The 70,910-nt window shown below is 45.2% G+C and overlaps 2 protein-coding genes and 1 pseudogene across 3 annotated transcripts; 1 reads left to right on the top strand and 2 right to left on the bottom strand.

Moving 5' to 3' along the window:
• Window positions 1–12,795: 12,795 nt before the first annotated feature.
• Window positions 12,796–13,789, top strand: LOC100590110 (annotated as a pseudogene).
• A 9,427-nt stretch (window positions 13,790–23,216) lies between these two features.
• ITGB1BP2 (integrin subunit beta 1 binding protein 2) lies at window positions 23,217–27,217 on the bottom strand. Of its 2 annotated transcripts, XM_030807632.1 has the most exons (12): window positions 27,045–27,217; window positions 26,709–26,816; window positions 26,398–26,447; window positions 26,252–26,308; window positions 26,028–26,173; window positions 25,228–25,322; window positions 25,065–25,123; window positions 24,884–24,954; window positions 24,678–24,777; window positions 24,289–24,402; window positions 23,985–24,047; window positions 23,217–23,622 (listed from the first exon to the last, which is right to left on the bottom strand). In XM_030807632.1, the coding sequence occupies exons 2-12, from the start codon at window positions 26,770–26,772 to the stop codon at window positions 23,395–23,397; spliced, it is 1,047 nt and encodes a 348-aa protein (XP_030663492.1). In that variant the 5' UTR covers window positions 26,773–26,816; window positions 27,045–27,217; the 3' UTR covers window positions 23,217–23,394. The 2 variants fall into 2 exon arrangements, with proteins under 2 accessions (XP_030663492.1, XP_012354300.2); XM_012498846.2 differs by lacking the exon at window positions 27,045–27,217 and having other exon boundaries at window positions 26,709–26,974.
• Window positions 27,218–27,408: 191 nt separating this feature from the next.
• On the bottom strand, window positions 27,409–46,938 carry NONO (non-POU domain containing octamer binding). The gene is made up of 12 exons (XM_003272698.4): window positions 46,796–46,938; window positions 46,066–46,122; window positions 37,898–38,060; window positions 36,707–36,900; window positions 34,129–34,430; window positions 31,962–32,057; window positions 31,575–31,771; window positions 31,155–31,239; window positions 30,678–30,780; window positions 30,103–30,142; window positions 29,735–29,844; window positions 27,409–28,621 (listed from the first exon to the last, which is right to left on the bottom strand). The coding sequence occupies exons 3-12, from the start codon at window positions 38,049–38,051 to the stop codon at window positions 28,487–28,489; spliced, it is 1,416 nt and encodes a 471-aa protein (XP_003272746.1). The 5' UTR covers window positions 38,052–38,060; window positions 46,066–46,122; window positions 46,796–46,938; the 3' UTR covers window positions 27,409–28,486.
• Between the last annotated feature and the right edge of the window lie 23,972 nt (window positions 46,939–70,910).

Below are 70,910 nucleotides of genomic sequence, written 5' to 3'. Positions count from 1 at the left end.
TTTATTTTCCATTGTATTCACTTCTGCAAGTTTGTTGCTTTTTAGAGATGAAGGAAGCTCATATCAGAATGTTGAATATTTAAGTGTCACAACGACACAGGTGATATTCAAACCTATCTTCAGTGCAGACTTTTCTCATGACCTCCTATTCTACATTTACAATTAACTGCCTGCTAGCATGTCCACTGGCATGTTTTGCCATTACTTCAAACTCATACCTAAAATAAAATTCATTATCAGAATAATATTCAGATAATATTAGTTCCAGTTCATGGTTTTCCTATTTTTGTTAAAAGCACTAGCTTTCCAGTTGTTACTTAAGCTTGATGCCTTGGAGTCATCTTAAACCCTTCCTTCCTCATCAGAAAAAAAAAATTAAGTTCAAGGTTTTCTTCTTCTTTTTAATAATATTTTATATGTTTCTCTCCTATTTATTTTTTGTTTGTTTGTTTTTTGGTGTTTTTTTTTTTTCCAGACAAAGTCTTGCTCTGTCACCCAAGCTGGAGTACAGTGGCACGATCTCGGCTCACTGCAACCTCCACCTGCCGGGTTCAAGTGATTCTCTTGCCTCAGCCTTCTGAGTAGCTGAAACTACAGGCACTCGCCACATCCAGCTAATTTTTTGTATTCTTAGTAGAGATGGGGATTCCTCATGTTGGCCAGGCTGGTCTCAAACTCCTGAGCTCAGGCAATCCACCTGACTCGGCCTCCCAAAGTGCTGAGATTACAAGTGTGAGCCACTGCACCTATCTGTTCTTTGCCATTCCAATTTAGGTCCTGCATTCAACAAGTATTTATTAATCACACATGCTAGGCAATTTTAGTTGCTGGGAAGAGTGCACTAAGATAGACTTATATTCTAGTGAAAGAGAAACAATGTACATGTAAACAAGTAATTATGCAATACAATTGCTAACATATGTTTACCCTGTACCAGGCACTGGGCTAAGGGCTTTGGATGTGTTAACTCATTTAATACTCCTAATGACTCCATGATATAAGCACTGTTATCATCCTCATTTTACAATTGGGGAAACTGAAGCATATAGCTCTGAAGTAGTTGAAGATCATATAGCTAGTAAGTAGAGAGACAAAATTTAAATCTAGGCATCCTGATGCTATAGTTTGCCCTTTCAACAATCATGTTCTATTGCTTCTCATGTAAGGAAACTTCAGTCGATAAGGGCTATGGAAAAAATCAAACAGGGTAATGTGATAGTCACTGAGACAGTAGGTGCTAATTTAGAGAATCTTATAAGTAAAATGTTTATTCAGAAACAGAATGCTTATTTCTCGGTACTGCAAGGAAAAATCAGCATTCAGACAAAAAGTTTTCGCAGCAAGGCAATTTTACTTTCTGCAGAAAGGGTGCTCCTCACAGATGGAACAATGCAGAAATTTTACTTTCTACAGAAAGTAAAATTGCCTTGCTGAGAAAACTTTTTGTCTGAATGCTAATTTTTACTTGTGGTACCGAGGAACAAGCATTCTGTTTCTAAATAAACATTTTACTTATAACAAGAAGATGGTCAAAAAAGGCATTTCTGAGAAGTTTTATTTATTATTATTATTTTTTTTTTGAGACAGAGTTTTGCTCTTGTTGCCCAGGCTGGAGTGCAATGACACAGTCTCGGTTCACTGCAACCTCCATCTCCCTGGTTCAAGAGATTCTCCTGCCTCAGCCTCCCAAGTAGCTGGGATTACAGGCATGCGCCACCATGCCTGCCTCATTTTGTATTTTTAGTAGAGATGGGGTTTCTCCATGTTGGTCAGGCTAGTCTCGAACTTCCAACCTCAGGTGATCTGCCCACCTTGGCCTCCCAAAGTGCTGGGATTACAGACGTGAGCCATCACCCCAGCCCTATTTATTTATTTAGAGATAGGTTCTCACTCTGTTGCCCAGACTGTAGCGCAGTGGCGCCATCTTGGCTCCCTACAGCTTCCATGCCCTGGGCTCAAGCGATCCTCCTGCCTCAGCCCCGAGTAGCTGAGACTACAGGTGCACACTATCATACCTGGCTAATTTTTGTATTTTTTGTAGAGACAGGTTTTTGCCATGTTCCTCAGGCTGGTCTCAAACTCCTGGACTCAAGGGATCCTCCTGCCTCAGCCTCACAAAGTGTTGAAATTATAGGTGTGTGCCACCACACCTGGCCTTTTTTTTTTTTTAATTTTAAAAAATAATGGCCAGAGGCGGTGGCTCACGTCTGTAATCCCAGCACTTTGGGAGGCCGAGGTAGGTGGATCATCTAAAGTCAAGAGTTCAAGACCAGCCTGGCCAACATGGTGAAACCCAATCTCTACTAAAAATACAAAAAATTAGCTGGGCATGGTGGCGGGCGCCTGTAATCTCAGCTACTCAGGAGGCTGAGGCAGGAGAATCACTTGAACCCAGGAGGCAGAGGTTGCAGTGAGCCAAGATCAGGCCACTGCACTCCAGCCTGGACAACAAGAGCGAAACTCCGTCTCAAAAAAAAAAAAAAATCATTTTAGGCTGGGCATGGTGGCTCATGCCTGTAATCCCAGCACTTTGGGAGGCTGAGGCGGGCAGATCACTTGAGGTCAGGAGTTCAAGACCAGCCTGGCCAACATGGTGAAACCCCATCTCTACTAAAAATACAAAAATTAGCCAGACATGGTGGCACATGCCTGTAGTCCCAGGTACTTGGGAGGCTGAGGCAGAATTGCTTGAACCCGGGAGGTGGAGGTTGCAGTGAGCTGAGATTGCACCACTGCACTCCAGCCTGGGCGACAGAGCGAGACTCCATCTCAAAAAACAAAAACAAAAACAAAAACAAAAAAAAAAGTTGTTAATGCTCACTACCTATATTTATTGAGAATTAAAAATTGTTATATTCTATTATTTTTCTTTTTATTCATTGGAATAGTTGTGTAACGACATGTCCTCTCATCTACTATTTTGTTACCCAGTTTACCTAGGAAAGGCAGGATAAATGCTTGATTTTTTTTCCCCTTCATTGACCAGTTTTCAAGATAATCAGTTCCCATCATGAGAGATGATGTTTGAGCTAAGACCTGAATGAGGAGCCAGCTATTCAAATATCTGGAGGAAGAGGCCAGGGGTGGTGGCTCATGCCTGTAATCCTAGCACTTTGGGAGGCTGAGGTGGGCAGATCACTTGAGCTCAGGAGTTTGAGACCAGCCTGGGCAATGTGGCGAAACTCTTGTCTCTACAAAAAATACAAAAATTAGCTGGGCGTGGTGGTGGGTGCCTATAGTCTCAGCTACTTGGGGAGCTGAGGCGGGAGGATCGCTTGAGCCTGGCAGTTTGAGACTACAGTGAGCTGTGATCACGCCACAGCACTCCAGCTGGGGCAACACAGTGAGACCCTGTCTCAAAAAAAAAAAAAAAAAAAAAAAAAAAACAGGCGCAGTGGCTCACACCTGTAATCTCCTGTAATTCTAGCACCTTGGGAGCCTGAGGTGGGCGGATCACTTGAGGTTAGGCGCTTGAGACCTGCCTGGCCAATATGGTGAAACCCTGTCTCTACTAAAAATACAAAAACTAGCTGGGCGTGGTGGCAGGCACCTGTAATCCCAGCTACTTGGGAGGATGAGGCAGGAGAATCACTTGAACCAGGGAGGTGGAGGTTGCAGTGAGCTGGGATCGTGCCACTGCACTCCAGCCTGGGGGACAGAGCAAAACTCCTTCTCAAAAAAAAAAGATCTGGAGTAAGAGAATTCCAGCTGGAAGGCTGGGCACGGTGGCTCATGCCTATAATCCCAGCACTTTGGGAGGCCAAGGCGGGCAGATCACTTGAGATCAAGATTTCGAGACCAGCCTGACCAACATGGAGAAACCCCGTTTCTACTAAAAATACAAAATTAGTCGGGCATGGTGGCGCTTGCCTGTAATCCCAGCTACTCGGGAGGCTGAGGCAGGAGAGTAGCTTGAACCCAGGAGGTGGAGGTTGCAGTGATCCAAGATCACACCATTGCACTCTAGCCTGGGCAACAAGAGCAAAACTCCGTCTCTAAAAAAAAATAGAGAATTCCAGCTGGGCGCAGTGGCTCACACCTGTAATCCCAACACTGAGAGGCTGAGGTAGGCAAATTGCTTGAGCCCAGGAGTTCCAAGACCAGCTTGGCCAACATGGCGAAACCATGTCTCTACAAAAAATTAGCTGGGCATGGTGGCGTGCGTCTGTGGTCTCAGCTACTTGGGAGGCTGAGGTGGGAGGATCACCTGTGTCCAGGAGGTGGAGGCTACAGTGAGCTGAGATCGCCACTGCACTCCAGCCAGGGTAACAGAGCAAGAACCTGTCAAAAAAACAAAAAAAAGAGAGAGAGAGAGAATTCCAGGCAGGAGTATCAGATAGTACAGACGAACTGAGGAAGGAGTGAGCTGTGTATGTTCAGGGAGTACAGAAGACCAGCATGGCCACATTACTTTCACTCCTACCTTTGGAACTATCTCTTAAATCCATTACCCCCTCTTCCATTTTTCCTACCATACCGTTAATCTGGAGTCTCATCTTTCTCCCTTGGACTACTGCAACTACCTTCAACTCATTTCAGTGCCTCCAAGCTTCTCTCCCACCCTACCCAGTTACCCCTTGGTCACCGAAAGCTTTTAACTCTGTATAGTTTATTTGGTGAGAATGCATTTATAATTTTACAACAGATGTCACTGGCAAAATAAGATTCATTTAACAGAGGGGAGGGTGTGCTGAAAAAGTATTGCTGGACATCAAAGAATACAGGCTTTGAATTTCATGACATGAAGTAAAAAAAAAAAAGAATACGGGTTTTGTAGTCAGACCTGGATTTAAGTCCCTGCTCTGACACTTGCCAGCTGTGTGACCTAAGGAAAATTATATAACATCCCAGGGATTGTTTCCTCATCTATTAAAAAAATAGTAACAGGCCAGGTGCAGTGGCTTATGCCTGTAATCCCAGCACTTTGGGAGACTGAGGTGGGTGGATCACCTGAGGTCAGGAGTTCAAGACCAGCCTGGCCAACATGGGGAAACCCCACCTCTACTAAAAAATACAAAAATTAGCCAGTCATGGTGGCACATGCCTGTAGTCCCAGCTACTCAGGAGGCTGAGGCAGGAGAATTGCTTGAGCCCGGGAGCAGAGACCGCAGTGAGCTGACATCGTGCTACTGCAATCCTGCCTGGGAGACAGAGCGAGACTCTGTCTCAAAAAAAAAAAAAAAAAAGTAATAATGCTTTTATATACATTTTTGTGAGAATGAGCACACACACACACACAAAGAACAGAGAATATATATATGTATGTATGTATGTGTATATATTATCTTTATTACAATGTCTAGATCGTAATAAAGGCTCAATACATAGTAGTTTAATTTTTGTATTACTCCCACCACGCCTCTTGCAGAAGATCCAGGTTCATTGATTAAATCTACCTGCTTAAAAACCGCAGGCATTGCTAAGAGCTGTCCTAGAGTCATTTGAAAACACCTAAAATCTAAAACCTAAAAGGGATCTTGGAAGAGGATCTTGATAGGACGCCCCTCTAGCCTAGCAGAGTCCCTTTGACAAGCCTAACTGTGGACCAGGGAGGCTCTTGGTTGATAGTGATATCTTACATTGATATAAGCCTTTTCCAAATAACTTTTATTTATTTATTTATTTTTTGAGACGGAGTCTCCTCTGTCGCCCAGGCTGGAGTGCAGTGGCGCAATGATCGTGGCTCACTGCAACCTCCACATCTTGGGTTCAAGTGATTCTCCTGCCTCAGCCTCCCGAGTAGCTGGAACCACAGGTGCATGCCACCACATCTGGCTAATTTTTGTATTTTTCGTAGAGACGAGGTTTTGCCATGTTGGCCAGGCTGTTTTTGAACTCCTGACCTCAGGTGATCTGCCTGCTTCAGTCTCCCAAAGTGCTGGGATTATAGGTGTGAACCACCGCACTGGGCCCCAAATAACTTTTGCATCTCTGATCACCTGCTCTCTAACCTCACTGAGATGCCTAGGTACTCCACCTCTCAATTCATCCAGATGAAGTAATTATCTCCCAGTTATAGTAGTTTTCTCTCCCACACTCCATGAACAGCCACTCCAATGTTACTGTCTCTGAGACCCCTGCCTCCATTATCCTGCTTTTTCCTTTCTGCTCCCAAAGTCCCAGAAACTGCTAGCGGGAGAACCAAGTAGACAAATATAAATTCATGCTGTCCAATTTCAACTTGGCCCTTGCAGCTGCTCAGCAACCCTTTTATTTGTCTCATACATTCCCTGGCACTCTCCCACAAAGGCTGTTTCAGACCTTCCTCTTTCTTTTCAAACTACAAATTCCAGTCTCCTTCCTTCTACTTCCAAAAACTTCATATTAGACAGTTTCATTACATTAACTATCCCTCCTGCAACAAATCAGTATCTTTCTCCCTCCCAGCTCAATCCTCTAGACATCCAGTTCCATTCCTGGGAAAGCAATAAATGTTATTTATCTCTTATTTATCTTTCCAGAGGTATTTTATGACTCTGTAAGCAAAAATATGGAAAAGAAGGAATTTGCACTGCCTGTTAAAGATAAGTAGGATTGGGCAGGTGCAGTGGCTCACACCTGTAATTCCAGCACTTTGGGAAGCCGAGGTGGGAGGATCACTTGAGTTCAGGAGTTCGAGATAAGCCTGGACAACATGGCGAGACCCCGTCTCTATAAAAATTAAAAATTAGGCCAGGCGTGGTGGCTCACGTCTGTAATCCCAGACTTTTGGAGGCCCAGGAGGGCAGATCATGAGGTCAGGAGATTGAGACATCCTGGCTAACACAGTGAAGCCCTATCTCTACTAAAAATACAAAAAAATTAGTCGGGAGTTGTGGCGGGCACCTGTAGTCCCAGCTACTCGGGAGGCTGAGGCAGGAGAATTGCTTGAACCCGGGAGGCAGAGCTTCCAGTGAGCTGAGATCATGCCACTGCACTCCAGCCTGGGCGACACAGCAAGACTCCGTCTCAAAAAAAAAAAACAACATTAAAAATTAGCCAGGCCTGGTGGCACATGCCTGTGGTCCCAGCTACTTGGGAGGCTGAGTTGAGAGGATCACTTGAGTCCAGGAGGTCAAGGTTGCAGTGAGCCATGATCCTACCATTACCCTCCAGCTTGGGCAACAGAGGAAGATTTAATCTCCAAAAAAAAAAATTACAAAAATAAATTTTAAAACAGGTAAGTAGGATTTGGAGGCCGGGTGGAGTGGCTCTAGCCTGTAATCCCAGCACTTTGGGAGGCTAAGGTGGGAGGATCGCTTGAGTCTAGGAGTTTGAGACCAGCGTGGACAACATAGTGAGTAAGACCTTGTCTCTACAAAAAATTTAAAAATTAGTTGGGCATGGTGGTGCATGCCTGTAGTACCAGGTACCCAAGAGGCTGAGATGAGAGGATCACTTGAGCCCAGGAGGTTGAGGCTGTGGTGAGCCATGGTCACGCCACTGCACTCCAGCCTGGATGACAGAGCAGACTCTCTGTCTCAAAAAAAAAAAAAAATGCTGGGCACGGTGGATTACGCCTGTAATCCCAACACTTTGGGAGGCCGAGGTGGGTGGATCACTTGTGGTCAGGAGTTCGAGACCAGCCTGGCCAACATGGTGAAACCCCATCTCTACTAAAAAGACAAAAAATTAGCCGGGCGTGGTGGCACACACCTGTAACCTCAGTTACTCTGGAGGCTGAGACAGAGAATCACTTGAACCCAGGAGGTGGAGGTTGCAGTGAGCTGAGATTGCACCACTGTACTCCAGCCTGGGCGACAGAGCTAGACTCTGTCTCCAAAAAAAAAAAAAAGATAAGTAGGATTTGGATAGGTGAAGAGAAAGGAGATGATATTCCAACCAGGACAAACATCCTGGGCAAAGGCACAGAGGTGGGAATTAATAAGATATATTTAGAAAACAGGGTATAGTGTAGAGTAATCCCCTGAGAAATAATCCCAGCTGCTTCCTCAACTGCTACTTCTCCTTTTCCAGTTCTGTCTTCAGCCCAATTGCTTCCCTGCCTGACATGTTCTACATACCAGCTGAGTAGAAATATGACACTACATGGCCCCTCACCCATCCTATCTTGCCTGGACCTTCGTTACTATTTATTAAGCTTTCACGCCAACCATGTGTTTCAGTCTTGTTAAAGAGGTCCCAGCTCCTTCCTAAGTCACTTTCCAAGCCAGACATCTTCCATTTCCTTGGTCATCATTAAAAGCAGGACAATGAGGCCGGACGCGGTAGCTCACGCCTGTAATACCATTACTTTGAAGGCTTGAGGTGGGCGGATCACAAGGTCAGGAGTTCGAGACCAGCCTGGCCAACATGGTGAAACCCAGTATCTACTAAAAATACAAAAATTAGCCGGGCGTGGTAGTGGGCACCTGTAATCCCACTCGGGAGGCTGAGGCAGGAGAATCGTTTGAAAACGGAAGGTGGAGGTTGTAGTGAGCTGAGATTGTTCCACTGCACTCCAGCCTGGGCAACAAGTGAGAAACTCCATCTCAAAAAAAAAACAAAAAACAAAAACCTGGGACAATTAATATAAAAGATGCAATGCATGCCAGGCACGGTGGCTTACACCAATAATCCCAACACTTGGGAGGCCGAGGTGGGAGGATCACTTGAGGTCAGGAGTTTGAGACAAGCCTGGCCAACATGGTGAAACCCCGTCTCTACAAAAAATACAAAAATTAGCCGGGCGTGGTGGCGGGCACCTATAGTCCCAGCTACTCGGGAGGCTGAGGCAGGAGAATCGCTTGAACCCGGGAGATGGAGGTTGCAGTGAGCCGAGATCGTGCCGCTGCACTCCAGCCTGGGCCACAGAGCGAAGCTCTGTCTCAAAAAAAAAAAAAAAAAAAAAAAAACAGGTGTTACTGATTTTTTTTTTTTTTTGAGAGGGAGTCTTACTCTATGGCCCAGGCTGGAGTGCAGCAGCATGGTCTCCGCTCACTGCAACCTCTGCCTTCCGGGTTCAAGCGATTCTCCTGCCTCAGCCTCCCGAGTAGCTGGGACTATAGGTGCCCGCCACCACGCCCGGCTAATTTTTGTATTTTTTGTAGAGATGGGGTTTCACCATATTGGCCAGGCTGGTATGGAACTCCTGACGCTGTGATCCACCCGCCTCAGCCTCCCAAAGTGCTGGGATTACAGGTGTGAGCCACCGCATCCCGCCAAGATGTTATTGATTTTATATCAATACATACAACATACAGGTCAAGGAAACATATTAAATTATGGACAAAATTGCAATCAGCAAAACCCAGACTGTGAGAAACTCTACTGAAAAAAATCCAATTCCTTCAATGAAAAAGTTGCAAGGAAAAAATGAGATAAAGATAACCTTTAATTTTTAATTTTTATTTTTTTTTCAGAGGGAGATCTCACTCTGTCACCCAGGCTGCAGTGCAGTGGTATGATATCGGCTCACTGCAACCTCCCCCCACCCCCCCCCAACCCCGGGTTCAAGCGATTCTCCTGCCTCAGGCTCCCAAGTAGCTGGAACTACAGGCGCCCACCACCACACCAGGCTAATTTTTGTGATTTTAGTGGAGACAGGGTTTTACCATGTTGGTTGGGCTGGTCTTGAACTCCTGACCTCAAGTGATCTGCCTGCCTGGGCCTCCCAAAGTGCTGGGATTACAGACCTGAGCCACTGCGCCCAGCCCCAGTATATGTCATTTTTAAATTAAGGGTTCCTGTGCTGGGCATGGTGCTCACACCTGTAATCCCAGCACTTTGGGAGGCCAAGGTGGGTGGATCACTCGAGGTCAGGAGTTTGAGACCAGCCTAACATGGTGAATCCCTGTCTCTACTAAAAATACAAAAATTGTCTGGGCATGCTGGCTCATGCCAGTAATCCCAGCACTTTGGGAGGCCGAGGTGGGCAGATCATTTGAGGTTAGGAGTTCGAGACCAGCCTGGCCAACATGATGAAACCCAGTCTTTCTAAAAATACAAAAATTAGCTGGGCGTGGTGGCACACGTATGTAATCCCAGCTACTCAGGAGGCTGAGGCAGGAGAATTGCTTGAACCCGGGAGGCGGCGAAGGTTGCAGTGAGATGAGATTCTGCCACTGTACTCCAGACTGGGCGACGCAGCGATACTCAGTGTCAAAAAAAAAAAAAATTAGCTGGATGTGGTGGTGTGCACCTGTAGTCCCAGCTACTTGGGAGGCTGAGGCACAAGAATCACTTGAACGTGGGAGATAGATGTTGCAGTAAGCAGAGACCATGCCAGTGCACTCCAGCTTGGGCGACAGAGTGAACCTCTGTATAAAAAAAAAAAAAAAAAAAAAATGCTGGGTGTGGTGGCTCACCTGAGGTCATGAGTTTGAGACCAGCCTAGCCAACATGGTGAAACCGCGTCTCTACTAAAAATACAAAAGTTACCTGGGCATGCTGACGGGCGCCTGTAATCCCAGCTACTTGGGAGGCTGAGGCAGGAGAATCACTTGACCTCGGGAGGCGGCCGTTGCAGTGAGCCGAGATTGCGCCACTGCACTCCAGTCTGGGAGACAAGAGCGAATATATACACACACACAGACACACATACATATACATACACACACGTATATATACACACACATATGGCCGGGCGCGGTGGCTCACGCTTGTAATCCCAGCACTTTGGGAGGCCGAGGTGGGCGGATCACGAGGTCAGGAGATCGAGACCATGGTGAAACCCCGTCTCCACTAAAAATACAAAAAAATTAGCCGGGCGTGGTGGCGGGCGCCTGTAGTCCCAGCTACTCGGAGAGGCTGAGGCAGGAGAATGGCGTGAACCCGGGAGGCGGAGCTTGCAGTGAGCCGAGATTGCGCCACTGCACTCCAGCCTGGGTGACAGCGTGAGACTCCATCTCAAAAAAAAAAAAAAAAAAATACACACACATATGTATATATATATACACATATATATATATACATATATATAGAGAGAGAGAATGGGCGTGGTGGCTCACGCCTGTAATCCCAGCACTTTGAGAGGCCAAGGCGGGTGGGATCACCTGAGGTCAGGAGTTTGAGACCAGCCTAGCCAACATGGTGAAACTCCATCTCTACTAAAAATACAAAAAGTAGCTGGGTGTGGTGGTGGGCACCTGTAATCCCAGCTACTTGGGAGGCTGAGGCAGGAGAATCGCTTGAACCTGGGAGGTGGAGGTTGCAGTGAGCTCCAGTCTGGGTGATAGAGAGGGACTCCGTCTCAAAAAAAAAAAAAAAAAAAAAATATATATATATATATATATATATATATATATAAATACTTGGTATTTGATGATATGAAGATATCTTCTTGGTATCTGATATGAAGGAATTATTGTTTATGTGCACTAATATGATTTTTTTAAAAACAATTCTTACTTTTTAGAGATATATACTGAAATACTTTCATTATACTAGTCTGTCTACTTTTACACATGTTATAAATTCTTTATTAAAAAGCTTTAAAACAGTATTATTGAATTCTCAAGCATCTGATGAAAGTGCACAGATTAGTCTGAAGGAGTGGAACAGGAGGAGCTGGAATTTAAGAAGAGGAAGGTCTGGAACAGCCTTTGTGGGAGAGTGCCAGGGAACGTATGAGACAAATAAAAGGGTTGCTGAGCAGCTGCAAGGGCCAAGTTGAAATTGGACAGCATGAATTTATATTTGTCTACTTGGTTCTCCCGCTAGCAGTTTCTGGGACTTTGGGAGCAGAAAGGAAAAAGCAGGATAATGGAGGCAGGGGTCTCAGAGACAGTAACATTGGAGTGGCTGTTCATGGAGTGTGGGAGAGAAAACTACTATAACTGGGAGATAATTACTTCATCTGGATGAATTGAGAGGTGGAGTATCTAGGCATCCCAGTGAGGTTAGAGAGCAGGTGATCAGAGATGTAAAAGTTATTTGGAAAAGCATTACATCAATGTAAGATATCACTGATCAAGAGCCTCCCTGTTCCCCAGTTAGTCTTGTCAAAGGGACTCTGCTAGGCTAGAGGGGTGTCATATCAAGATCCTCTTCCAAGATCCCTTTTAGGGTTTTAGGTTTTAGATGTTTTCAAATGACTCTAGGACAGCTCTTAGCAATGCCTGAGGTTTTAATCGGTAGCTGTATGACCCCAGGCAAGCTATTTCCTATTTTGTTCCCTAGTTTCCTCATCTATAAGAAGTTGTGATAATAATACCTACCTCACAAAGCAAGTGTGAGGATTAAATAAAATAATGTGGGTAGAAGTGCCTAGCACAGTGGCATTCTATACAAAATACTGTACTTCCTCATCAGGTGAATACAGTTTCCCTTAATCCTGAAGCTGATGCAATTGTGTGGTAAATATGCTATCACTTTATAGAGGAGTAAAACCTGTCAAGAGAATCCTATTTTCTTAATGAAACATTATAAAATTGGATATTGGAGATGTGTCCACACCCCTTCCATAAAAAAATCATCTAACTTTTCTAACACACCAAGGTAAAAAACTTTCAGTGAAGAAAAATAATAGTAGCAGCAGTAATAATAATAGCAAACACATGCTTACTGGATTTGAGCCTCAGTGGAATGATATGGCCTAGAGATTAAAATGTGAGTCATCTACATGGGGGTGATATTTGAAGTCATGTACATAATTGAGGGTGTCTGGAAGTTATATGAGAAGAGAGCAATCCTAGGACTGAGTCCTAAGGAACTGAATCACTGAATGGCCAGGAAGAAAAGGAGGAGTGTAAAAATGAGTCCCAGGACTCGTGATGCCAAGGCCGCTGTGGGCGGCTATGAAGAGTCGGGGTTGAGCCCCAGCTGAGCCGAGGGCCCGCACTCTTCTGGTCTCCCAGGACCGCCCCACCTGAAGAAATGAGTGGTGGATTGGCTCCAAGTAAGAGCACAGTGTATGTATCCAGCTTGCCCTTTTCCCTGACAATGACTTGTACCGGATATTTTCCAACTATGGCAAAGTTGTAAAGGTTACCATAATGAAAGATAAAGATATCAGGAAGAGTAAAGGGGTTGCATTTATTGTATTTTTTGATAAAGACTGCACAAAACTGTACCAGGGCAATAAACAACAAACAGTTATTTGGTAGAGTGATAAAAGCAAGCATTGGCTGGGTGCGGTGGCTCAGGCCTATAATACCAGCACTTTGGGAGGCCGAGGCGGGCGGATCACTTGAGCCCAGGAGTTCAAGACCAGCCTGGCCAACATGTTGAGACTCCATCTCTACTAAAAATACAAAAACTGGTTGGGTGTGGTGGCACACCTATAATCCCAGCTACTAGGGAGGTGAGACAGGAGAATCACTTGAACCTGGAAGGCAGAAGTTGCAGTGAGCGGAGATCATGCCACTGCACTCCAGCCTGGGCGACAGAGCAAGACTCCGTCTCAAAAAAAAAAAAAAAAAAAAAAAAAAAAAAAAGAGGAAGCATTGCTATTGACAATGGAAGAGCAGCTGTGTTCATCTGAAGGCGAAACTACTTTGATAAATCCAAGTGGTATGAATGTGGGGAAAATGGACACTTAAGTTATGCCTGTCCGAAAAATATGCTTGGAGAACGTGAGCCTCCAAAGAAGAAAGAAAAAAAGAAAAAAAAAGAAAGCTCCTGAACCAGAAGAAATTGATGAAGTAGTAGAAAGTGAAGATGAAGGGGAGAATCCTGCTCTTGACCACCTCAGTCAGGCCATAGCATTCCAGCAAGCCAAAATTGAAGAACAAAAAAAATGGAAACACAGTTCAGGAGGCCCCTCAACATCAGATGATTCAAGACGCCCAAGGATAAAGAAAAGCACATATTTCCGTGATGAGGAAGAACTTAGTGATTAAAATCTTGCCCTAGCACAGTCATAAAAATCAAGATTATTAGTAACAATCTTGACGATCTAATTTTAATAAAAATAAGAAGTTAATACTATCATGTTAATACTGTCATCCCAAGAAAAATGATATATTTTCTCTTTTTTTTTTTTTTTTTTTTGAGATGGAGTCTCGCTCTGTCCCCCAGGCTGGAGTGCAGTGGTGTGATCCCGGCTCACTGCAGCCTCTGCCTCCTCCCAGGTTCCAGCGATTCTCCTGCCTCAGCCTCCCAGGTAGCTGGGACTACAAGCACACGCCACTACACCCGGCAAATTTTTGTATTTTTAATACAGACAGGCTTTCACCATGTTGGCCAGGCTGGTCTTGAACTCCTGACCTCAGGTGATCTGCCTGCCTCGGCCTCCCAAAGTGCTAGGATTACAGGTGTGAGCCATCACGCCTAGCTGAAAAAAGATATTTTAATAATTTATTTGAGGCCGGGCGCAGTGGTTCACGCCCATAATCCGAGCACTTTGGAAGGCTGAGGTGTGCAGATCACGAGGTCAGGAGTTCAAGACCAGCCTGGCCAACATAGTGAAACACCGTCTCTACTAAAAATACAAAAAATTGGCCGGGAGCGGTGACTCACGCCTGTAATCCCAGCACTTTGGGGGGCCGAGGTGGGCGGATCACAAGGTCAGGAGATCAAGACCATCCTGGCCAACATGGTGAAACCATGTTTCTACTAAAAATAGAAAAAAATTATCCGGGCATGGTGGCAAGCGCCTATAGTCCCAGCTACTCGGGAGGCTGACGCAGGAGAATGGCGTGAACCTGGGAGGCGGAGCTTGCAGTGAGCCGAGATCGTGCCACTGCACTCCAGCCTGGGCAACAGAGCGAGACTGTCTCAAAAAAAAAACAACAACAACAACAAAAATACAAATTTCCTGAAGACCGAAAAGTTGAATGATTTATTGTTATTTATGTTAATACACTTTTCATGATAATTTTGTCTTTAAATATGGGTGTTTTGTCGTATTTCTTGTAGCTTTATCCCAATCTGGATAAATAGTAAATACCTATAAAATAAGTTGTAAATACCTAATAAAATATAAAGTAACATAGCTCTAAAAGGCTTAAAATCAAACACAGGTGTTATTTGTCTGCCCTACCCATAGCACCAAATTCCATTCCCTAGAAGAAACTACCCATATGTGCATGCATGCTGCTAAATAAAATACATATATTTCTGTCACTTAATAAAAGAATAAAGGGGATTATTCAATCTCTTATACTTCTCCTACCTTCCTCAATCTTCCCAATGTAGCTGTGTTAAAAATTTTGGGTCCCAGCACTTTGTGAGGCCGAGGTGGGTGGATCACCTGAGGTCAGGAGTTCGAGACCAGCCTGACCAACATGGTGAAACCCAGTATCTACTAAAAAATACAAAAATTAGCAGGGCATGGTGGCAGGCACCTGTAATCCCAGCTACTTGGGAGGCTGAGGCAGGAGAATCGCTTGAACCTGGGAGGCAGACATTGCAGTGAGCTGAGATCGCACCATTGCACTCCAGCCTGGGCGACAGAGCGAGACTCCGTCTCAAAAAAATAAAAAAAAAAATTATGGCCGGGCACGGTGGCTCACACTGTAATCCCAGCACTTTGGGAGGCGAAGTGGGGTGGATCACGAGATAAGGAGATCAAGACCATCCTGGCTAACAGGGTGAAACCCCGTCTCTACTAAAAACACAAAAACAACATTAGCCAGGTGTGGTGGTGGGCGCCTGTAGTCCCAGCCACTCAGGAGGCGGAGGTGGGAGGATGGCCTGAACCCGGAAGGTGGAGCTTGCAGTGAGCCAAGATCGCACCACTTCACTCCAGCCTGGGGGACAGAGTGAGACTCCTTCTCAAAAAAATAAAAATAAATTAATTAATTAATTAAAAATTGGGGGAAATGCATATGTATTTTTTTTTTAATGACCATGTAAATACTTTTTACTTCTGAGCTAAGGAGTATGCTATATTTTTTCTAGAGTTAATAATTGTCTATTTTTTTCCATGTATCTTCTTTGTATTTATGACTAAATCTTCCCATTCTGTCTGCAGGTAGTTATATGGGAATGGGATTAGAGAGTCTTTAATTTTCTTTTTTTTTCTTTTTTTGAGATGGAGTCTCGCTCTGTCGCCCAGGCTGGAGTGCAGTAGCGTGATCTCAGCTCACTGCAAGCTCTGCCTCCCAGGCTCCCGCCATTCTCATGCCTCAGGCTCCCGAATAGCTGGGACTACAGGCACCTGCCACCACACCCAGCTAATTTTTTGTATTTTTAGTAGAGACGGGGTTTCACCCTGCTAGCCAGGATGGTCTCGATCTCCTGACCTCGTGATCCGCCCGCCTCCGCCTCCCAAAGTGCTGGGATTACAGGCATGAGCCACCACGCCCGGCCGAGAGTCTTTAATTTTCTTTGTATAGTTCTATATTAACTTTGAAAGAACACCCATTTATTACCTTTTAACTAGTAAAAGCAATAAAAATAAGAAAAGTTAATACTATCATAGTAATACTATTGTTGTCATCCTAAGAAAAAAGTTTTAAAAACATTTATTTGAAAAATAAATAAATAAATAAAAATAAAAACGAGATTGAAAGGAATGGCTAGAGAAGTAGGACAAAGAAGAGGCATGATGTGTCACAGAAGCCAATGTATCAAAGTATTTCAAGGAGTATTTCTTGTCATATTTTGCTTGACAGGTCAAGTGAGATGAGGACTAAAAGTATCCATTGGATTTAGTGATTTGATAGTCATTGGTGACTTTATCACCACAAACTGAGGAAGTCAGATTAGAGTGTGTTATATTAATAAGTGAGTAAGAAGGAAATGGAAAAAGAATAGTTACATCAAGAAGTTTGGTTATAACAGATAGAAGGGTGTTAGGTGGTAGCTAGAGAGGGATGTGAACTCAAGGGAAATTATTTTTGTAAGACTGGAGAGACTAGAGCATATTTAAATGTCAATAAAAATATGTCAATGAGGCCAGACGCAGTGGCTCACGCCTGTAATCCCAGCACTTTGGGCGGGTGGATCACCTGAGGTCAGGAGTTCAAGAACAGCCTGGCCAACGTGGTGAAACCTCGTCTCTACTAAAAACACAAAAATTAGCTGGGTATGGTGGTGGGCACCTGTAATCCCAGCTACTCGGGAGGCTGAGGCAGGAGAATCGCTTGAACCCAGGAGGTGGAGGTTGCAGTGAGCCGAGATCCTGCCATTGCACGCCAGCCTGGGCAACAAGAGAAAAACTCCATCTCAAAAAAAAAAAAAAAAAAATTTCAATGAGAGGGAAATGTTGAATAAACAGGAGAGAGAAGGGATAATTAATAGTGGAAGGTTTCTGGGAAGGTGTGAGGGGATAGCATACAGTAGGAAGAAATGAGAAGTATAAAAGGAGGTAGGGAGAGGATTTGTTCTAATGTGAGCAAATATGTAGATTTGATGGTGGGAAATGGGGGATTAAATGAGATAATGCATGCAAAGCACTTAGCAGAGTGCCTGGCACAGTTAGTTTGTATCAGAAATGGTAACTATGGCTATCGTTGTTTTTCATGTCATACCCCTGCTTGAAAATTTCTCACCTTTTAGGCTTTGTCCATGTGAAATGAGCTAGTATCCTACTTTATTAATGCTATAAATTTCAATTTTTATTTTTTTGAGATAGAGTCTAGCTCTGTCACCCAGGCTGGAGTGCAGTGGCATGATCTTGGCTCACTGCAACCTCCACTTCCCGGTTTCAGGTGATTCTCCTGCCTCAGCCTCCTGAGTAGCTGGGCTTACAGGTGCCCACTGTTACGCCTGGCTAAATTTTGTATTTTTACTAGAGGAGAGGTTTCACCACGTTGGCCAGGCTGGTCTCGAACTCCTGGCCTCAAGTGATCTGCCCACCTTGGCCTCCCAAAGTGCTGGGATTACAGGTGAGAGCCACCGCACTTGACTTTCAAATTTTATATATTGAATTTATATACAACGAGAGTTACTTGAACTTTTTTTTTTTTAATCTTTATTTATTTATTTATTTATTTATTTTGAGACGGAGTCTCGCTCTGTCGCCCAGGCTGGAGTGCAGTGGCATGATCTCGGCTCACTGCAAGCTCTGCCTCCCAGGTTCACGCCGTTCTCCTGCCGCAGCCTCCCGAGTAGCTGGGACTACAGGTACCTGCCACCACACCCAACTAATTTTTGTTTTTGTATTTTGAGTAGAGATGGGGTTTCACCGTGTTAGCCAGGATGGTCACGATTTCCTGACCTCGTGATCCACCTGCCTCAGCCTCCCAAAGTGCTGGGATTATAAGCGTGAGTCACCACGCCTGGCCAAGGGTTACCTGAACTTTTGATTCCTCACCTCTGTTCTCTTCAGAACTTCTGGATATTTGCTGGTTCCCTGATTTTGATAAGAAGATAGAAAAAAGTTGTACATTTAAGATTAATGGGCCGGGTGCAGTGGCTCACACCTGTAACCCCAGCACTTTGGGAGGCCAAGACAGGCAAATTACTTGAGGTCAGGAGTTCAAGACCAGTCTGGCCAACATGGTGAAACCTCATCTCTACTAAAAATAAAAAAATTAGCTGGTCGTTGTTGTGTGTGCCTGTAAACCCAGCACTTTGGGATGCTGAGGCGGGCAGATCGCTTGAGTCCAGGAGTTCAAGACCAGCCTGGACAACATGGCAAAACCCCATCTCTACAAAAGGTACAAAAATTAGGCAGTTGTAGTGGCATGTGCCTGTGGTCCCAGCTACTTGGGAGGCTGAGGTGGGAGGATCACTTGAGTCTGGGAGATGAATGTTGCAGTGAGCCCAGATGGCACCACTGCCCTCCAGACTGGATGATAGAGCAAGACACCATTTCAACAACAACAAAAAAAAAAAAAAAAAAAAAAGAAGAGAGATCACTCCTCACTCCTCCTCTGATTAAGAATCTACATTTAAGGCCAGGTGCTGTGGCTCACACTTGTAATCCCAGCACTTTAGGAGGCCAAGGCGGGTGGATCACAAGGTCAGGAATTCAAGAGCAGCCCGACCAAGTTGGTGAAATCCTGTCTCTACTAAAAATATAAAAAATTACTTGGGTTTGGTGGCAGGTGCCTGTAATCCCAGCTACTCAGGAGACTGAGGTAGGAGAATCACTTGAACCCGGGAGGCAGAGGTTGCGGTGAGCTGAGATTGCACCATTGCACTCCAGCCTGGGCAACAAGAGTGAAACTCCATCTCATAGATAGATGGATAGATAGATAGACAGACAGACAGACAGATAGATAGAATCTACATTTGGCGAGGTGCAATGGCTCACACCTGTAATCCCAGCACCTTGAGAGGCTGAGCTGGGAGGATTGCTTGAGGACAGAAGTTTGAGACCAGCCTGGGAAACATAGCAAAATCCAGCCTCTACTAAAAATACAAAAAATTAGCCGGGTGTGGTGGTGCATGCCTGTAGTCCCAGCTTCTCAGGAGGCTGAGATGGGAGGATTGCTTGAGCTGGGGAGGTCGCAGCTGCAGTGAGCCATGATCATGCTACTGCACTCCATCCTGAGTGACACAGTAAAACTCTGCTTCAGAAAAAAAAAAAAAGAATTGGCTGGGCATGGTGGCTCACACCTATAATCCCAACACCTTGGGAGACCGAGGTGGGCAGATCACTTGAGGCTAGGAGTTTGAGACTAGCCTGACCAATAGGGCAAAACCCCGTCTCTACTAAAAATATAAAAATTAGCCAGGCATGGTGGTGCATGCCTGTAGTCCCAGCTAATCGTGAGGGTGAGGCAGACAATCGCTTGAACCTGGGAGGCAGAAGTTGCAGTGAGCCAAGACTGCGGCCACTGTGTGCCTGGGAGACAGAGCGAGACCTTGTCTTTAAAAAAAAAAAAAAGAGAGAATCTACATTCTTTTTTTTTTTTTTTAAAGGCCTATAATGCCCTTTTAACTCTTTTTAAATCATTTTCAAAATCCTTGACCTACAATTTTAGGCTCCTGTTAATCTAGCCACACTCCATTTAACTTTTTCATCTTCTTTCTTCAACATAACCTCTGATATGTTACCAGTGCTTACAAATAGCAAGAGGACTAAGCTTGGAGAGACTCTGAAGAGAAGCATTTACTTTTTACTCTACATACTTCTGCATTTAATTTTTTTACAGTGATAATGTACTACTTTTGGAATTTAAAATGAAACACAATAAATAAATTAAAACAACTTTTGCCCTAGTATCACTCTCCCTAATCTTCCATACTCATCAAAATTAATTTCTCATTATTCAGATTTCCATTCAAATGTACAAGTGACACTTGAACAAGGGTTTTAACTGCATGGGTCCACTTATATGTGGATTTTCTTCTGCCTCTGCTACCCCTGAGATAGCAAGACCAACCCCTCATCTTCCTCCTCCTCCTCCTCAGCCTACTCAGTATGAAGACAATGATGAAGAACTTTATGATAACCCACTTCCACTTAATGAATAATAAATATATTTTCCCTTCCTTTTTTTTTATTTTTTATTTTTTTTAGACAAGGCCTCACTCTGTTGCCCAGGCTGGAGTGCATTGCGACAATCATGGCTTACTGCAGCTTCGATCTCCTGGGCTCAGGTGATCCTCCCACCTTACCTTCCCAAGTAGCTGGGACTACAGGTGTGCTACCATGACTGGCTAATTCTTTTTGTATGTTTTTGTAGAGAGAGGGTTTTGTCATGTTGTACAGGCTGGTCTTGAACTGGGCACAAGTAATCTGCCCACCTCGGCCACCCAAAGTGCTAGGATTACAGGCATGAGACACCACGCCCAGCCCCTTATGATTTTCCTTTTTTTTTTTTTTTTGAGACGGAGTCTTGTTCTGTCGCCCAGGCTGTAGTGCAGTGGCACAATCTCGGCTCACTGCAAGCTCCACCTCCCGGGTTCACGCCATTCTCCTGCCTCAGCCTCCTGAGTAGCTGGGACTTCAGGCGCCCACCACTACGCCCGGCTAATTGTTTTTTTTTTTTTTTTTGTATTTGTAGTAGAGACGGGGTTTCACCGTGTTAGCCAGGATGGTCTTGATCTCCTGACCTCGTGATCCGCCTGTCTCGGCCTCCCAAAGTGCTGGGATTACAGGTGTGAGCCACCGTGCCCGGCCGATTTTCTTAATAACATTTTCTTTTCTCTAGCCTACTTTATTGTAAGAATGTAGTATATAATATGTATAACATTCAACATATGTGTTAATTGACTCTATGTTATCAGTAAGGCTTCTGGTCAACAGTAGGCTATTAGTAGTTAAGTTTTTGGGAAGTCAAAAGTCGACTATGGGCTGGGGGCAGTGGCTCACGCATGTAATCCCAACACTTTGGGAGACCAAGGCAGGCGGATCACGAGGTCAGGAGTTCGAGACCAACCTGGCCAACACAGTGAAACCCCGTCTCTACTAAAACTACAAAAATTAGCTGGGCGTGATGGCGGGCACCTGTAATCCCAGCTACTCAGAAGGCTGAGGCAGGAGAATCACTTGAAACCAGGAGGCGGAGGTTGCAGTGAGCCGAGATCGCCCCACTGCCCTCTAGCCTGGGCTACAGAGCTAGACTCTCTCTCAAAAAAAAAAAAAAAAAGTCCACTATGTGGTGGCTGGGTGTGGTAGCTCACACCTGTAATCCCAGCACTTGTGGCAGGCAGAAGTGGGAGGATCACTTGAGGTCAGGAGTTTGAGACCAGCCTGGGAAACATAGTGGAATCCTGTCTCTACTAAAAATAAAAAAAAATTAGCCAGGTGTGGTGGCGCATGCCTGTAATCCCAGCTACTTAGGAGGCTGAGGCATGAGAATTGCTGGAATTTAGGAGGCGGAGGTCTCAGTGAGCAAAGATCATGCCACTGCATTCCAGCCTGGGCAACAGAGTGAGACTCTGTCTCAATAAATAAATAAATAAAAATTTTAAAAAAGAAGTCAAATGTGTGGGGAGTCAGTGCCCCAACCTTGCATTGTTCAAGGGTCAACTGGACTTCTTAACCTTCACATTTATGGTTAATTTTCAACTAGGGAACCAAGACAATTCAATGGGAAAAAGAATAGTCTTTTCAACAAATGGTACTGAGACAATTGGACATCCACATGCAAAAGCATAAGGTTGGACCCCTACTTCACATCAGATACAAAAATTAATTGAAAATGAATCAATGACCTAAATGTAAGAGCTAAAAAACTGTATCACTGATTTTTTTTTTGGAGACGGACTTTTTGGTCTTGTTGCCCAGGCTGGAGTGCAGTGGCGCGATCTCGGCTCACTGCAATCTCCGCCTCCCAGGTTCAAGTGATTCTCCTGCCTCAGCCTCCTAAGTAGCTGGGATTACAGGCATGTGTCACAACACTCAACTAATTTTTGTATTTTTAGTAGAGACGGGGTTTCATCATGTTGGCCAGGCTGGTCTCAAACTCCCTACCTCAGGTGATCCACCTGCCTCAGCCTCCCAAAGTGCAGGGATTACAGGCGTGTGAGCCACTGCACCCAGCCCTATATAACTCTTAGGAGAAAACATAGGGGCCGGGCGTGGTGGCTCACGCTGTAGTCCCAACACTTTGGGAGGCCGAGACGGGTGGATCACGAGGTCAGATCGAGACCATCCTGGCTACTAAAAATACAAAAAATTAGCCAGGCGAGGTGGCGGGCGCCTGTAGTCCCAGCTACTCAAGAGGCTGAGGCAGGAGAATGGCGTGAACCCGGGAGGTGGAGCTTGTAGTGAGCCGAGACTGCGCCACTGCACTCCAGCCTGTACGACAGAGTGAGACTCTGTCTCAAAAAAAAAGAAAAAAAAAAAGGAAGAAAACATAGGGACAAATGTTTATGACCTTGGATTAGGTAATGGTTTCTTAGATATGACATCAAAAGCATAGGCAACCAAAGAAAAAAATAAACTGTATTTCAAATTAGCTGGGCATGGTGGCAAGCGCCTGTAGTTTTAGCTACTCGGCAGGAGAATCACTTGAACCCAGGAGGCAGAGGGTGCAGTGAGCCAAGATCGCACCACTGCACTCCAGCCTGGGTGACAAAGCAAGACTCCATCTCTGAAAAAAAACAAAAAAAAAAAAACAAAGTACTTCTTCCACCACGAAGTCTTCCTTTTTTACTACTGTCCACATTAACTTTTCCATTCTTTCAACTACAGCTCTTAAAAACTGTACTGCACAATTTAGCACTCAGTTAAACTACCTGATAATGTTTATTATTATTTCATGTAGATTGGTCTTGACTTGTCAGCCAGGTTGTTACTTTGTTGAGAGAAATGAGTAAGTCTTCTGTTTCTCAGATATTTCTAAACCACCTAACACATAACTGGGCACATAGGGAGTACTCAGTAAATACCTGGTGGTTGTGAGGAATAGATTGAATGTGCATGTGCTTGTTTTCACAATGTGTGTTGAACACACAGTTGGGGGTAATAAATACAATCTTAGATAGTGAGGTGAGAGAATGACACTATGTGAAACTGAAGAATACAAGATTTATTTAAGGGAAAAAACAGCATGGCTTGGACAATTTTGTTCTCCCCTCCTTCAGCCTCCTGCTGCTCAATGACGCCACATGGCCAACAATATCCTGGTCTCTAAGATTCTAAGGGAATCATTGAGGTCCTATCTAGACATCAACTGTCTGGTGTCACTATTCCCCCATTGCTTCCTCCTCTTCCTCCTCCTCTGTCCAGCTCAGATCATCATCTGAATCGTCAGATTCTTCCTCATCCATCTCTAACACAACCCCTGCCCTAGCCTTCTTAGCTAGTGCATCAGGGTGCTCCAGCTGGGCCCAGGATCCTGGGTCAGCCTTGACCAGGGAGATTTCAACCCGAGATGGCATCAAGGAGACAGAGCTCTGCTCCACGTTTATGACCTGAGGAGGAGCAAAGGAAAACAGAAGAAAGAGAGAATGAGGAAATCAAAGGCATTGGGGTCAGGGTGGAGAGGTGACAAATGAGAGAGAGAAAATTTTAATAAATAAAGTGAGAAAAAAGGTAAGGGAGGAATAAAACAATAAGGGAGAGAGAGGAAAGAAATGAGAGATGAAAAGGGAGAAGGAAGAGGAGAGGGAAAGAGGGAAATAGGAAGAGCAGGAGAGAGAGAAAATGAAAGCAAATGAAGAGAAAACCTCCATTTTCCTAGTACAACTCCTTCCCTCAAGACACCCTCTATTCCAGTCTAGCCGCTCTTTCACCCATCTGCCTCCCGCTCTTGTGTCCCCTGGTCTTCACTTACCCCCCAGAGCTTCATCTGTGCTTGGAACACACGGTTACCATCAAAGACAATGTGGACATGAAGCTGAGAGAAAAGAATTACAGGGGTAGTAACAAACCCAGAAGGTCAGAATAGGTCATTACGACAGATAACCAGGTCAGAGGTGTGATCCACAGGTTGGCCAGACAGCCCTGACCTAATAACTCTCCTTTCCTCTAAGGGTACTATGGAGCCTACAGGTTAACAGCAAAAGGCAACTCTGCCTGTGAGATTGTAGTATCACCCAATTCACTATCCTCCCATCCAACATCAGATCATTGCTCACCTCAGTTTGACTGGCCTTCACCCAGTTAAACGCAGGAAGTGGAATCTGGCCATATACAGTCACCACTACTAAGGAATCTGTCTGGTGCCAATCATGGCGGCAAGATGCCGGGAGCTAAAGAGAAGATGTGAAATGCAGGTGGTAAGAATAAATTCTTAACCGAAGGGGAATTCTCATGATGCATATGGAGAAGAGACAGAGAGTCTCAAAAAGATTAACACAACCTCATATTGCAAAGCCTCTGGGCTGTTGAGGGATAAGGAGTAGAATCTTATTTGGTCTGTACTAAAGGGAGAAGACAGGGAGCTTGGCTATGTGGTACAGAGAGGGAGGAGAATTTACCTCTGAGATTGGGTTCTAATCAAGAGTTCAGGAAAGCTGGGGCTTACCTGCTTCCCCCAGTCATGTCTACCGACTCTGCACCCTGGCTGTGCCAAGAATGCCCCAAAATCCAGGGTTTGGATGCCACAACAGCTCCAAGACTTCATCCTGAAGTAGGAAGATAATTCAACTGAATTCTCTCACCCCCAATATTATCTTGTGACCAAATATTAAGAGAAACCTGTCTCATAGCCCACTCAGTCCCCTCCCTCACCCCTCATGGAATCGGGGTGCTCCTGGGTGGTAGGTACATGGAGTAGCATCACTCTCAGGGCCTTGGTAAACCTAAGAAGGATAAAGTAGAACCACGTCATTCTAAGGTATATCCTACTCAGCCTATCTATACCCAGTCATCCCTCAGCCATATGCTTGAGCCCCTCAAAACTCTCACTCACAGCATCACATCCTGGGTTCTGGCAGCTGGAACCAGTCCGGATCAGACTACTGTCAAGTCCTGGGCAAGGGAAACAGAGTCAGGAACTTATCCATCCCCCCACTCAATTGCCACTTCCACTAAATTCCGGTCTATGAAGTTGATCCTACTAAAGACCCACCTACCTGCCCCAGGTTCCTGGTCTAATTCCTTCTGTTCCAATGCCATTTCCAGGGCTTGGGATATATTTAGTGGCAGCAGCTTCAGAGGCAACTCTGACCTACGGGTTATAGGTGGTGATTTAGTCCTGACCCATTAGCTATGATTGCTAGCTCCAACACTCCCACCGATGGTAATGGAATTAAAGAAGCCTGGTGAAAGTGAGGCAGAGTTGGAGAGGTTGGGTAGCAACCCTATCGCCAATTTTCATCTCTGTGGACATCCCAAATACCTGAACCCTAGAGAAATCCCCAGCACTTCTCTTACCCATCTACTCAGTTGCTCTAAACCTAACCACTTTTCTCTGCAGAACTGAGTCACATCCTCTTCCTCTTTATCTAATCGTGTACCTAATATGACTTCCTTCTGTTGCTCTTATTATTCCCACAAAATTTGGGAAGTCTCCTGGCTGCCAATAATACAATCCATCCTTTTCTTGATATGAGATTTATCTTAAAGTTCTTTTCTAGAAAGAGAAGTCATTCTCAACAATCCCTTTTGTGTTATACACTAAGGATGTATTTTTGAGGGGCTATCTACTCTGTTGATTCAGGTATCTATCCCATCATCCCATACCACCTTAGAGGAAAGGGCGTTATTTCCAGACACAAATTTCCCCTAAGGCACAGGATATACACCATCCAAACCCTGACATCTGGCCCTCCTCACATCCCTGGTCCCTAGTTCCCAGTCCTCAATGACCCATTAATTACTCCTAGGAAGCTACATGAAGATAAGAAAAGTCCAGGGGCCTCCTCCTCTTTACTTGGGCCTCTCCCGGTGCAAGGTCTCTGCTGACTTTGGAATCACATTCAGAGGTTTTTGCTCCTGAAGTGAACTGCTTGTAGCAGGGCCTTCAGGTTGAGGGGCCTCAGGAAGCTTCTCAGCACAGTGTGGTCCCATAGTACAGCCCTAGTATAGATAAGGAGATAAGGATTAGGGATAGAATCCTTCTGTTGGGGGCAGAATCCAAGTACATAAATAATTTACCTTGATGTTTAAGAACTCAGAGAAATCTACAGTTCGCTTTCGGCAGCAGGACCAACCCTGATAACAAGAGACCCAGATCAGCTTAGCTTCCTGGGTATATCTCTTCTGGGAAATGCTCTTGCTAACCCCCCTCATCTACTCCTCACCTTAAGTGCATCATGGAAGATTGGGACCCCAGGGTGATGGCAACAGGAATCTGTGGACATCAGCACAAGTTATCAAGGAAGGGAAGATAACTATACCAAGTATCATTTTTCACCTCTTCCCCAGGTTTGTATTTATGGTTTCTTCCCATATAATGTGAAGAAAAAAAAAAAAGCCAACAAAGGCTGTAAGATCACTCAGACCAATTAAACTAGGGCAGGTAGTTTCTTTCCCCACTCCTCAAACACACTGCCCCCCAGCTGACCAGTCCCCAACACCCACACAGAGCCCCTGGCCAGGATTATTTACTCACCAGGAAGGTTGGTATTAGGGTCAAAGTGCTGCCCACAGCCTTTGTTACGACAGAGTAGAGACATGGAAGCGTTGGTTGAATGATTACTGAAAGGGTATTTCAAGGAGTCTGGCTGCCGAATGGGGAACACCTCTTAGTCTGGAGGCTTTTAGCTGCCTGGAAGGGCCAGCTGTTTCTATCTTTAGTTCAGGAGGCGTACACCTCCTAACATGGGCAAGGGAACTTCAACTGGTCTTTCCAGCCAATAGGAAAGAGCTCAGGGGCATTTTAGCTCTGAGGCTCAGGAAAAAAGGATCAGGCAGAGTAGGGCTTGGAACTTGGGTGAGGTCAGCTCACCACTACTGAGACAGTTTTAGATTCACCACGGCAATTCCAAGCCTTGGACATAGCAGCAGCTGCTAAGAAACAAACACCAATTTTGAGACCTCCCCCGCCCCCAGCTTGATGAGGGTTAAGCCCATTTTCTTCCTCTTTCAGAGGGGCAGTGTTCCTCCATCATTACTTCCATGTAGTGTCAATAGCACTAATCCTTGCCAACCCCTTCAGCCATTTGATGTATCTCATCCCCACCTCCTCCCCATGTTTGTCTAGATCAATACTGTTATCAAAAGGTCATAAAGGATTACCTTTTTAGAGCCTACAGCTCATCTCCTAAGATAACTCCCCTCCCTCCTTTCCCCTTCAAAAACACCACAGAAAATTAAAAGGCTTAAAATGTATTTTAATAGGTTGATGCTGCATTACTGCTCCATTTCTCAGAAAAACTCCAAATATATGAGACAAATCAAACACAGTACACCAATGAAAAAAAAATGCACAGCATGACTACCTAAGATAGGCGAGTCTAAGAGCTACTGTCAGACCTTCAGTATACAGTAACCCTGTTCCCAAGATTGTACTAGGCCTATCAAGAAAAGCTGTGAACAGCAACATCATAGACACAAAAGGGTCATTCTTGGGTGTTCTCACCCAAGAAAAGGATGGAGGCAAGTTAACACAAGATTTTTTTTTTTAAAGATATACTAAAATGAAAATCTCTAAGAGAAAATGTCTTCTTTAGGACATGAAGGGGTAATATATGGGGTATAACAGAACCGTATGTACGTTGCCTGTGACCTTTGTGGACGTTTGCCTGAATTCTCACCTGGGAGTGAATGGAGCAATGGGGCTAAGGTCATTGGGGGATGTTTGGTTTTTGTGGTGTATGTGGCAGTTTCTCTGGGACTGGGGAAGTGTAAGGACAAGAAACCAAGTGAGGTTGGGCACGGTGGCTCACCTCTGTAATCCCAGCATTTTGGGAGGCCGAGGCGGGTGGAGGTCAGTTCAAAATCAGCCTGGACAAGCTTGAACCCGGGAGGCAGAGATTGCAGTGAGCCGAGATCGTGCCACTACACTCCAGCCTGGGCGACAGAGTAAGACTCCGTCTCGGGGGCAGGGCAAGCAAATGAAACAAGATGGACAAAAAAAAACGGAATGATCAAGATTAATGGGCTCTAACTGGATCCACTTTGCCATGGTTTCCCCAGGCCCTCAACAATCACATTAGAGACTTCAGGAATGCACCACACAGAACTGATTAAACAATATACCACACAGAATTGACTTTTTAATACCACCCCTCCCTTGCCCTCTGCCTCCAGCATACTCCCTAGAGCAGTACAGGCAGGGTAGATCTAACTATTGGAAGGAATCCCTAACACTTTTCCAGGGTAGAATTCTGGCTAGTCCAAAAAGGGTCCTTCTTTTAAGGGTTTTGAGAAACTAGACACTGCAACTTATTAGTATCGGCGACGTTTGTTTGGGGCAAATTCAGCTCCAGGAGCTGCACGGTTGAATGCAGGAGGAGTTCCACCAATTGCCCCAATTCCTTCCATTGTAGCAGCCTGACCAAAGCGTTCAGTTGTTGGTGGGGTCTTAAAGAGAAAAAGAGAGCCAAATTGTAACAGAGCCATTGTTGGAAGCTTCCCACCCATCTGTAATCCCTCCACTGGAGGCTATTTCCATTCAACTATTCAAGGCTCCTGATGGTAGGTAGGAGTGGGTGATTAAATCTGTTTAGAACTCTAGTGGATGACCCCAAAAGTGGTGGCGCATGCCTGTAATCCCAACTACTCAGGAGGCTGAGGCAGGAGAATCGCTCGAACCTGGGAGGCAGAGGTTGCAGTGAGCCAAGATTGCACCACTGCACTCCAGCCTGGGCGCAAAGAGCAAAACTCTGTCTCAAAAAGAAAAAGAAAAAGAGAAAAAAAAAAAAAACCAAACTATCCAGTTTTGGCATTTTAACACCATAACCAAAACAACCCCAGGATTGCATGAGCCATGAAGTATTTGGATTCACAACTATTTTATGTGATCACGCCTAGCCTTCATTGACTTCCCTCCAACAAACATAGTCAATCAGACTGGCCAGTCAGATGGTGGCATTTACTTAACTCCTAGATTAAGTATAGAGACTGAGTTTGCTCAAGATTCAAAAATAAAGACCTTGAGGTTACATTTAATGGATACCAGCAGTCCTAAAGACTGCTATCTGGGCCGGGCTTGGTGGCTCACGTTGGTAATCCCAGCACTTTGGGAGACCGAGGCGGGCAGATTATCTGAGGTCAGGAGTTCAAAAACAGCCTGACCAATGTGTCAGTCTCTAACAAAAATACAAAATTGGGAGGCCGAGGCTGGCGGATCACCTGCAGTCAGGAGTTCGAGACCAGCCTGGCCAACATGGTGCAACCCCATCTCTACTAAAAATACAAAAATTAGCCAGGCATGGTGGCAAGCACCTGTAGTCCCAGCTACTCGGGAGGCTGAGGCAGGAGAATCGCTTGAACTCGGGAGGTGGAGGTTGCAGTGAGCCAAGACCATGCCATTGCACTCTAGCCTGGGCAACAAGAGGGAAACTCTGTCTCAAATAAAAAAAAAGACTGCTATCTATAGCAAATTGAGGTAGGCCCCCAGGGGCTGTGAAAGCAATGCCTGTTCTCCTCCTACCACCATTTAGAATTACTGTTAAGGCCCTGCAGTTTTATTACCAATCCCAAAGTTCCATCCGGCATCATAGTGGCAGGTCCTGGAGGAGCTGGGGTACCAGCTGGCACAGGAGCAGGGGGCATGGCACCTCTGTTGTTTATGCCCATAGCACCTAAGGCAGAGTAGTGTGATCAGTACAAGGGATAAAGATTGTTAGTCTCTTTCTATGCCAAAGGAAACAATTCAGCAAGACCTCTGGGCTAAGTAAGACATGCATGTCACCCCCTTAAAGTAGGTAGCAGAAGCTACATAGTTCACCAAAGACCAAACTAAAAAAGAAATCAGAGCAAAGTAGGTAGCAGAAGCTACATAGTTCACCAAAGACCAAACTAAAAAAGAAATCAGAGCCATTAACCTCCTAAGTCCTTACCTCCCATAGCCATCTGACCCATCCGAATCTCCTGCTCTCTCTGAAAAACAAAAAATACTCAAGACAGTCCAAGACAGCAGTGCATTCTACCACAATCCATCAACGACCACACACTAAGGGAGGTAGATAGAGTGGTAACACATCCAAAGAGCACTGAGAAAGCTGAGGAGCACAACCCTTGCTAGTTGTGCAACAAATTCAAGGTCACAGAGCTACTAGGACATAAGCTAGAGCCTCCTATTAGCAACAGAGAGGTGAAAGGGGGAAGAGATTGCTTCTGAAACTCCAACTTGTACAACTGCAAGGACAGCAGAGGACTCGCCAAGGTTCCGTATCTCTTCCTATGGTCACTGAGTCTAAAGAGAATACAGCAGACCCGGTTTTTCATCCTATATTGCTTGTGAGGCAAGAACTCCTCTTCAAACCTTACCTCTCCTTCTTATGAATTCTTTTTTCTAAAGGGTTATTTCACAACACAGGAAAATTGGTCATAACCGGTAACCTAGCAGACAATTCATGGTGAGTTTGTCTTATCACGACTGGTCTGGTACATCATGGGCACATGGGAGATATACCGCATCAGGGAAGGTTCCCTTGAATCCTTCCTGCTGTCGCCGCATCATTTCTTCTTGCTGCCGCCGCATCTCTTCTTCACGGCGCCTGCGCTCTTCCTCCTGCCTACAGAGAGTCACCAATGTATTTAAGACAGAGACATTTCAGAACTTGAGCAGGTTAACAGGGGACTCAACCAAGAAGACTGGCCTACTGAAAACTATCAGTTCACCAGGAAACTCACTGTTAAATGTGCCCAGCCCTGAGGCAACCCCCAAAGAAACCTCATGAGACCAGCATTCAGCTGCTTTCTTTTTAGCAGGTAACTTCTAGGACCATGGGCAGCTAAAACATCTCCAATCCAAAGAAAGAACCTGAGAAGCAGCCAGGAAATATTTGCCAACACATTTATAAATACATGAGGTAGCATGGCAGTAGGAAAGAGGACTGAGACATTAACTTTTAGAGCTGTCAGGGAAAAAGTGTTCGAGAAAAGTTACCTGAGCTCCAGCTGCTTTCGTTTTTGCACCTCTTGGTTGTGCAGTTCTTCCATCCTCCGAAGTTCTTCTTGGCGCCTCATCAAATCTAAAAAAACAACAGACTAAGAATATTCCTCATTGTCTTCATATAGATCTAATGACTTTCTTCAAATAAAGATCCAGAAAGCAAAGAGGATCTAATTCCTTTGGAACCACCTGTGGTGTCCACATTCCAAAATGAAGTTAAACCTATCATTTCCTTCTCCACAGAATCCAGTATCTCTGCCACATCTCCAAGCCTATTTATCTACCAAAATCAATGCAAAATATTTCTAAGTATAAAAGCAGAGATTTAGGCCTTTCTGCTAATTGATACAAAGAAACCCATTTAAAAATGTCATTTTATCCTTTCAGCTTTAAGACTTACAGGCCTAGACTCACCCTGTCTCATTAGCATGACCTGGTGCTCATGGCGTGCAGCCTCCATCTCCATCTCCAGCTTCTCACGAGCCTCCTTGATGTTGCGGTCCACTTGGTCCTGCTGCTGCTTCTCCATCTCAATGAGTGCCTTCCAGCGCATGGCATATTCATACTCAAAGGAGCCAGGCTGTGCAAATCTGGGTGGCTGCTCTCGTTCCCTATAGGCAAGGTTCCTAGGTTACTAACTTCATCCAGGATTACCCCAGCTAAGAATTGCATTCCTTGTGAGGACCAAGATAATGGCTGCCAGTGAACATGTGCAGCAAAGACCTGCCTCTTTTACATATCCCTTTATAAGCTTCCTTAAGAAGGAAACACCTAATAGGGAAATCTATCAAGACTGCATACTTGTGAAATTGCTGGTTTTTTATAACCAGCTTCTCTGGAAGTCCCTCTTCATCATCTAACTGGTCCATGGGCTCCACAGTCACAGGACGAGGAAATCTGGGAGAAAGAACAAAGTTCAGTGTTAATCAAATCATACCCCACCAAGCTTCTTCTCTACACATGTCATTGGCACAATGAATTAGCTAGGGCTCAGGATTGGACAAACACTTCTGAAGGAGTTTTTATACCTAATGACATTATAAAAAATTTGGGGTTGGGCCGGGGGTGGTGGCTCACGCCTGTAATCCCCTCACTTTGGGAGGACGAGGCAGGTGAATTATGAGGTCAGGAGTTCAAGACAAGCCTGGCCAACATGGTGAAACCCTGACTCTATGGACGTCTGTAATCCCAGCTACTTGGGAGGCTGAGGCAGGAGAATTGCTTGGACCCGGGAGGCAGAGGTTGAAATAAGCCGAGATTGCGCCACTGCACCTCTCCAGCCCGGGCTACAGAGTGAGACTCTATCTCAAAAAAAAAAAAGAAAAGAAAAAAGAAAAAAGTAAATCTGGGGTTGATAGGACGAAATCAGGACTTAGATCTCTGAATACAGCCTAAAAAAGATATTCCAAGTAGGTAGGTGCAGTACTTAAGTACAACCTAAACATCTACAGACACTCTGAGAAATGAGTTGTGGTAAACACTAAGAGATACTGCATGCACAAATCAACTTTTCAGAGCTCTAAAACTTCAAAGAGAGACTTAACACTGATTAAATGACAACCTACCGAATGACTAAAAAGTTATTTTTCATAATCGTCATCCCACTTCTATTAATGTAAGGTTACAGCAAAAATCATATGAGAAAGCTCACTTAGTACCAAAAGTCTTTTTTTTTTTGGAAACGGAGTCTTCCTCTGTTGCCCAGGCTAGAGTGCAGTGGTGTAATCTCAGCTCACTGCAACCTCTACCTCCCGGGTTCAAGTGATTCTCCTGCCTCAGCCTCCCGAGTAGCTGGGATCACAGGTGCCCACCACCACATCCAGCTAATTTTTGTATTTTTAGTAGAGATGGGGTTTCACCACTTTGGCCAGGCTGATCTCAAACTCAGGACCTCGTGATTCACCCGCCTCAGCCTCCTGAAGTGTTGAGATTACAGGCGTGAGCCACCACGCCCAGCCTAATACCAAGTCTTTTTTTTTTCTTTTTTGGAGACGGAGTCTTGTTCTGTCACCCAGGCTGGAGTGCAGTGGCGCAATCTCGGCGCATTGCAAGCTCCACCTCCCAGGTTCACGCCATTCTCCTGCCTCAGCCTCCGGAGTAGCTGGGACTACAGGCGCCCGCCACCACGCCCGGCTAATTTGTTGTATTTTTTTTAGTAGAGATGGGGTTTCACCATGTTAGCCAGGATGGTCTGGATCTCCTGACGTCGTGATCTGTCCCGCCTGGACCAAAAGTCTTTTTTTTTTTTTTTTTTGAGACAGAGTCTTGCTCTATCGCCAGGCTGGAGTGCAATGGCGCAATCTCGGGTCACTGCAACCTCCCCCTTCCAGGTTCAAGTGATTCTCCTGCCTCAGCCTCCCAAGTTGCTGGGACTGTAGGTGCGCTAATTTTTGTATTTTTAGTTTATTTATTTGTATTTTTAGTAGAGATGGGCTTTCACCATGTTGGCCAGGACGGTCTTGATCTCCTCACCTCATGATCCACCCGCCTCGGCCTCCCAAATTGCTGGGATTACAGGCGTGAGCCGCTGCGCCCAGCCTTTTATTTATTTTTTTTGAGGCAGTTTCACTATGTTGCCCAGGCTGGAGTGCAGTGGCGTGATCTCAGCTCGCTGCCACCTCTGCCTCCTGGGTTCAAGCGATTCTCCTGCCTCAGCCTCCCAAGTAGCTGGGACTACAGGCACACAAGTAGCTGGGACTACAGGCACACGCCACCATGCTCGGCTAATTTTTTGTATTTTTAGTAGAGACAGGGTTTCACCATGTTGGTCAGGCTGGTCTCGAACTCCTGACCTCGGGTGATCCGCCTGCCTCGGCCTCCCAAAGTGCTGAGATTACAGGAGTCAGCCACCATGCCAGGCTGACCAAAAGTCTTTTAACATAGAAAAGTGGTTACTAGAGGCTAACTCTCCAGACCATGGAAGGAATTAGCAATCTAAGGTCTATGTCTGAAAATGACCCTCACTTACGTGGTTAGCAGGAAGGAGCCTTCACTGCATCTGTCCAGAGCTTTCCGAGCAGCTGGCTTCCCTGAGAACTCAACAATGCCTTTTCCTGAGGGCCTTCCTCGATCATCCACAATGACTACAGCCCTCTCTACCTGGCCAAACACAGAAAAGGCTTCTTCCAGCAGTTCGTTGGACACATACTGAGGAAGGTTTCGAACTGTAAGGGATGCACTATGGCAGGCAAAGCGCACACGCAGCTGCTTTCCACGGAGTGGCATATTGTCCAGCTCCACTTTGGCAATCTCCGCTAGAGTTCGTGTTTCCTAGGAAGCAGAGGAAAATTAGAATAACTCAGTTTGACAAAGAACACCTTAGCAGCCATCAACAGTCTAAAGCAGTGTAGTTCAATAACAAAATATCTCCCCAGAAAAACTAAACAACCATACAAAGAAACAGAAGTGAAAGAACTTAACTGTGTGCTTCAGCTCTTTGGCCACCCTAGATTGCTTCTGATGGCCTCGCAATAAATCACATCTAGTTCTAGAAATCAATAACACTTAGGTGGTCATTAATTTTATGGGTATTATTCTCCCAAGTGACAACAGATCTTCCAGAAAACAAAGACCACTGGCCAGGTACGGTGGCTCACGCCTGTAATCCTAGAATTTTGGGAGGCCGAGGCGGGTGGATAACGAGGTCAGGAGATCGAGACCATCCTGGCCAATAGGGTGAAACCCCGTCTCTACTAAAATACAAAAAATTAGCCAGGCGCAGGGGCACGCACCGGTAGTTCCAGCTACTCCAGAGGCTGAGGCAGGAGAATTGCCTGAACTCGGGAGGCAGAGGTTGCAGTGAGCCAAGATCACGCCACCACACTCCAGCATGGGCAACAGAGCAAAACTCCGTCTCAAAAAAAACAAAAACAAAAACACTAAGACCACCCTAAAACCACCTAGAATATTTTAGTTTTTTTTTTTTTCGAGACGGAGTCTTGCTGTGTCGCCCAGACTGGAGTGCAGTGGAGCAATCTCAGCTCACTGCAACCTCCGCTTCCCAGGTTCAGGCAATTCTCCTGCCTCAGCCTCCTGAGCAGGTGGGATTACAGGCGCTTACCACCATGTCCAGCTAATTTTTGTAGTTTTAATAGAGACGGGGTTTAACCATGTTGGCCAGGCTGATCTCAAACTCCTGACCTCAAGTGATCCGCCCACCTTGGCCTCCCAAAGTGCTGGGATTACAGGCATGAGCCACCATGCTCAGTCTAATTTTTGCTAGGTATGTATCAGAATCACGAATATCCTCCAAGAAGCCTCTTTGGAACCAGGAACCTTGACGGGATCCCTTTCATATTACTAAAGAGAAACCTGATACCCAGAGAAAATGACTTGGCAGATTGGAATGAAAATCAGTTCTGACCACCCCATCCAGTGATCCTGCTGTCACATTATTCTCTTCCATTTATGGAGGTAGATAATGTCTAGAAATGTTTTCCTCTCATATACTTTCCCTAAATTGAACCAGATTTTAAAATAATGTCTACACTTACAAATGGTTAAGATAGTAAATTTTATGTTATGTATGTTTTACCATCATTAGTTTTTTTTTTTTTTTTTAAGAGACTGGGTCTCACTCTATCACCCAGGCTGAAGTGCAGTGCCATGAGCATAGCTCACTGTAACCTCAAACTCCTAGGCTCAATCAACCCTATCATCTTAGCCTAGTTGAGCAGTTAGGACTACAGACGTACACCATGCCTGGCTAATTCAATTTAAAATAATTTTTTAAAGATACAAATAAACCAGGCACCATGGTGCGTTGTCTACTGTCCCAGCTACTCAGGAGGCTGAGGACAGAGAATTGCTTAAGCTCAGGAATTCAAGTATAGCCAAGGCAACATGGTGAGATACCCATCTCTTGATCATGGGGGGACCAAATAGGGGAAGAGTACAGATAAAACAAAATTAACCACAACTTGCTAATTACTGAAGCTATACAATGCATATATGCAGGTTCATTATTATTCTGTCTACTTCTATATGTTTGAAATTTCCTAATTAAAACAAAAAAGTTCCAGCCAGGTGCGGTGGCTCACATCTGTAATCCCAGTATTTTCGGAGGCCAAGGTGGGTGGATCGCCTGAGGTCAGGAGCTCGAGACCAGCCTGGCCAAAACAGTGAAACCCCGTCTCTACCAAAAATACAAAAATTAGCCGGGTGTGGTGTCAGTCGCCTGTAATCCCAGCTACTCAGGAGGCTGAGGCAGGAGAATCGCTTGAACCCAGGAAGTGGAGGTTGCAGTGAGCCAAGACCACGCCACTGCACGCCAGCCTGGGCCACAAGAGTGATACTCCGTCTCAAAAAAAAAAAAAAAGTTCCAAAGGGCATACTTTAGCTCCAGTATCCTAGGCAAAAAACCTGTTATCCTTGAAACAAAACTTATGAGGAAAAATTAAAATGTGCCATTTTTGTGGTTCTGTTTCATCAAGCTTTTAATGAACAAATCATCTGAGAATTATTTCCACTGCCTATTTTTGCATATCTATTATTCTCCAGCTTCCCCACCTTTAGAGCACATGCCTCAAAAGCCAACAGTTGCTCACCAAGCGGATAAAGCCAAATCCTTTATCCTTATGAATGAAGACTTCGCCTGCCTTTCCATATTTCTCAAATAGTTTCCTCATTTCTTCCTCAGTGATGTCGGGAGGAAGATTTCCCACAAAAAGACGGCTTCGTTGGGTGAAGGTCTTCTCTCCTGGTTTTCTAAAATTCTTCAGGTCAATAGTCAAGCCTTCATCTGAGAGAAGACACACAGTCACTTAGAAGACTGGGGAAACAGAATTACAGTCGTACCCTCAAAGACCTATAACCACTGATAGATGAGGAAACATTAATTGTTGTAGAGAATGCAAACACCATTTCCCAAGGCAACCTAACCACTTATGAGTAAACTGTGCCTTAGAATGTGAAAGCAGTATGCAGAGGACATCTGAACAGCTCTACAACAGGCCAGAAGCCAAGCTAGACTAAGCAAGAGAGAGAAAAATATAGGCACTACCGGCCAAAGAGAAAATTAAGCAATTCAAGGAAGGAGCCCTATGTTACAAGGGATCAGATTTTAACATTCAAAACGTACCTTCAGATGAGAATAAACCAAAAAAAATAAATAAATAAAATAAAAAAAATAAAAATAAAAACAAAGTAACTGTTCCATTTTCCTAATCTCTCACCAATTTTCATAACCTTAACAGTTCCCATTCTTTCAGGCTGGGGGCAACAGAATGAAATGAGTTAGGAAAGAGCAATTCTTTATAGTAATGTCTGGAAATAAAGAAAGTTGGGATTGGTTCTAGTCTTAGAGGCACACAATTGGTACTCAAACAGGAACATATACTTAAAGACTTTTTACAATGAGCTGGTACAGGCTCAAGGCTAAAAGCACAGTACTCAGTACCAGACTTCTCCATTTAAGCCTTAAAGACTTTTCTATATTCTTTTTAACTACCAGTCATCTGATGACTACCTCTAAGAACCAAGCTGAGGTAAAACATGCAGCCATCTGTTTAGCAGTAGAATGTGCCAACACAGCAGAGCAACCTGTACTCAACTGCTGTCATACATGTTTGCTCCTTGGTTTTGGAGAATCAGCCTTTTCCATCATAAGTAAAGAGAAAAAAGAACAAAGGTGTGCCATAGAGGCCTATTCCCTTATAAGTCCGAGAAACTAATCTAAAAACCAAGAAACCATTCCCAGAGGGAATCCATTTCTACTCCATCACCTAGCATATACACACTTTGGCTGCTGGCCTGTTGCCCATTTGCAGGTATTGGTGGTGGTGGCGGCTGCTGCTGTTGCTGCTGGTGGTGCTGCTGCTGGTGGTGATGTTGATGATGCTTTCTTGGAGTATGGTTTTGCTTCTCCAAGTTAAAAGTTTTATTACTCTGCATTTTTGCACCCTACAAAGAAAAAGTAGACTAATAAATAAATTCAGTACTAATAACACAATCAGCCACCTTCCTGATGACTTATATGTAATTCATCACCTTTGGTGCTCTGGCTTTTGCCAGAGGCAAACAATTGGTTACTTTGAACAACCACGACAAAGAAGAACAATTCAAAAATCTATCAGTGTTGTATATGGAAACTATGTTAAAAAAAAAAATCTTGCGTTCTGGAGGTTACAAAATTTAGTAAAAATCAAACAAAAAAGGAAAAAAATAAAGAAAAAATAAATAAAAAGGCTGGGTGCAGTGGCTCACACCTGTAATCCCAACACTTTGGGAGGCAGAGGTGGGAGGACTGCTTGAGTCCAGGAGTTTGAGACCAGCCTGGGCAACATGGTGAAACCTCACCTCTACCAAAAAAATACAAAAATTAGCTGGGTGTGGTGGCGCACGCCTGTGGTTCCAAGTACTTGGGAAGCTGAGGTGGGAGGATCACTTGAGCCCAGGAGTTCAAGACCAGCCTAGACAACACCATGAGACCCCATCTCTACAAAAACATTTAAAAATGACCCAGGCAGGCTGGGCGTGTGGCTCAAGCCTGTAATCCTAGCACTTTGGGAGGCCGAGGTGGGTGGATCACCAGGTCAGGGGTTCGAGACAAGCCTGGCCAACATGGTGAAACCACATCTATACTAAAAATACAACAACTAACCAGGAATGGTAGCGGGTGCTTGTAATCCCAGCTACTTGGGAGGCTGAGACAGGAGAATCACTTGAACCTGGGAGGTGGAGGTTGCAGTGAGCTGAGATCGTGCCACTGTACTCCAGCCTGGTGACAGAGTGAGACTCCATCTCCAAAACAAAACAAAACAAAACAAAACAAAACAAAAAAACACTACCCGGGCATAGTGGCGCCGTAGTCCCAGCTACTCAGGAGGCTGGGGCTGGAGGTTCACTTGAGCCCACGAGTTAGAGGCTGTAGTAAGCCATGACTGTGCCACCGCACTCCAGCCTGGGCAACCAAGAAAGACCCTATCTCAAAAAATAAAAAATAAATATAAAAATCTGGCCAGGCGGCCGGGCGCGGTGGCTCAAGCCTGTAATCCCAGCACTTTGGGAGGCCGAGGCGGGCGGATCACGAGGTCAGGAGATCGAGACCATCCTGGCTAACATGGTGAAACCCCGTCTCTACTAAAAATACAAAAAAAAAAAAATTAGCCGGCGTGGTGGCGGGCGCCTGTAGTCCCAGCTACTCGGGAGGCTGAGGCAGGAGAATGGCGTGAACCCGGGAGGCGGAGCTTGCAGTGAGCCGAGATAGTGCCACTGCACTCCAGCCTGGGGGACAGAGAAAGACTCCGTCTCAAAAAAAAAAAAAAAAAAAAAAATCTGGCCAGGCACAGTGGCTCACGCCTGTAATCCCAGCACTTTGGGAGGCCGAGGCGGACAGATCACGAGGTCAGGAGATCAAGACCATCCTGGCTAACATGGTGAAACCCCATCTCTACTAAAAATACAAAAAATTAGCCAGGCGTGGTGGCGGGCACCTGTAGTCCTGGCTACTCAGGAGGCTGAGGCAGGAGAATGGCGTGAACTCAGGAGGCGGAGCTGGCAGTGAGCCGAGACTGTGCCACTGCACTCTAGCCTGGGCAACAGAGCTAAACTGTCTCAAAAATAAAATAAAATAAAAAATTAAAAAAATAAATAAAAAATAAAATAAAAATCTAGAAACAACGAGGCATCAGCAGTTATACTGACATAAAAGCTAAATGAGTACTGGATGAGAACTGTTTGCACTAGAATCGCTTAAAGAACTTCCCAGTTCAATACTACACATTAATAGAAAACTACTTTTCCAAAAAGAATCTACTCTTAAAAACTCGCCCCATCACACATTTAAGCACATTTTAAAAAGAAAATGATTGAAATAGATTCTGGTTATCACAAGGACAAAGACTAGTAAAGTCTTATCTTCTCTGGTACCTACCAATCCTAGCCCACAGTACATACTGTGGAAATAACAGTGGTACTAGTATGGGCTGTGAGGTTAGGCATCCTTAGGTTTGAATTGTGTTCCTCAATTGTGTACTACTTACTAGTAAATTATTCTATACCTGTTTCTTCAGCTGTTCTAAAGGGGATGATAAAAATACCTGTCTCTCAAAGAGGCTATGAGAATAAACGTGTAAAAATGCTGGCTCACTACTGGCATACAGTACACACTCTAAGTATTTATTAATTACAGTGGAAAGACAAATGACTACTAAAGCAATAAAAGCAAACATAAAAAGATAGGCCAGGCGAGACGGCTCACGCCTGTAATCCCAGCACTTCGGGAGGCTGAGGCCTGTGGATCAGCTGAGGTCAGGAGTGCAAGAACAGCCTGACCAACACGGTGAAACCGCATCTCTAATAAAAATACAAAAATTAGTGGGGCATGGTGGCACATGCCTGTAATCCCAGTTACTCAGGAGGCTGACGCAGGAGAATCACTTGAACCTGGGAGGCGGAGGTTGCTGTGAGCCGGGATTGCGCCATTGCACAAGAGTGAAACTGTCTCAAAAAAAAAAAAGAAAAGATAAATAGGCTGGGCACAGTGGCTCACATCTGTAATCCCAGCAATTTGGGAGGTCTAGGCAGGAGGACTGCTTGGGCAGCCTGGGCAACACAGTGAGCCCCACCTCTACAAAAAATATGTATAAAAAAAATTAGCCAGGCATGATAGCACACTCATGTAGTCCCAGCTACTTGAGAGGCTGAGGCTGCAGTGAGCTGTGATCACGCCACTGTATTCCAGCCTGGACAGGGAGAATGAGATCCTGTCTCAAGAAAAAAAAAAAAAAAAAAAAGATAAAAATAATAAAATGTTAAATTCTATCATTTAAAAATCAACACAAGATTAAAAAGAAAACAAGTGCTCTGTGCTCCCAAACACTGAAATAAAAAAAAAAAACAAATGAAGCCAGCATCGTGGCTCAGGCCTGTAATCCCAGCACTTTGGGAGATTGAGGCAGGAAGATGGCTTGAACCCAGGAGTTTGAGACCAGCCTGGGCAACATAGCAAGACTCAGTCTTTATTTAAAAAAAAAAAAAGGGTAGGGGGGAGGGGAGGCCAGGTGCAGTGACTCATGCCTGTAGTCCCAGCTACTTGGAAGGCTGAGGCTGGAGAATCACTTGAGCCCAGGAAGAGGAGGTTGCAGTGAGGCAAATCATATAACACTGCACTCCAGCCTAGGCAACAGAATGAGACCCTGTCTCAAAAAAAGAGAAAAAAATAGGCTGGGTGCAGTGGTTCATGCCTGTAATCCCAGCACTTTGGGGGACTAAGGCAGGCCAGATCACCTGAGGTCAGGAGTTCGGGCCCAGCCTGGCCAACATGGTGAAACCCTGTCTCTACTAAAAATACAAAAAATTAGCCGGGTGTGGTAGCGTGCATCTGTAGTCCCAGCTACTTGGGAGGCTGAGGCAGGAGAATTGCTTGAACCAAGGAGGCTGAGATTGCAGTGAGCAGAGATGCTGCCATTGCACTCCACCCTGGGCGGGAAAATATATTTTTGGTCTCAAAAATAAACAAATAGGCTGGGCGTGGTGGCTCATGCCTGTAATCCTAGCACTTTGGGAGGCCGAGGTAGGCGGATCACCCGAGGTCGGGAGTTCGAGACCAGCCTGACCAACATGGAGAAACCCCATCTCTACTAAAAATACAAAATTAGCCAGGCGTGGTGGCACATGCCTGTAATCCCAGCTACTCGGGAGGCTGAGGCAGGAGGATCGCTTGAACCCGGGAGGCAGAGGTTGCGGTGGGCCAAGATCGTGGCCATTGCATTCCAGCCTGGGCAACAGGAGCAAAACTCCGTTTCAAAATAAATAAATTAAAAAAATAAAAAAACAAGAAGATTATTGGTATAATCCAGACTGAATTCAAAAGTTGAGTTTTAAAATGAAAATTTTCAGATTGATCAGGTTAACAAACTGAGGACAGTCTTCCTTGTTCAAGGACAGTTCTCCAGAAATTAAAAGGACATCAAACCTAAATCCATTCCCTCAAACACAAGACACTCTAGTAATAATTTAGCTGAAGGAAAGATGCAGAAAAGGACCTTTTTATGAGCATCGTATTATTAATACTATATGCTTCCTTTGAAATAGAGAAAATTGGCTGGGTGCGGTGGCTCACCTGTAATCCCAGCACTTTGGGAGGCTGAGGCAGGTGGATCACAAAGATCAAGAGCTCGAGACCAGCCAGGCCAACATGATGAAACCTTGTCTATACTAAAAATACAAAAATTAGCCAGGCGTGGTGGTGGGCGCCTGTACTCCCAGCTACTCATGAGGCTGAGGCAGGAGAATCGCTTGAACCCAGGAGGTAGAGGTTGCAGTGAGCTGAGATCGCACCACTGCACTCCAGCCTGGGCAACAGAGAGAGACTCCGTCTCAAAAAAAAAAAAAAAATTAGGTAGGACACGGTGGCTCATGCCTGTAATCCCAGCACTTTGGGAGGCAGAAGTGGGTGGATCATTTTGAGGTCAGGAGTTCAAGACCAGCCTTGCCAACATAGTGAAACCCCGTTTCTACTAAAAATACAAAAATTAGGCTGGGCACAGTGGCTCACGCTCATAATCCCAGCACTTTGGGAGGCCAAGGTGAGCAGATCATGAGGTCAGGAGTTCGAGACCAGCCTGGCCAACACAGTGAAACCCCGTATCTACTAAAAATACAAAAATTAGCTGGGCGTGGTTGTGGGCACCTGTAATCCCAACTACTCATGAGGTTGAGGCAGGAGAATCGCTTGAACCTGGGAGGTGGAGGTTGCAGTGAGCCAAGATTGTGCCACTGCACTCCAGCCTAGGCAACAGACCTAGAATCCGTCTCCAAAAAAAAAAACAAAAACACAACAACAACAATTAGCCAGGTGTGGTGGTGTGCACCTGTAATCCCAGCTACTTGGGAGGCTGAAGTGGGAGGATCACTTGAACCTGGGAGACAGAGGTTGCAGTGAGCCCAGATCACACCACCGCACTCCAGCCTGGGCAACAGATTGAGACTGTCTCAAAAACAAAACAAAATAAAAATAAAATAAAAACAAACAAAAATAAAATAAAATTGGCCAGGCGTGGTGGCTCACACTGGTAATCCCTGGGAGGGATTACCTTGGGAGGCCGAGGAGGGTGGATTGCTTGAGGTCAGGAGTTCAAGACCAGCCTGACCAACATGGTGAAACCCCGTCTCTACCAAAAACACAAAAATTAGGCGGGCATCTGTAATCCCAGCTACTCAGGAGGCTGAGGCAGGAGCATCACTTGAACCTGAGAGGCGGAGGTTGCAGTAGGCCAAGACGGTGCCACTGCACTCCAGCCTGGGCAACAAAGTGAGAGTCTGTCTCAAAAAATAATTATAAACACAGAAAATTATATTTCTCAAATGAAAGAAAAGCGACAAAGGCTTGGTAACTACTGATTTTGATGATGAGTATATGGGAATACTTTCATGTGTATAAAAACATTCCTAATCTATTTTATGTCACATCCCACCAAAACTGAAAACATCAATGCAATTACCAAATTCTGTAACCAAAAGTTTAGTAAGAAAACAGGTAACAAGAGCTATCAAGATGTTAATTCATAGTCTTTAATTTGGAAATTCTACTCCTGTAAATTTATCCTAATAATTTTAAAATTAAAAACTACACCCGTGAAAATGTTCATTGTAATGGCCTTTATGGTAAGAAAACAATAAAAATGACTTAAATTTCCAAAATCAGGGGAATGGTTTTCATGAAAGTACGGTACATCTATATAACAGAACGTTCACAGAATTAAAGATTATGAAGACCACATAAACATGAGTATGTCTGATATTCTAACAGGGAAAGGGTTTTTTCTAATTTTAAAGATGTGAATACAGACAAGGAACAGAAGGTAGGCAAAAATGAAAACAAATGCATTGCTTGTAGGTTACTGAAAATTTTTCAATTCACAATTTCATTCAAAAAATATTCAGTGAATGCCTACCATTTGCTAGGCACTATTCTAGATGGTTAGAGTGGATTAGTGAACAAAGCAAATTCTTGCCCACAGAACTTGCTTCTAGTGAGAGACAATATATATAAGTAAATTATATAGTACTTAAGAGGTAAGTGCTATGGGAAAATAAATAAAAATGGGGGAGGAAGGTAAAGTGGATAGGGAGTAGAAGGAGGCAGATGGTAAACCTCACAACATTTGACATTTCAGCCAAGATTTAAATTTTCACATTTATATCACTTAATCAATTTTGTTTCTCATTAAAGTTATAAGGTATCAGAAATTACAACTTAAAATTTTATTTAAAAATTTTTAAACAGAAATTACAGATACTTATTATAAAACGTATTAATATAGAAAATTTAGAAAAACCAAAATAAAAAAAATACAAATATAAAAATCCATAGACCTGCCACTAAAAAGTCACTGTTAACATGCTGGTATATCCTTCTAGTCATTAATTTATGTATTTGAAATGAGATATGATAAAAACTATTTTGTAACCTGTTTTTTCCACTTCATGATGTATCATAAACAGCTTTCACGTCATTAAATCTTTTACGTTAACGGACACAGCATTCAGTTGTCAACCAAGTCCCTATTGTGTTGGACACCTGGGTTGTTTCCAATTTTTCACCATTATAATCAATGCTCATAGCTAAATCTTTGGACATATTCATGATTAAATATTCCTCCCACAATTTTCCATTCTTGCTTAGACATACATTATCATTTCAGTAACTGATAATACACCCTTGTATATTCAGAGTTTCCTCATTTCTGCTAATGTCAACATAATTGTAATTTTTAATGACTATATAAAGTTCACCAGGATGTACTACTTTACTAAACTACTCCCTACTATAAGACATTTAGGTGGTTGTTTTTGGCTTTTCCTATTATAATGCTGCAGTAAATGTCCTCTGGCTTTCGGCTTTATTTCCATTTAATTATTTCCATAGGATACATTCTTAAAAATAGAATCTATCCTGTGACTCTTGCCACATACTGCAACATCGTTTTCTCAAAAAGTTGTGAGGATTTTAAATGCCATGAGCAGGTGTAGCAGTTTCATGGCAAATGAGATACCTTTAAAAAAAAAAAAAAAAAGGAAATAGTGTTTTAAAAAATAAGATATAAAAGCAGGAAGTTAAAACATACAAAATCTAAAGTCCACCCTGGAAACAGTTGGGGATGGGGCAAGGTGGGCATCAGAATCAAATCTTTTCCTATTTGGGTTCCAGATGTTAAACATCTCTCTTCCCCTGGCCCCGGAGAGGCCCAGGATGGAATGCACTAGTGAAGACTGTCATAATAAAGCACCTGTAACAGTCCCCACGAAGTAGCAAGTACCTTGAGAAGTATTTCTTCCTATCACCTACTTCTGATGACCACCAATATAATTTGGAAATATGTGCAGAACCCTCTTTAGAGTAATAAATTCACTGTCGCCTAAATACTGGGCCTCTGAAAAGAGAACACAGCGCGAAGATCAGCAGCAAAGATTTCTGTCTACTTATGTGTCCCTGAGACCAATAATCCTGATGAAGAATTTTGAGAGAAAATACGTATTGCTGGTTGAGAAAGACTCTAACCACTGGGCATGCTACAGTTAAACAAATGTTTAGGTAGAGGACCAAACACTATATCACATATATCTGAAATCTAAATCTGGTATAAATTTACAAGACTGAGATGGCCGCCTGGATGGCCAGCCTGAAAGCTGTAAAATGAACTAAGGTCCTTCTCTAAGAGTTTCTTAGGACTTTTCATTTAATAACAAGGAAGGTGGACAAAGACACAGTATAAATAAAGCCAGGGCCCCCCCCCCACTAGAGTTGCCAGATTTAGCAAATAAAATACACAACCCACAATTAAATTTGAAATTTAATTGAAACCATGCAACATATACTTAAAAATAATTGGTTGTGTAGGTGAAATTCTAATTCAACTGGGTGCCCCGTGTTTTGTCTGGCAACCCTATCCCTTACACCTACCTCGACTTCGATTGAAGACAGCAAAGTGCCTCCCAGTTCCTTCTAACCTCGACTTCTCTGCTAAAAACACAAAGAAACGTGTCAGGTTATGGTAAGAGTTTCTCAAACTGCAAAATAAAATACTCGATGCGAAATCCATAAATTTAAGTTTCATTTTAAAAAGTGATGCTATATAAATGCGTCAAGGAGCTAGGCGGTAAGACTTTAGAAAAAGGGCATACAGAAATCTGACTACGAAAGCGGTGGGCTCTGGATATGCAGAGGAACTTTCCAGCTAAGAGTTTTGACAAAGAAATATCGCTTGAGGGGCCCCACTTGCCCATTCTGAATTAATGGCCTCGCGGGGCCGAGAGGAGGAGCGCCCGACAAAGCGCCTCCTCCTCCAACGAACCACGACTTCAGCGCTCTCATAATAGACCCCACACCCTCGGGCCCAGGGCGGCTCAGAGGCCGGCAACTTACTGACACGGGTAAGATTCGGAGATGAGTTGCACAAAGAAACAGGGCGGGAACGAAAACGCGCAAAGCCCGAAGCCAAGCGAGTTGAGAGAAGTGGGCCCTCGCGGGTGGGCTGAGAAGGCAGTGTGGCGGCAGAGACAAGGCCTCAAGGGACCTCGGAAGCGCCCATCCACCCTCCAAACCTAGCTTCGCCCTAGCCTCTTCCTTCGCTGATTGTTCCAAGAAATCCCACTACCCTCCCAAACAAGAACCAAGCCGTCCCAAAACTCACCCTCTACCGACTGGTCTCTCCTCGGAGTAACGGCGACGCTACACGGCCTCTCCCGTCCCGAGAAAAGAGCGCGCGACCGCCGGAAACGAGACGACGGAGCTCGGTGCCTCCCAAGGGGTACAAAGTGGCGTTCTGGATTGGTTAGCTGAACTGCCAATCAAGGTTTAGCTCCCGAGGCGGAATCATTATTCCGCCATTTCTTAGATTCTATTGGCTGCCGAATGCCAAAGGCTTGAGTTCGTGTGAACGACAGATGGGGACAAAGAGCGAGGCTTTGTACCTAATGCGCATGTGCAAGCGACCTGGCGCGTGAGACGGGAAAGGAAAGGGGGAGGGGGAAAAGGAAAGGGAGAGGTGGGGGTCGGAAGGAGAGACATAAACGAACTAACTGAAAGACTGAAAGACCGAGTGGTGGGAGGGGGAAAGGAGAGGGGAAAAAGGGAGAGGAAAGTGGAAAGAGGGAGAGGAAGGGGAGAAAATGCGCGCGTAGGCGTGCTCGGAGCAGTCCTGCACTGCGCCTGTGCAAGAAGCAAGAGTAACAATGTCATTGTATTCAATGTAATAGATTTGGCCTTTTCCTACTGAAAAAAATGCCCCGCCATGTTTCTTTTTTCACACTTCCTTGTTAGGGCTTGCATCCTGACACCCCATACTTAATCATATTTCTAGATGCTTCTCCTGTTGCTGGGGCTACTCGGGAGACGCAACTGAAATAGTCAACTCTTTGGTCATGGTTACAGACGGGGTGGGGGAGGAGGGGGTGCATCATACCTTAGTCTCTGCGTGATTACACAGAATTGTAACCAGCCCCCTCATTTCCATGGTAACCAGAAAACCTAGCAGTCCAAACATCACTATTGTTCCTATGATTTGCAGAGAGATTCAACAGGTGTCATCATTGCCATGGATATACTGTAGGCCTCTAGATCAGACTGTATATTCCATAGGAGGCCTATCAGTAACTAACCTTAATTGTTTCAGTAATGCCTAACTCGCCCCGCCCCCATGGTTAACCAAGGACTACAAGGATCAATTGATAAGTATGTGTTGTTAATTCCCATTAATTAATTCACACTCAGGGTTGCAGGGTATCCCAATGGGCACCACCTTATGTGGGGACACAATGATCTAGACTTGGGCTGTTCAATAGAACTGTGTGCAATGATGGAAAGGTCCTATGTCTGCTGTGTTCAATATGGCAGCTACTAACTATAAGTGGCCATTGAAATATGACTAATGCAACTGAGAACCTGAATTTTTAATTCTGGCTAGGTGCAGTGCTGATGCCTGTAATCCCAGCACTTTGAGAGGCCGAGACGGGAGGATCGCTTAAGCCCAGGAGTTCGAGACCAGCCTGGGTAACATGGCGAAACTCCATCTCCAAAAAAAAAAAGGAAAAATTAGCCGGTCGTGGTGGAGTGTCCGTGTAGTCCCCCCTACTCAAGAGGTTAAGGTTAAGGTGGGAGGGTAGCTTGAGCTCGGGAAGCAGAGGCTGCAATGAGTGGAGATTGCGCCACTGCACTCCAGCCTGCCTGACAGAGTGAGACCCCGTCTCAATTAAAAAGAAGAAGAAGAAAACTAATACTTACTCATGGAAAAAAAAAAAAAAAAGAAAAATCAAACAATACCCAACAGTATAAAAAGAAAAGTCTTGGCCGGGTGCGGTGGCTCACGCCTGTAATCCCAGCACTTTGGGAGGCCGAGGCGGGCGGATCACGAGGTCAGGAGATCGAGACCATCCTGGCTAACATGGTGAAACCCCGTCTCTACTAAAAATACAAAAAAAAAATTAGCCGGCGTGGTGGCAAGCGCCTGTAGTCCCAGCTACTCGGGAGGCTGAGGCAGGAGAACGGCATGAACCCAGGAGGCAGAGCTTGCAGTGAGCCGAGATTGCGCCACTGCACTCCAGCCTGGGCGATGAGTGAGACTCCGTCTCAAAAAAAAAAAAAAAAAGTCTCTCCCTCTATTCATTCTCTAGAGATAGCAATTATGACCACTTTCTTGCGTTTCTATTTTCTATATATGTACTGTTTATATTTATTTACTTAGAGACAGTCTTGCTCTGTCACCCAGGCTGCAGTGCAGTGGCACAAACTCAGCTCACTGCAACCTCTGCCTTTCAGGTTCTAGCGATTCTCCCACCTCAGCTTCCTCAGTAGCTGGGACTACAGGAGGGCACAACTCCCCCCGGGGGGGTTTGTATGTTTTGTAGAGACAGGGTTTCACCATATTGCCCAGACTGGTCTTAAACTCCTGGGTGTAAGGAATCCCACCTCCGCTTGGCAAAGTGCCGGGATTACAGGCATGAGCCAGGGCACCCAGTGGAGGACCACTTTTTTTTTTGGCGGGGGGACGGAGTCTCGCTCTGTCGCCCAGACTGGAGTGCAGTGGTGTGATCTCGGCTCACTGCAGCCTCTGCCTCCCAGGTTCAAGCAATTCTCCTGCCTCAGCCTCCCGAGTAGCTGGGATTACAGGTGCCTGCCACCGTGCCTATGCCCAGCCAATTTTTTTTTTTTTTTTGAGACAGAGTCTTGCTCTGTCGCCCAGGCTGGAGTGCAGTGGCGCGATCTCAGCTCACTGCAAGCTCCGCCTCCCGGGTTCACGCCATTCTCCTGCCTCAGCCTCCCGAGTAGCTGGGACTACAGGCACCTGCCACCACGCCCGGCTAACTTTTGTATTTTTAGTAGAGACAGGGTTTCACCATGTTGGCCAGGCTGGTCTCAAGCTCCTGACCTCAAGTGATCCGCCCACCTCGGCCTCCTAAAGTGCTAGGATTACAAGCGTGAGCCACTGTGCCTGGCCAGGACTACTTTTTAATATCAAACATTTTACAGATTGCCACATGATAGTTTTTAGTATCTGCTGAGTGAGAAAATACATAATTACAAAAAACCACTATGGATTCAATAAAATTTTAATGAATTTCTACGTTGTTAATAAAATAAGTGGAAAGATGTTCATGTAAACCAATAATTGCAATACCTTACACAAATAAAATAATAGCATATTGGAGGTACAGTAGCAGTAAAGTGTAACATGGATCTGCTTGAGTAGATCAGGAATGGCTTCACAGGGAAGAACACCCTTGAATTGGTTTATATATTTATTTATTTATTTATTTTGACACAAGATCTGGCTGTCAGCCAGGCTGGAGAGCAGTGGCATGAACATGATTCACTGCAGCCTTGACCTCCTGGGCTCAAGCAATCCTCCTACCTCAGCCTCCAAATGGCTGGGACTACAGACACTCACGACCACACTCGGCTAATTTGTTTGTTTATAGAAACGTGGTTTTGCCATGTTGCCCAGGCTGGTCTTAAACTCCTGAGCTCAAACCATCCTCCTGCCTCGGCCTCCCAAAGTGCTGGGATTACAGGCATGAGCCACCTTGCCTGATATGAATTGGTTCTTGACCAAGAGGATGAAGTCAAAAAGGTCATTGTGCAAAGTGTCAGAGGCAGAATGATGTATGTTTTGGGTAGTTTTTCATGGCTGAAGAGAAGTGGGGAGGCTGAGTGATAGGAAATTAGGCTAGAGACATAGGCAAAGACCAAAAAATTAAGGCCCTATGCTATGCTTAGAAGTTTGTACTTTAATCTGTAAGTGATGGGGAGCCATTGAAGGGTTTTAAAAAAAATAATTTATATTGCTTTTTCTAATTATAAAAGCAATATATGCTTTTTGAGGGAAAAGTTGGAAAATGCACAGAAGAATAAAATCATCATAATCCCACTGTCCAGAAATAATTTTTAACATTTTCGTATTTTTTTCTTCCGGGTATACACACACACAGATAGATAGATAGATACATACATATATAGATACATAAATACATAGATGGAATGATAGACATATAGAGACAGAGACACAGAGACAGAGAAAATCATTTTTTTCATCTGTGATAGGATTGAATTTTAGAAAATCACTGTATTAGTTTCCTGAGGCTGTTGTAACAAATTACCACAAATGTGGTGGCTTAAAACAAGAGAAATGTATTTTCTCACAGTTCTGGAGGACAGAAGTCTGAAATCATTATCACTGAGATGAAATCAAGGTGTTGGTAGGGGCATACTCCTTCTAGAGGCTCTAGGGGAAAATCTGTTTCTTGTCTCTTCCAGCTTCTGGTGGCTGCCGGCATTCCTTGGCTTATGGCCCTTTCACTCCAGTCTCTGCCTCCATCATCACATGGCCCTCTCCACGTCTCTGTGTGTCAAATTTCTTTTTTTTTTTTTTTTTTTTTGAGACGGAGTCTTGCTCTGTCACCCAGGTTGGAGTGCAGTGGCGCGGTCTCGGCTCACTGCAAGCTCCGCCTCCCGGGTTCACGCCATTCTCCTGCCTCAGCCTCTCCGAGTAGCTGGGACTACAGGCGCCCGCCACCACGCCCGGCTAATTTTTTTGTACTTTTAGTAGAGACGGAGTTTCACCGTGGTCTCGATCTCCTGACCTCGTGATCCGCCCGCCTCGGCCTCCCAAAGTGCTGGGATTACAAGCGTGAGCCACCGCGCCCGGCCTGTGTGTCAAATTTCTCTCTCTTATCAGGACATTTGTCATTGCATTTAGGGCCCACCTGGATAATCTCTCTATCTCAAGATCCTTAACTTAATCATATCTGCAAAGTCCTTCTTTTCTGCCATATAAATTAACACTGATAGGTTCCAGGGAAGAGGACATGGATATAACCCTGGGAACAGAGTGTAGAATAGATTGGAGGAGATATGCTAGGAGATAGGAAGACCAATTAGGACACAATGATGATAATTCAGGTAAGAGACCAAGAAGTACTGAACTACGGCAGTGGTTGTAGGGGTAAAGAAAAGGAAACCAAATTCAGATATTTAGAAGGTAGGATCAAGGGAACTTAATAACCAGTTAAATGTAGGGGGTAAGGAATGAAAGAAGACTAGAATGATTCCCAGGTTTCTGATTTGGGTGCCTGGAAGTCTGGTTGTGCCACTAACCAGGATAGTAAATAGAGGCAGAAGAGCAAGATTTGGTGAAAGTCAATCAGTGCAGTTTTGGTCATGTTGAGTTTAAGTGCATGCAGAATGTCCGGGTGGAGATAACATGTAATTGGCTATAAGCCAATTGAAATGTAGGTCTAAATGTCAAAATAGAGGTCTGGATTGTCGACATAAACAATGTGTGAGTTGTCAACCTAATGTTGGTAGTGGAAGCTGAGGGCATAAGGGAATGAGAAAACTAAAGTTAAAAAAAAAAAAGACAACCTAGGACAGAAGCCTGCAAAACATCTACAGTTAAGAGGCAGGTGATGGAGAGGAGCCAGCCAAAGCAACAGAGAGAGAAGGTCCAAGCAAGGCTTTGAGAGGCCATTTTTTTCTTTTCTTTAATTTTCCGCCAGAGTCAGAGTCTTGCTCTGTTGCCCGGGCTGGAGAGCAGTGGCATAATCTCAGCTCACTGCAACCTCCACCTCCCTGCAACCTCCACCTCCCGGGTTCAAGCAGTTCTTCTGCCTCAGCCTCCCAAGTAGCTGGGATTACAGGCATGCACCACCACGCCCAGCTAAGTTTTGTATTTTTAGTAGAGACAAGGTTTCACGATGTTGGCAGGCTGGTCTCGAACTCCTGACCTTGTGATCTGCCCCCTTGGCCTCCCAAAGTGCTGGGATTACAGGCGTGAGCCACTGCACCCGGTCTTTTTTTTTTTTTTCTTGAGACAGAGTCTCAAGAAACTGGCTCCGTCGCCCAGGCTGGAGTGCAATGGCACGATCTCGGCTCACTGCAACCTCCACCTCCTGGGTTGAAGCCATTCTCTTGTCTCAGCCTCCCAAGTAGCTGGGATTACAGGCGTCTGCCACCACACCTGACTAATTTTGTTTGTTTGTGTGTTTGTTTGTGTGTTTTGAGACAGAGTCTCCCTCTGTCGCACAGGCTGGAGTGCAGTGGCGTGATCTCAGCTCACTGCAACCTCCGCCTCCCGGGTTCAAGCGATTCTTCTGCCTCAGCCCCCATAGTAGCTGGGACTACAGGCGCATGCCGTCATGCTCGGCTAATTTTTGTATTTTTAGTAGAGAGGGGGTTTCACCATATTGGCCAGGCTGGTTTTGAACTCCTGACCTCGTGATCCACCCGCCTCAGCCTCCCAAAGTGCTGGGATTACAGGCATGAGCCACCACGCCCGGCCAAGAGGCTATTTTTTTCTAAGTATCATTATCAATTACATACTATTTGAATACTTTCGAGGTACTGAACATGATAATTGGGGTTTATCAATACTAAGGATTTCTGTCCTCAATAAATAATAAGTAACTAGATACATAAGAAATATAAATCAAGAAAAAGTGAATGGCCCAGTTTGCAACACTCTGCTTTAAGGACTATAAGTGAATGACACTTGTATTCAATATTGTACTTAGAGATTCTAGCCAGAGCAATTGGCAAGAAAAAGAAAAGGTATCCAAAATGTAAAGGAAGTCAAACTGTATCTATTTGCAGATGACATGATGTTGTATATAGAAAATCCTAGGGAATCTACTTAAAAAAACTTATTAGAACAAAGAAATGAATCAGCAAAGCTGCAGGATATACAAAAGTCAATATATGAAAATCAAGTATATTTCTGTACACTTGCAATGAACAATTTGAAAATGGAATTAAGGAAACACCACAGCCACAACATGTACTACAAAAAGAAAAAAAGAAAAAGAAGTAAGGAAACTATTCCATTTATAATAGCATCAGAAAGAATAAAATGCTTAGAAATAAATGTAACAGCGGAAGTACAAAACTTATACTCTGAATGCTACAAAATATTGTTTTGTTTCGTTTAGTTGTTGAGACGGTCTCACTGTGTTACCCAGGCTAGAGTGCAGTGGCTTGATCTCGGCTCACTGCAACCTCCGCCTCCCAGGTTCAAGCGATTCTCCTGCCTCAGCCTCTGGAGTAGCTAGAATTATAGTCGCACGCCACCATGCCCGGCTAATTTTTTGTGTGTGTATTTTTAGTAGAGACAGGGTTGCACCATGTTGGCCAGGTTTTGCCAAGGCGGGTGGATCACCTGATGTCAGGAGTTTGAGACCAGCCTGGCCAACATGGTGAAACCCCATCTCTACTAAAAATACAAAAAATTAGCTGGGCGTGGTGGCACACACCTGTAACCCTAGCTGCTCAGGAGCCTGAGGCCGGAGAATTACTTGAACCCGGGAAATGGAGCTTGCAGTGAGTTGAGATCGCGCCATTGCACTCCAGCCTGTATAGCAAAACTCCGTCTCAAAAAAAAAAAAAAAGGATCTAAATGGGAGAACACCTGATGATTGTGGATCAGAAGGCCTAATGTTGTTAAAATGACAATATTACCCAAGTTAACCAACAAATTCAATGCAATCCCTATCAGAATCCTAAGTTATTTGTAGAATTTGACAAGCTAATTCTAAAATTCATATGGAATTCCCAGGGACCCAGATTAGCCAAAACAACTTTGATAAAACAAGAGCAAAATTGGAGGACTCACACTTTCTTTTTTTTTCTCTTTCTCTCTCTCTCTCTTTTTTTTTTTTTTAACAAGCTCTTGTCAGGCCGAGGACTCACATTTTCTAATTTTTTTTTTTTTTGAGATGGAGTCCTGAGTAGCTGGGATTACAGGCGTGCACCACAACACCCGGCTAATTTTTGTATTTTTAGTAGAGATGGGGTTTCACCATGTTGGCCAGGCTGGTCTCGAACTCTTGACCTCAACTGATCCACCCACCTCTGCCTCCCACAGTGCTGGGATTACAGGCATGAGCCACCGTGCCTGGACTATAAAACTATTAGAAGAAAACATAGAGATAAATCTTCATGACCTTGAATTTGGCAGTGAATTCTTAAATATAACACCCAAAGCAAAGACATCAAAAGAAAAAATAGATAACTTGGACCACATCAAAATGAAAACTTTTGAGGGGGTGTCCTAGAAAATTAAAACTTTTATGCTTCAAATTACATTATTAAGAAAATGAAAATTTCAACACTGAATGGGAAAAAATATTAGTAAATCATACATCTGATAAGGGGCTTGTATCTAGGATATACAAAGAACTCTTACAACTCAATAATAAAAAGACAAATAAGCTGGGCCTGGTGGCTCATGCCTGTAATCCCAACACTTTGGGAGGCCGAGGTGGGCAGATCACCTGAGGTCAGGAGTTCGAGACTAGCCTGGCCAACATGGTGAAACCCCCGTCTCTACTAAAAACACAAAAATTAGCTGGGCATGGTGGCATGCACCTGTAGTCCCAGCTACTTGGGAGGCTGAGGCAGGAGAATTGCTCAAACCTGGGAGGTGGAGGTTGCAGTGAGCCGAGATTGCGCCATTGCACTCCAGCCTGGGTGACAAGAGTGAAACTCCGTCTCAAAAAAAAAAAAAAAAGACAACTAGCCCAATTCGAAAATGGACAAAATTTTAAATATACTTTTCTCCAAGGAAGATATACAAAAGGTTCAAGGTACATGAAAAGATGCTCAACATTATTAGTCATCAGAGAAATGGAAATCAAACCTACAATGAGATACTACTTCACAACCACTAGGATGGCTAGAATCAAAGTCAGATAGTAACAAGTGTGGACGAGGATGTGAAGAAATTGAAACCTTCCTAGTGGGAATGTAAAATGGTACAGCTATTTTGGAAGACAGTCTGGCAGTTCCTCAAACAATTAAATATAGCGTGTGACCTAGCATTTCCACTCTCAGTTATCTACCCAAGAAAACTGAAAATATATGTTCACACAAAAACTTGTACACAAATGTTTATAGCAGCATTTTTTTTTTTTTTTGAGACGGAGTCTCGCTCTGTCGCCCAGGCTGGAGTGCAGTGGCGCAATCTCGGCTCACTGCAAGCTCCGCCTCCCGGGTTCACGCCATTCTCCTGCCTCAGCCTCTCCGAGTAGCTGGGACTACAGGCGCCCGCCACCATGCCCGGCTAATTTTTTTTGTATTTTTAGTAGAGACGGGGTTTCACTGTGGTCTCGATCTCCTGACCTCGTGATCCGCCTGCCTCGGCCTCCCAAAGTGCTGGGATTACAAGCGTGAGCCACCGCGCCTGGCCTTGTAGCAGCATTATTAATAATAGCCAAAAGGTGGAAACAACCCAGATGTACAACTGATGAATGCATAAATAAAATATGGTCTATCCATACAATGGACTATAATTCAGCCACAAAAAGAATGAACTAGTGGTACATTCTACAATGTGGATGAACCTTGAAAATATGCTAAGTGAACAAAGGCAACCACAAAAGACCACATATTATATGATTCTATTGATATGAAATGTCCCAAATAAGCAAATCTATGGAGATAGAAAGTAGCATGGTGGTTGTTTAAGGCTGGGAGGAAAATAAATAAATACGTGAAATTTAAAAAATAAATAAAAATAAGTATCTGAGCCTACTGTGGTTCGAAAGACTTCCCAGTTGGCAAAACAAACAAACAAACAAACAAAAAACAAAAAAGAAAAGAAAAAGGCTGGGAGGATGGGAAATGGGGGTGATAGCTAAAGGGTACAGGGCTTCTTTCTGAGGTAATGAAAATGTAGCATTGACTGGTAATGGTTAAACATATCTGTGAATATACTAAAATCCACTGAATTGTATACACATATCTGTGAATATACTAAAATCCACTGAATTGTATACGTTATTATTTTTTAATTTCTTTTTTTTTGAGCTGGAGCCTCAGTGTCGCCCAGGCTGGAGTGTAATGGCGCGAACTTGGCTCACTGCAACCTCTGGCTCCCGGGTTCAAGCAATTCTCCTGCCTCAGCCTCCTGAGTAGCTGGGATTACAGGCACAGGCCACTACGCCTGGCTAATTTTTGTATTTTTAGTAGACATGGGGTTTCACGATGTTGGTCAGGCTGGTCTCGAACTCCTGACCTCGTGAGCCACCTGCCTTGGCCTCCCAACGTGCTGGGATTACAGGTGTAAGCCACTGCGCCCAGCCTATTTTTAAATTTTTTTTCTAAAATAAATATTATCCTCTTCTCAGATGATTTTTTTTTTCTTTTTTGAGATGGAGTCTCACTCTGTCACCTGGCTGGAGTGCAGTGGTGCCATCTCAGCTCACAGCAACCTCTGCCTCCCGGGTTCAAGTGACTCTCCTACCTCAGCCCTCCGAGAAGCTGGGACTACAGGCGCGAGCCACCATGCCCAGCTAATTTTTTTTTTTGTACTTTTAGTAGAGACGGGGTTTCACCATGTTGGTCAGGATGGCCTCGATCTCTTGACCTCGTGATTTGCCCGCCTTGGCCCCTCAAAGTGCCGGCCAATTTTTATATTTTTGTAGACGGGTTTCACCATGTTAGCCAGGCTGGTCTTGAACTCCTGACCTCAGGTGACCCACCCGCCTTAGCCTCTCAAAGTCCTGGGATTACAGGCGTGAGCCACTGTGCCCAGCCCGGTTTTTTTTGAGGCAGAATCTTGCCCTGTCACCCAGGCTGGAGTGCAGTGGCGCAATTGCTCACTGCAACCTCCGCCTACCAGGTTCAAGTGATTCTCTGCCCCAGCCTCCCGAGTAGCCGGGACTACAGGCGTGCGCGACCACACCTGGCTGATTTTTGTAATTTTTGTAGAGACAGGGTTACACCATGTTGGCCAGGCTGATTTCGAACTCCTGGTTTCAAGCCACCCACCCACCTCAGCCTCCCAAAGTGATGGGATTACAGGTGTGAGCCACCGTGCCCAGCTTTTTTTTTTTTTTTTTTTTTTTTTGAGAGGGAGTCTCACTCTGTCACCCAGGCTGCCCAGGCTGGAGTGCAGTGGCATGATCTCAGCTCACTGCAACCTCCGCCTCCTGGGTTCAAGAGATTCTCCTGCCTCAGCCTCCAGAGTAGCTGGGAATACAGGCGTCTGCCACCACGCCCGGCTAATTTTCTGTATTTTTAATAGAGATGGGGTTTCACCGTCTTAGCCAGGATGGTCTCAATCTATTGACCTCGTGATCCGCCCACTTCGGACTCCCAAAGTGCTGGGATTACAGGCGTGAGCCACCGCGCCTGGCCTGAAAAGTTAATATGATCATGTTAGTACTATTACTGTCATCCCAAGAAAAATGATATATTTTCTCTCTCTCTTGTTTTTTTTTTTTGAGATGGAGTCTTGCTCTGTCTCTGAGGCTGGAGTCTTGCTCTGTCTCTGAGGCTGGAGTGCAGTGGCGCGATCCTGGCTCACTGCAGCCTCTGCCTCTCAGGTTCCAGTGATTCTCCTGCCTCAGCCTCCCAGGTAGCTGGGATTACAGGCACACACCACTATGCCCGGCTAATTTTTGTATTTTAGTAGAGAGGGAGGTTTCACCATGTTGGCCAGGCTGGTCTCAAACTCGTGACTGTCACGTGCGTCCGTGTGAAGAGAGTCCACAAACAGGCTTTGTGTGAGCAACAAGGCTGTTTATTTCACCTGGGTGTAGGCAAGCTGAGTCCAAAAAAGCAGTCAGCAAAGGGTGGTGGGATTATCATGAGTTCTTATAGGTTTGGGATAGGCAGTGGAGTTAGGAGCAATTTTTTGCAGGCAGGGGGTGGATCTTACAAAGTACAAAGGGTAGGGAGAACCTTACAAAGTACCTTCTTAAGGGTGGGGGAGCATATTGCAAAGTACCTTCTCAAGGGTGGGGTGTATCATACAAAGTACATTCACAAGGCTGGGGGAATATCACAAAGTACATTATCACAAGGGTGGGGAGGGTGTATTGTCACAAAGTCAATTGATCAGTTAGGGTGGGGCAGGAATGGTGGAATGTCATCAGTTAAGGCAGGAATTGGCTATTTTCACTTCTTTTGTGGATCTTCAGTTGCTTCAGGCCATATGGATGTATATGTGCAGGTCACAGGGGAGATGATGGCTTAGCTTGGGCTCAGAGGCCTGACATTCCTGTCTTCTTATATTAATAAGAAAAACAAAACAAAATGGTGGTGAAGTGTTGGGGCGGCGAATGTTTTTTGGGGGTGGTATGGAGAGATAATGGGCAATGTTTCTCAGGGCTGCTTCGAATGGGATTAGGGGCGGCATGGGAACCTAGAGTGGGAGAGATTAAACTGAAGAAAGATTTTGGGGTAAGGGGTGATATTGTGGGGTTGTTGGAAGGAGCATTTGTCATAGAGAATGATTGGTGATGGCCTGGATGCAGTTTTGTATGAATTGAGAAACTAAACAGAAGACACAAAGTCCGAATAAGAAAAGGAGAAAAACAGGTATTAAAGGACTAAGAATTGGGAGGACCCAGGACATCCAATTAGAGAGTGCCCAAGGGGGTTCAGTGTAATTATTTGCTTGGTTGGTGAGTTTTTGGGCTCTATCCTTGAGTTTTTTTATGTTGTCATACACCAGGCCAGATTGATTTAGGTAAAAACAACACTCTTCATTTAAAAATATACATAGTCCCCTTTTTTTAGCAATGAGTAAGTCGAGGCCTCGGTAATTTTGGAGGAAAGAGAAAGGCAATGCCAGCAATTGTTTGTTAAAGAAGGATTAGAAACGGCTAGGAGAGAGTGAGTGAGATTGATAGTGTGGCGGAGATAGCTGGGGAGAGTAGAGGGTGGTATAAGAACAGGAATGAGAATAAGTGAGTATAAAGGTAGGCCGGGCACGGTGGCTCATGCCTGTAATCCCAGCACTTTGGGAGGCCGAAGTGGGTGGATCACAAGGTCAGGAGATCAAGACCATCCTGACTAACGTGGTGAAACCCCGTATCTACTAAAAAAATACAAAAAATTAGCCGGGCGTGGTGGCAGGCACCTGTAGTCCCAGCTACTCAGGAGCCTGAGGCAGGAGAATGGCATGAACCTGGGAGATGGAGCTTGCAGTGAGCTGAGATCGCGCCACTGCACTCCAGCCTGGGCAACAGAGCGAGACTCCGTCTGAAAAAAAAAAAAAAGAGTGAGTATATAAGTAAAGAATAGGACTTCATCAAGGTGGAAGTATTGGAGTGTGCCCTGTCAGCAAAGATAATCCGTCCACTCCAAGAGGGAGTCAAGAGTGGAGGATTAGGGATAGTACCAGGAGATATCCGCTACGATGGTTTGGAGGAAAAGTGTAAACTGGCAGTGTAAACAAGGGCAGGGCATTTATGAGTAGTTTAGAATGGTGAGTAGGAGTATGACGAGACAGAAGATAGTAGGGATGACGAGTTTTTGTGGTGCAGTCCAATTAGTGGGGGGTGACTGCGTAAAGCCCTATTGTAAAGAGTAGGGTAAGGAAGAAGAGACCTAATAAAAATGAAAGGATGTATTAGGCTCATCAGGGTTATTAGTGTTCTTCAGAAATATGAGTTTAAGGGAAGTAGAGGAGAGTACTTGCAACTTCCAGGAGGAAGAGGAGAGATCAGGCTGGCTGTCCAACGGACACAGCTTTATTCTACAACAGTGAACCCAATGGGGAGGGTCCTGCAGGTGGACGGCAGTTGGGGTACTATAGATGACTGAGTAGGGTCCGGTCCATCAAGGTTGTAGAGTTTAAGGGGTCAGATTCTTAACAAGAACTGATCGTCCAGCTAGGGTGTCTTCATGTGGCTGGGAATCTGGAGTAGGCAAGAGAAGATTAGCAGCCTGGCGAATTTCCTGTCTAGTCTGCTGGAGGACTGGAAGATAATCAGCTAGAGGACTGGTGTCTGGAATGAGACTGGGGCCTAATAAAAAGGAGCATCCATACAGGAGCTCAAATGGGCTGCACCCTGTAGCATCCCGAGGACAGGCCCGAATTCTGAGAAGGGCAAGTAGTGAAAGTACTGTCCAGTCCTTTTTAAGTTGGAGGCTGAGTTTGGTGAGGTGTGTCTTTAGAAGACCATTAGTCTGTTCTACCTTTCCTGAAGATTGAGGATGGTAAGGGGTATGAAGCTTCCACTGAATACCAAGAGCCTGGCAAACTGCTTGGTTGATTTGACTAATAAAGGCCGGTCCGGGCTGCCCACCATCTGGGATATGAGAAGCGCCTCTGCCCAGCCACCGCCCTGTCTAGGATGTGAGAAGCGCCTCTGCCTGGCCGCCCCACTGTCTGGGAAGTGAGGAGCACCTCTGCCCAGCTGCCGCCCATCTGGAAAGTGAGGAGCGCTTCTGCCCGGCTGCCGCCCTGTCTAGCAAATGAGGAGCGCCTCTGCCCAGGCTCCCCACCCCCACCGTCTGGGATGTGAGGAGCGCTTCTGCCTGGCCACCACGCCCTCTGGCAAGTGAGGAGCTCCTCTCTCTGGTCACTGCCCTGTCTGGGAAGAGAGGAGCACCTCTTCCTGGCCGCCCACCTTCCAGGAAGCTAGGAGCCCATCTGCCCGGCCACCCAACTGACTGGGAAGTGAGGAGCACCTCTGCCTGGCTGCCCACCATCCGGGAAGTGAGGAGCGCCTCTGCCTGGCCGCTGTGCAACCCTCCAAGTGTGAAGTGACAGCCTTGTGTGTGTGATCTTTCTGCCTTCCCCAAGTTTGCATTTTCAACATTAAATTTTACTTTTCAATTAAAGGTTTTAAATTGGAGGAAAAAAAAAAAGGCCGGTCCGTTATTGGACTGTATAGAGGTGAGAAGGCCAAACCAAGGAATTATGTCTGACAGAAGGGAAGAAATTACTGTGTTGGCCTTCTCAGACCCTGTGGGAAAGGCCTCTACCCATCCAGTGAAAGTGTCTACCCAGACAAAGAGGTATTTTAGTTTCCTGACTCAGGGCATGTGAGTAAAGTCAATTTGCCAGTCCTGGGCAGGGGCAAATCCCTGAGCTTGATGTGTAGGAAAGGGAGGGGGCCTGAGACATCCCTGAGGAGTAGTAGAATAGCAGATGGAATACTGAGAAGTGATTTCCTTGAGAATAGATTTGCAGGATGGAAAGGAAATGAGAGGTTCTAAGAGATGGGTTAGCGGCTTGTAACCTACATGGAAGAGGTTATGAAATGACGACAGAATAGAATGGGCCTGTGAGGCTGGAAGGAGATATTTTCCTTGGTCCAAGAACCATTTGCCTTGAGTGGGGAGGGATTGATAGGTGGAAACTTCAGTGGGAGAGTAAGTAGGAGTGAGTGATGAGGAGAAAACCTGGCAGTGAGGGACAGAAGCAGGTATACTGGCTGCTTCTTTAGCTGTCTTATCAGCATAATTGTTGCCTTGAGCAATGGGGTCTGAGGCCCTTTGATGGCCTTTGCAGTGAATGACTCTAGCTTCCTTTGGAAGTAAAGTGGCCTTGAGAAGAGTTTTTATTAAAGAGGCATTAATGATGGAGGACCCTTGCATAGCGAGGAAACCTCTTTCAGCCCATATAACAGCATGGTGGTGCAGGATACGGAAGACATATTTAGAGTCAGTATAAATATTGACATGTAGTCCCTTTGCAAGAGTGAGGGCCAGAGTTAAGGCAATGAGTTCGGCTTGCTGAGAGGTAGTGGAGGGGGGCAGAGCGGTAGTCTCAATGACAGATGTGGAAGACACTATAGCATAGCCTGCCTTTGATGGTGATTGGTGATTGGGCCTGGAAGAACTACCATCAATAAATCAAGTGTGATCAGGGTGAGGAACAGGAAAGAAGGAAATATGGGGAAATGGAGTGAATGCCAGGTGGATCAGAGAGCTACAGTCATGGGGGTCAGGTGTCGTATCAGGAATAATGTGGGAGCCAGCCTAAAACAGTAAGATCAAGTTGTTTGGACAGAAAGGCTACAGGGCGTGGTCCTGGCTCTTGTGTAGGAATTCCGACTGCACAGCCCTGCACTTCGGCTGTGTGTAATGAAAAAGGGTTCGGATGAGTTAGGGAGAGCTAGTGTGGGAGCAGCTTCTTGGGCTGTTTTTAAGGAATGGAAGGAGTGGGGAAAGGATTTAGGATCTATGGGGTCAGCTAGGTTTCCTTTTGTGAGTTGATATAATGGTTTAGTCAGGATGGCAAAACCAGGAATCCAAAGGTGAAAGTATCCAACCATGCCCAGGAAGGAAAGGAGTTGTTGTTTTGTAGAAGGGGTTGGGGTTTGAGAGATCAGCCGTACATGATTGGCAGGGAGAGCATGCGTGTTTTCATGAAGAATTATGACCAGGTAGGTAACAGATGGGGAAGAAATTTGAGCTTTGGAGGGGGATGTGCGATGTCCTTTTGAGAATAGATGTTGGAGGAGCAGGAGGGTGTCCTGTTGGGAAGATTTGTAGGAGGGGCTATAAAGTAGAAGGTCATCAAAATATTTAATAAGTTGAGAAGCAGATGGATAGAAAGAAAGTAAATTATGAGAAAGAGCTTGACGGAAGTAATGGGGACTGTCCATGAAGCCTTGTGGCCGTACACTCCAGGTAGGTTGCCGAGACTGATGGGTGTCAGGGTCAGTCCAAGTGAAAGTGAAGAGAGGCTGGGATGAAGGGTGCAAATTAATAGTAAATAAAGCGTGTTTGAGATCTAGAACAGAATAATGGGTTGCGGAGGGGTTGTGGAAGGAAGTACTAAGGATGGGAGAGTATATGGGTTTGGAACCACGGGGTGGATAGGCAAGACAATTTGGTTGATAAGATGCAGATCCTGAACTAACCTGTAAGACTTGTCTGGTTTTTGGACAGGTAAAATGGGGGAATTGTAAGGAGAGTTTATAGGCTTTAGAAGGCCATGCTGTAGCAGGCGAGTGATAGCAGGCTTTAATCCTTTTAAAGCATGCTGTGGGATGGGATATTGGCATTGAGTGGGGTAAGGGTGATTAGGTTTTAATGGGATGGTAAGGGGTGCATGATCAGTCACCAAGGAGGGAGTAGAGGTGTTCCATACTGGATTAAGGTGAGGCGATACAAGGGAAGGATGTAAAGGAGGCTTTGAACTGGGGAAAAGGGCTGCAATGAGGTGTGGCTGTAGCCTAGGAATAGTCAGGGAAGCAGATAATTTAGTTAAAATGCCTTGACCTAATAAGGGAACTGGGAAGGTGGGGATAACTAAAAAGAGTGCAAAAAAGAATGTTGTTGGCTGGGCACGGTGGCTCACGCCTGTAATCCCAGCACTTTGGGAGGCCAGGGTGGGTGGATCACGAGGTCAGGAGCTCGAGACCATCCTGGCTAACACACTGAAACCCCGTCTCTACTAAAAATACAATAAATTAGCCGGGCGTGGTGGCAGGTGCCTGTAGTCCCAGCTACACCGGAGGCTGAGGCAGGAGAATGGCGTGAACCCGGGAGGCAGAGCTTGCAGTGAGCTGTGATTGCGCCACTGCACTCCAGCCTGGGCAACAGAGCAAGACTCCATCTCAAAAAAAAAAAGAATGTTGTCCAAGTTGGCACCAGAGTTGGGGAGTTTTAAGAGGTTTAGAAGCCTGGCCATCAGTACCCACAACAGTTATGGAGGAAAGGAAATAGGCCCTTGAAAAGAAGGTAATGTGGAGTGGGTAGCCTCTGTATTGATTAAGAAGGGGATGAACTTACCCTCCACTATAAGAGTTACCCAAAGCGTCCATGATGGTCCAGGAGGTTTTTGAGGCGATTGGGCAGCGTCAGTCTTCAGCCCCTAAGCCGAGAAGATCTGGAAAGGAGTCAGTCAGATAGCCTCGGGCCAGAGTTCTAGGGACTCTAGGAGTGGCTGCCAGGCGAGTTGGACAGTCCAATTTCCAGTGGGGTCCTGCACAGATGGGACATGGCTTAGGAGGAATCCCAGTCTGCGGGCATTCCTTGGCCCAGTGGCCAGGTTTTCGGCACGTGAAGCAAGATCCTCGGGGAGGAAGTCCTGGAGGAACTCCTGGCCACTGTGGTTCAGGCGTTTTGAACTTCTTGTGTGCTGGAGATGTGGCTTGGGTTTTGCTCACAGTGGAGGCAAGTAATTGCAACTCTTTCTATTATTGTACACCTTGAAGGCAAGGTTAATTAAGTCCTGTTGTGGGGTTTGAGTGCCAGAATCTAATTTTTGGAGCTTTTTCTAATGTTGGGAGCAGATTGGGTAATAAAATGCATATCAAGAATAATATGGTCTTCTGGCCCCTCTGGGTCTAGGGTGGTAAAGTGTCTAAGGGTTGTTGCCAAATGGGCCATGGACTGGGCTGGGTTTTTATATTTAATGAAAAAGAGCCTAAACGCTAAGTGATTTGGGAGAGGTCGGATAAAGAAAAAGGAGCATTAACCTTGACTATGCCTTCAGCTCCAGCCACCTCTCTAAGAGGAGATTGTTGGGCAGATGGGGGAGGGCTAGTAGTGGAACAAAACTGTAAGCTGGACTGGGTGTGAGGAGGGGAGGTGACAGAAGGATTATAGGGTAGAGGAGTGGAGGCTGAGGGAGAATTGGGACCTGGCTCAGCCTGGCAAGGAGCAGCCTGGGGAGGAGGGGAGAGGTCAGATGGGTTCGTAGAAAAGGAGGATTCAAAGGACTCAGAGCTTGGGGAGGATTCAAAGGACTCAGAGCTTGGGGTGGAGACTAAAGGAACACACAGGAGAGAAAAAAGAAAGATTCGGGATGAGTTGCACTGGGAGCAGAGACTAGGGAGGGACTGATGTGCAAAAGAATGCCTGGACATCAGACACCTCAGACCATTTGCCCATTTTACGACAAGCATTATCTAGCTCTTGTAGGATGGAGAAATCGAAAGTGCTGTTTTCTGGCTATTTGGAACCGTTGTTGAGTTTGTATTGGGGTTAAGCAGTATTGTAGAATAAAATAAGGCATTTAGGTTTTAGGTCAGGTGTGACTTGAAGAGGTTTTAAGTTTTTAAGAACACAGGCTAAGGGAGAAGAAGGAGGAATGGAGGGTGGAAGGTTGCCCATAGTGAAGGCAGCAAGCGCAGAGAAAAGAGAGGGTAGAGACACGGAGTGGGGGGCTAGTACTCGCCACCCAGGGAGGTGGTGCTTGCCACCAAGATGAAGGATCAAGGCAGGCATCTCCGCAGTGATCAGACACCTCTGAAATGTGGGTGAATAATCAGGCAGGCATCCCCACAGTGATTAAACACCAAGGGAAGACTGTCTTCCCGAGTCCGTGACCAGTGCCGGAGTTTTGAGTTCATGGATAAAATGCATCTCCTGTTTCTACCAGAAAGGGAAAGGAACCAAAATTAAGGAAGGGTGAGATTGAAGGGTGGAGGAATAGCAAGAGAGGTTGGAGAAGAGAGTGAAAAGACTGCTTACCTGATTTGAATTTGGTGAGATGTTCCTTGGGTTAGTTGGTCTGAGGACCTGAGGTCATACCTGGATCTCCTCACAGAGTGAGGATGAGGACGGGAGACTGGTCTCCCGAAGGAGTCCTCCTGTCCCAGGTTTCGGCACCAAATGTCACACACATCCATGTGAAGAGAGTCCACCAACACGCTTTGTGTGAGCAACAAGGCTGTTTATTTCACCTGGGTGCAGGCGGGCTGAGTCGGAAAAAGGAGTCAGCAAAGGGTGGTGGGATTATCATTAGTTCTTATAGGTTTGGGACAGGCAGTGGAGTTAGGAGCAATTTTTTGCAGGCAGGGGGTGGATCTTACAAAGTACATTCTCAAGGGTGGGGTATATCATACAAAGTACATTCACAAGGGTGGGGGAATATCACAAAGTACATTATCACAAGGGCGGGGAGGGTGTATTGTCACAAAGTCAATTGATCAGTTAGGGTGGGGCAGGAATGGTGGAATGTCATCAGTTAAGGCAGGAACTGGCTATTTTCACTTCTTTTGTGGATCTTCAGTTGCTTCAGGCCATATGGATGTATAGTGCTGGTCACAGGGGATATGATGGCTTAGCTTGGGCCCAGAGGCCTGACACTGACCTCAAGTGATCTGCCCGCCTTGGCCTCCCAAAGTGCTGGGATTACACGTGTGAGCCACCAAGCCCGGCATTTTTTTTTTTTTTTAAATAGAGATGAGGTCTCCCTATGTTGGCCAGGATGGTCTCAAACTCCTGGGCTCAAGTGATCCCCCTGCCTTGGCCAAAGTGCTGGGATTACAGGCATGAGCCACTGTGCTGGCAGAATTGTATACTTTAAATGGGCAAGTTGCATGGTATATGAATTCTATCTCAATAAAGCTTTTATTTTAAATAAATAACCGTAAGTATGAATTGAAGAAATAATATTAACCTAACTTGATTTCCCAAAGGACAGTGCCATAGCAGAAAATCCTGTAGGGACATTGGGACCCACAAAATCCCCAGGAAAATCAGTAGACTTTCCGGGAATAAGCTAGGAAATGTTGCCTCCAAAGTTGGGAGAGATGTTTGAAACAGTATAGAGTAAACGTTAATGAGTGGAGTATAGTTAGAAGCACACCATGAAGTCTGACTACCACCATTGGACTTACTGATGATAAGGAGGATGAAGTATCTTTTCATTACATTTCATCATTTTATTTATCCTTTTTTTTCTTTTTTGAGACAGAGTCTTGCTCTGTTGCCCAGGCTGGAGTGCAGTGGTGTGATCTTGGCACACTGCAACCTCCACCTCTTGAGTTCAAGCAATTCTCCTGCTTCAGCCTCCCAAGTAGCTGGGACTACGGGCACGTGCCACCATGCCCAACTAATTTTTGTATTTTTTTTTTTTTTTTTGGAGACAGAGTCTTGCTCTGTTGCTCAGGCTGGAGTGCAGTGGTGCGATCTCGGCTCACTGCAAGCTCCACCTCCTGGGTTCACACCATTCTCCTGCCTCAGCCTTCTGAGTAGCTGGGACTACAGGTGCCTGCCACCACGCCTGGCTAATTTTTTTGTATTTTTAGTAGAGACGGGGTTTCACATGTTAGCCAGGATGCTCTCCATCTCCTGACCTCATGATCTGCCTGCCTTTCGCCTCCCAAAGTGCTGGGATTACAGGCATGAGCCACCACACCTGGACTAATTTTTGTATTTTTAGTAGAGACGGGGTTTCACCATGATGCCCAGGCTGGTCTCGAACTCCTGAGCTCAGGCGATCCGCCCGCCTCAGCCTCCCAAAGAGCAAGGATTACAGGTGTGAGCCACCATGCCCAGCCCCCTCTGGGTACTTTAGAATGCTACAAAACACTAACAATGAGAATAAGAGTGGCTGGGCGCGGTGGCTCACGCCTGTAATCCCAGCACTTTGGGAGGCCCAGGCAGGCAGATCATCTGAGGTCGGAAGATCGAGACCAGCCTTACCAACATAGAGAGACCCCCATCTCTACTAAAAATACAAAATTAGCCGGGCATAGTGACACATGGCTGTAATCCCAACTACTAGGGAGGCTGAGGCAGGAGAATTACTTGAACCTGGGAGGAACAGGTTGCAGTGAGCCGAGATCACGCCATTGTACTCCAGCCTGGGCAACAAGATTGAAACTCCGTCTCAAAAAAAAAAAAAAAAAATTAAAAAGTATAACAGTAACAATACAGATGGGCATGGTGGCTCATGCTTATAATCCCAGCAGTTTGGGAGGCCAAGGTGGGCAGATAACCTGAGGTCAGGAGTTCAAGACCAGCCTGGCCAACATAGTGAAACACTGTCTCTACAAAAAATACAAAAATTACCTGGGCATAGTTGTGCACGCCCGTAATCCAGGCACTCGGGAGGCTGAGGCTGGAGAATCGATTGAACCTGGGAAGCTGAGGTTGCAGTGAGCCGAGATCGTGCCACTGCACTCCAGCCTGGGTGACAGAGCAAGACTCCATCTCAAAAAAAAAAAAAAAAAAAAATCCATGGCCAGGAGCAGTGGCTCACACCTGTAATCCCAAATCCTTGGGAGGCTGAGGCAGGATATAGTGACTCTGTCTCTACAAAATAAAAAACAAAAATTAGCTTGGAATGGTAACATGTACCTGTCCTCCCAACTACTTAGGAGGCTGAGGTGAGAGGATGGCTTGAGCATGGGAGGTCAAGGCTGAAGTCAGACATGATCATGCCACTGCATTCCAGCCTGGGTGACAGAGTGAGAACCTGTCTCAAAAACAAACAGGGCCAGGTGCGGTGGCTCACTCCTGTAATCCCAGCACTCTGGGAAGCTGAGGCTGGTGGATCACTTGAGTCAGGTGTTTGAAACCAGCCTGACCAACATGGTGAAACACCATCTCTACTAAAAATGCAAAAATTTGCTTGGCATGGTGGCCTGTGCCTGTAATCCCAGCTACCTGGGAGGCTGAGGTAGGAGAATCGCTTGAACCCGGGAGGCGGACGTTGCAGTGAGCTGAGATTGTGCCACTGCACTCCAGCCTGGGCAACAGAGGACGGAGGGAGACCCTGTCTCAAAACAAACAAACAACAACAAAAACAAACAAAAAAACAAGCAAACAAACAAAAAGCACAACAGAATCCATGTGGTTCCATAGTTGGTTCTACAGAGTGAACTTCACCCTAATCAAATGACCACTAAAGAATCTGCAGTGTAATGCTTCTTCAGAGTTAACCATTCCCATTCAGATGTTTACTTGGGGTTCTACAGAGTCCCTGTTGATGTCCATGGAAATCCTTGAATTCAGAAAATATTATACCTCCATTTGTTTGATCAAATTATATGTGAGTTTGCCTGTTGTGAAAAAATAAAGTTTGGGCCTGTCACGGTGCCTCATGCCTGTAATCCCAGCACTTTGGGAGGCCGAGGTGGGCAGATCACGAGGTCAGGAGTTCGAGACCAGCCTGGCCAACATAGTGAAACCCTTCTCTACTAAAAATACAAAAATAAATTAGCCAGGCATGGTTGTGTGCACCTGTAATTCCAGCTACCAGGGAGGCTGAGGCAGGAGAATCTAGTGAACCCGGGAGGCAGAGGTTGCAGTGAGCCGAGACTGCACCACTGCACTCCAGCCTGGGCAACAGTGCGAGACTCCTCAAAAATAATAATAATAGTAACAATAATAATAATAGTAATAAAGTTTGACATCCATCAGTAATTAGTTAAATAAAGCATGGTACCTCCAAATATGGAATAATACACAGCCATTACAATTATGTTGTAAAACATATGGTACAAAATTATTCCAATTTTGTAAAAATGTGTATGCATTGAAAAAAAGGACTGCAATGATATACATCAAAAAGTACAGTGGTGGCTGGGCGAAGTGGCTCACACCTGTGATCCCAGCACTTTTGGAGGCTGAGGCTGAGGCAGGCAGATCACCTGAGGTCAGGAGTTCGAGACCAGCCTGGCTAATCTGGTGAAACGCTGTCTCTACTAAAAATATACAAATTAGCCAGGTGTGGTGGTGCTCGCCTGTAATCCCAGCTACTCAGGAGGCTAAGGCACGAGAGTCACTTGAACCCAGAAGTCAGGGATTGCAGTAAGCCGAGATCATGACACTGCACTCCAGCCTGGGCAACAGAGTGAGACTCAGTCTCAAAAACAAACAAACAAACAAACAAAACACAACTCCCTGTGGTAGAATATAAACAATTATTGCTTACTTTGTCAGACTTTCTGTGCTTTCCAAAATTTTTACAGTAAACATTTATTTATATTTTTGTAATCAGAAACAAAATAATGCTGAGTCCTCATAAGCACAGGGACTGCATTTTTTTTTTTTTTTTTGAGACAGAGTTTCACTCTTTTTGCCCAGGATGGAGTGCAATGGCACTATCTCAGCTCACTACAACCTCCGCCTCCCAGATTCAAGCGATTCTCCTGCCTCGGCCTCCTGAGTAGCTGGGATTACAGGTGCCCACCACTACACCTGGCTAATTGTTGGTATTTTTAGTAGAGATGGGGTTTCACCGTGTTGGCCAGGCTGATCTCAAACTCCTGGCCTCAAGTGATTTGCCCACCTCAGCTTCCCAAAGTGTTGGAATTGCAGGCGTGAGCCATTGCGCCTGACCAGGACTGCATTTTTACATGTTTTATAGTGCTTACAGCACTTTAAGAGTGATTTATAAATGGTAAATAACAAGCAGTAGAATTGAGTAGGCTGGGCATGGTGGCTCACGCCTGTAATCCCAGCACCTTGGGAGGCCGAGGTGGGTGGATCACGAGGTCAGGAGATCAAGACCATCCTGGCCAACATGGTGAAACTCTGTCTCTACTAAAAATACAAAAATTAGCTGCGTGTGGTGGCGTGTGCCTGTAATCCCAGCTACTCGGGAGGCTGAGGCATGAGAATCGCTTGAACCCAGGAGGTGGAGATTGCAGTGAGCCAAGATCGCACCACTGCACTCCAGCCTGGCGACAGAGCAAGACTCCGTCTTAAAAGAAAAGAAAAGAAAAGAAAAGAAAAGAATTGAGTATAGTAGTATACTACCACTGAGCATAAAGTAGTATACAATAACTGTAACAAGGCTGAAAATGAGAGATGAATTGCAGGCTACCCTC

This window comes from Nomascus leucogenys, chromosome X (genome assembly GCF_006542625.1).
Source record: "Nomascus leucogenys isolate Asia chromosome X, Asia_NLE_v1, whole genome shotgun sequence".
Lineage (NCBI taxonomy): Eukaryota > Metazoa > Chordata > Mammalia > Primates > Hylobatidae > Nomascus > Nomascus leucogenys.
Note: the sequence above shows the minus strand (reverse complement) of the source record. Positions and strands in the feature narration are given on the sequence as shown.

Coding starts and splice junctions, on each gene's coding strand:
- NONO (XM_003272698.4), bottom strand. CDS start 38,051: ATGCAGAGTAATAAAACTTTTAACTTGGAGAAGCAAAACCATACTCCA. Junction 36,901..37,897: donor GCAACAGGCCAGCAGCCAAA/GTGTGTATATGC, acceptor GTCTTCTCTCAG/ATGAAGGCTTGACTATTGAC. Junction 32,058..34,128: donor GGCTCCTTCCTGCTAACCAC/GTAAGTGAGGGT, acceptor TCTTTCTCCCAG/ATTTCCTCGTCCTGTGACTG.
- ITGB1BP2 (XM_030807632.1), bottom strand. CDS start 26,772: ATGTCTCTACTCTGTCGTAACAAAGGCTGTGGGCAGCACTTTGACCCT. Junction 26,174..26,251: donor CTGAGTTCTTAAACATCAAG/GTAAATTATTTA, acceptor TATCTATACTAG/GGCTGTACTATGGGACCACA. Junction 24,048..24,288: donor TGAAGGCCAGTCAAACTGAG/GTGAGCAATGAT, acceptor CTTTTCTCTCAG/CTTCATGTCCACATTGTCTT.